The sequence below is a fragment of the Impatiens glandulifera genome, chromosome 7 (assembly GCF_907164915.1).
Source record: "Impatiens glandulifera chromosome 7, dImpGla2.1, whole genome shotgun sequence".
NCBI classification, from domain to species: Eukaryota; Viridiplantae; Streptophyta; class Magnoliopsida; order Ericales; family Balsaminaceae; genus Impatiens; species Impatiens glandulifera.
The window spans coordinates 49,210,240-49,264,427 of record NC_061868.1 but is presented as its reverse complement, the minus strand read 5'-3'; the positions used below and the strand labels follow the sequence as shown (position 1 = coordinate 49,264,427).

The following is a 54,188-nucleotide window of genomic DNA, read 5'->3' as shown; positions in this document are numbered from 1 at the left end:
TCTCTCAACCCTACTTTTTCTTTTTTTTTCTTTTGAACTTATTTATTTTTATTTTAAGAAAAAGTGGCATCTTTAATATTGACCTTAAAGTTAAGTAACAAGTTCACACCAAGATAACTAATCACATATTGTATATTAAATATAAACTGAGGTTAAAAGAAACGTGTTTGTTTATTATTATGTTGATAGAATTGCGAGGAGGGATCGTAGCATTTGATTGTGGGTTCTCTTTAATTAACCTTGGAGCTTGTTTAAGTTGAGGTTTGACCACCATTATTTTACTAATTCAACTACTTATTGTTGTAGCTTAAGGGTTAACTTGACTTTTTTTTCATTATTAATTTATAATATATTTAGTCTTCATGAACAGAACGGGAACCAAGATGGGATCTAATCCATTAGGGCCGGAATATTTAATTTTTGTATTGAAAATTCACTCATTTCAATATTTATCGTTGACTTCTTGACTTTTAAAGTTAATCAAGGTAATTAAGTATGGCAATCTTGATGACAAGTATTTAATCTATTAGAACCAAAGGGTTGTGAACTAATTTGTGATTTATTTTATTTTATTTTATATCAGTAGGGACAAATCATGTTGATTCTAATTTAAAATTCTTACATTTATGGGTCTTACACTCTTACTTACCATGAGACTGAATTGGATCAAATTGTTATTATATTTTTAAGAGGTAGGAAAAGTCTTCAAAACTGAGAACTAATTAAGTACAAATTCTGGATCCTGCCGCATTAAGCATAAATCGGTATTAGTTAATTCATTAATGAAAACATGAAAAATACTTTTTACTTAAAAAAATTTATCATTTTCTCAAAATCAACACAAATTACAACTTTTTAAATAACTTTCCACCGAACAAACCCTTAGGCCTTGTTTGGTCCAAGTTATTTAAATAACCTGGAAAAAAATAATATAATCACTGGTGATGATTTTAAAGAGATAATAATGTTTTTTTTGTGAAGTGGTATTTGATTTTATTGGGTTATTTGGAAAATTTAAATTCGAACAAGGCCTTGGTATTGATTAATCACATTGGGTGTTATTTAGAGCTAGGTATTGGTAAGAACCAGTTGAGACTAGGTGAAAAGGTATCTTTCCATTTTTTTTTCAAAAAATAAAATAAAAAAACATTTATGTGTGTATATATATAGATAGTAGTAGTATTGAAGGGGAGAAGGAAAGGTATCTATCTATCTATCTATTATTGAAAAATGGAGAGTGAGAGATACTTTGTTTTCATGAACTACGATTCGGAGTATGAGCGTCTTCGTTCGAAAAGGTGAGAGTTATATTGATTAATAATATAATAATAATTATATTATATTATTTTATTTGAAATGCAGGACTCAAAAAGGGTCATCAGAAGTGGACATGTACTTGAGTAAGAAGCATGATGAACTGTTGGCGGCCAATCTGGAGGCAGGAACTTACAAGAAGACACTTTCTTTAGTTATTGTGGATGGTTTTGCTGTTGAAATCACCGAAGATCAAGTAATTTTTATTAATTATATTTCATTTATTTATTATAATTGTTCAAATTAATTAATGCTCGTCGACGACAGGCCAATGTGCTTAGGGCTGCAAAGGGTGTGAGGGTTGTGGAGAAGAATCAAGAGCTGCCTGCCTAGCTAATAATAATTAACTGCCTTCATCTTCATCCATTAATAATGCATTATATATATATATATATATTAATTAGAAAATATGGTTTTCTCGATCATGATTAGCCAGCTAGGTTTTCTTTCATGTATAACCGGCCTCCTGGAAGATCGAGCAAACTTAAGCAAATTTTCAATTCCATTAACTCTAATTAGTTTCATCACTTTTGGCATTGTTTATGAATTATGACCATGTAATTGTTTCGAAAATTCGGAATATTTTGTTTTCTCTCTTTATATGTCCAGATATGGCAACAAAAACAAACCAAACAATAACGAACACATGTAGACACATTAATTTTAATACGGAAATCTAACCGAAAAAAAAAGCATGGAACTCGTAACCTCTTAAAAACACATTCACCCATAATATAGTGTGGGTTACACCAAAATCTTCTCTATCACCTTAAAATTTTACAAATACAAACAAATAAAACTAGCAAACTAGTATATAAGAGAAGTCCAAACAAAGACCAGTCGCATTATGGAGGACACCGCGAGAATTATCACACTTGATTCAAGTCAAGGCCAATACATTTGACATTTGACTGCTCAATAATCTTACTAAAACTCTAGCTAAATACCCAACCCTGTATTTTTGTTTCTGCCTGTCTCCTTTTTGTTCTTTATTTATATTTTTGGTTGTGCTCTAAAATAAAAATATTTTAGGTTTTTCGTATTTATTGCCCAAACTCATCTAATTAGCAATAACCAACAATAATACATAAATATATATATATATATATATGAATAAGTTTTTGTTTTCCTCATACAAAAACTTTTGTGTTATTTTTCGTATGACTATTTTTATATATGAATAACTTTTCGTATAGATCAATGAACCTATAAAAAAAATTAAAATAGTCATACAAAAAGTTATTTTTGTGTTTGTGTGCACGTGGGATATTTGGTACTTATATATTTCTACACCTATCAAATAATTTATAGCTTTTTTTTTTTTTCAGGTTCAAATCTGATATTTTAAATGAAATATTCTATTATGTATTACATTCACAAAAAATAATTATTTTAAAAAATAAGTCAAAAGTAATGAAGAGAAGAAAAAAAACCAACATATTTTGTGAAGGTGGTACAAAGTAAAGTAAAATATAAATTTTGAAGCAGATCTCATTTTGTTTTTCTCACTGCTCTTTTAATTAACACGATTCTCCTCCATTAATTTGTCACAAAAATATATATATAGAGAGAGAGAGGTGCATGATTTCATCTGATTCCTTCAAACTTCTTAAACAAAATATTTAAATGTAAAAATAAATTATGACTAAAGAAAGGTGAAACATTTTTTAAGTCAAAATTATATTTTACCTTTTTTTTTAATTTATAAAACTTGAACTTGTATTAATAAATTAATAAGATATTTGATCACTTGTAAGTTGTAATTAAGGAGTGCACAACAAACAACTAATTAACTATTGTCCATATATATATAGTTGGATTAAATATATATAAACGAGTGAATCATGAACTCAAAAATTGAACCAATAACTTTTTTATCTCTTAAATAACACTCTTATCACTTAAACTATTACCGTAGTTCTTTCAGCGAAATAACCATCTTATCAGTAGTGTGCTGCAAGAGCCGTGCTACAAAGAAAAAGTAAAAAAATCTCGAAATGATATTAAAAGAAGTCAAAAAGAGAGGAGAACCTACTCATGGTAATTAAAAAGTGAATAAATACTGAATCGACTTCCAACTTGTGAAGAAAACAAACAAAACTTTAAATAAAAGCTACATTATTGACTTGACACCACACAGACAAGTAGGGAGGTCCCCCGCCCTACATCACATTTGCAGCCCATTTTAGTTCATCCTTATAATAAAAAAGGCCCAGTCATAAAATAGTAGGTCAGTTCAGTTTTCAGTTTCAGAAATACACAATAATATTATTTAAGACTTATTTGTTAGAATTTGAGGTGAATCAATCAATTAATTAATTAGATAAATTTTCTTATTTATTCTTGTAATTTTGTGATTCAAGATTGAGATCATGTCCATGCTAAACCGATTTCTATCAGTAGATGCTGGAGTTCTAAATGAGTTCATATATAAGCAAAAAAAAAAAGTATTTATTTGGTTTGTAAACTATATTTAAAAAATAAAATCAAACATGCACATGCATGCATATACACTAAACTTAATCTAATAAGGAAAAAATAAAATAAAAATTACTTACTATTGCTTGAAAGAAGTATGCGAGTAGAAGTAAACAAGACAACCGTTGATCACTGTCCCTCGCAAACTTCCTCTCTAACTTGTCTTTCACAGCCCGAGAGGAAGTCTTTGAGGGAGAGTGAGCAACAAATTATCTAAATAAGTTGGGAGTGTTCTGTAACGATAATGAACCAATGCAATGCATTGACATATAAAGATTCAAATGTCTCCTCATTGGCTCTTACTTTGATTTTAATAAATGGGATTGGATTACAACACCTTCCCTGGCCTCTCTTTATATCAGCCCCAAAAAGGAGATCTTCAAAAAAGGTAAAGGTTTATTAGAGTATCAAATTAATTAATCTATTGATTAATAAAGGAAAAAATATTTGGACAAAGAGTTTACTGTTAAGATATATTAGGTTCATTCGAATCTTATTAAATTAAAAAACATCATATTTAAGTGGAATGTTATGTTATATATTTTCTCTAATAAATAATTAGTTGACCTGAAATAATAAATAAAAATGAACTATATTTGAAACTTAATTTTCTCTTTCATATTTACTATTATGATATAACAACAATCAAATTATATTAAAAAATAACTTAAACTTAAAATAAATTAGATCAAAATGTTCATATATCCAAACTAAGAAGTGGAAGAAAAGTTGGTTTCTCAATCAATAAAAATTAATCCAAATTCAATTAAATGGAAATCTTATAAAGTAGTATCTAGTACCAGATTTGATTGATGCTTTTGCTTGATTTCCATCCAAACACATAAAAAGAAAGAATATTTGATAATTATTACTCTTCTTTGGTGGTAGGTACATTTAATTATTAACTAAAGAAAGCCACCTCCACTCAATATTTTCAATGCATGTTTTTTTCCTTTTTATAATGCAATTTTTTTTTTGACATTTTATTTCAAATTTTACCATTTGAGACTTCTTATTATTAAAATTATAAAAAAAACGAGATATGTCTTAATAATTCAAATATTGTTAACTTATTATTTACCGTGCTATTTATAAATAAATAAAATATTCATGTCACTAATTTAATTATTAAATTTCTGCGAATTTAATGTTTTGACTACCGATTTTCTCTGAAATTTGGTAGTAAACATTCAATTCGCTGAAATTTCGTAGTTACGTTAGTGACATAGATCTTTTATTTATTTATAAATGTCACGTAAATGATAAGTTAACTATGTTTGAAACAATTAAAAAAAATATTTTTATATAACTTTAACGATAAGAAGTCATAAATGGTTAGGTTTAAATGAACAACCTCACACTTTTCACTCGTCTCCAAAATTTGACCAAAATTTTATATAATTTATTATTGTGTTAATTAATAATACCTTTGATGTGAAATTATTATTATTATTTATAAAAAATGTCTTGAGATTAATTAAGAATAAGAGATATTGATATATATCAAAGAAGATTTGATGCAGATGTGAAGAAAGGGAAAGCATTGGCCTTTGACATTCTATAATTATATATATATATATATGGGAAAATATTCAATACTTTTTTCTTCAATAATTATGCTCAAAGATGCTCATCTTATCCTAAATCACTCTCAAGAATATATACACATATATTTATTTATTTTGGAGATTGGATTGACCTACTCCATGCAGATAATAAAATTTCATTTTTAATTTTTTTCCTAACTTAATTTAATTTGATAAAAATGATTTAATAATAAAAAATAATTAGGGAGAATAACGGCGGATAGGATAGGTGCAAAATGAGTTTACATCTCCGCCTTTATTTTTTCTTAGGAGATTTTTTTATTACAATTTTCATTCAATTTGATTTCGAGGAATCTCCATTAATTTAATTTTTTTATGAAATTATATAAATAATTTTTTAATGTTATATATATATATATTATAATTTGCAAAAAATTCATATTATTATAAAAAATAAATTTAAAACTCTTATAAAATATGAAAAATAAATAAGTATATTAATGATATTATATATTTAATTGTGTTTATTAATATTCGAGACGTAATCATGGTGAAATTTGAACGAGAACACAAATACCATTCCCGTCTTGACGCCTCATCCCGGTCAACTATCAGCCAATTCGAATAAAAACTATTCATAACGAGATAATTTAAATTGAAAACCGAGTTACAGCTAAAATAATACATTTACTTAAATTATTTAAGTTTTTATTTAAAAAAACACAATAAGTTATGTGTAGTTAATTTAAGGAAAAATAATAATTGAAAGGTAATTTATGAAGTTCCCTTTTTCTTTTATTGGTAAGAAAAAATCGACATATTGAATTGGCGCGAAACTAATATTGTACGCAGACTTGAAGATTAGGGTTTCAGACAGTTCAAGATTCTTGGTAGCGAATCGATTGTGCAGTTTAGATGGCCCCTTCGACGCGATCATCAAAGCGTCAACGCCGGAATGAGAAAGAACGCGATGAGTACGCCGGAGAATTAGTAAAGTGCGTTGTAGTGAATGAACCAATTGACGGCTCGGGAGATCAACCTGAGATTACGAAGGAAGTGCTGAGACAGAAAGGATTGGGACCACTTGTGGTCTTTGCTCATGGCGCCGGTGCCCCTTCCTGTTCTGAATGGATGACTAGGTCTTTTTTTTTTTTTTTATTTTCCTCTCAATACTAGCTTTCCGTTTCATACACAACCTTGGAGCTTAGTGGGTTATTTAGGAACCTATCTATCAGAGTTGTTGTTAGGTAAAACGAGCACATGATTTTCTTGTTTAAAACTGTAGCGTTGTAAAAAAAAGTGATTGACTTGAGTTTTGGAATATATAAATTTGAAACCTTATTTGATCTAGCTTTTTGACAGGTGGAAAGAAATGCTGGCCAAGGGATTGAGTGCTGTTGAAGTTGTAACATTCGACTATCCATGTTAGTTTTGTAATGATTCATTTTTATAACATGTTTGTCAGTGGGATTATCATCTAGAGGCTACTTAACTTAAGTGAATTTGAGCGAAGGCTATGTATATCGAAGGTTGCTTGCTACAGGAGATATTGGGAAGCTCCTTGTTAATTCTTATGCTACTCTTTCTGCTGTTCACTCTAAAATTTTGTTTATAATTATTTAATTGTTCAAAGTATAGGTTTTCATGCCACGATTATTTTGTTGCTGCTTCTATCTTAGATCTTTCTGGTGGCAAACGAGGGCCACCACCAAAGGCAGAGAAATTGGTTGAATTCCACGCAGACATTGTAAGAAAGGCAGTTGGAAGATACCCCGGGCATCCCCTTGTTCTGTTTGGGAAATCCATGGGCTCAAGGTAAATGGGTGAATTATGTATATTACAATATCTGTCACATTGATTCATGAATCTGATCAAGGTCACAATTGGAAGGCATAAAACATCTTAAGCATCTGTGATGCATTGCCAATAGTTCTATTGTATAAGATTCAGTTTATACATCCTATATTATTATGATCACATGTACATTTAATAGCTTTCGTTGATTGTTTTTTTAGGGTCAGCTGCATGGTGTCTGATTTTACAGATATTAATGTTTCAGCTATAGTTTGCTTGGGATACCCACTAAAGGTTAGTCAATAATTCACGCTTTTGTTGCATAAGTTTTTATATGGTACTTTTCCTAATTGTGGCCTTTGGCACTAATGTAGAGTTACTTCTATTGACTGGTAATGCTTTTTGAGGATTTTTTTTATATGTAGCTACCAATATAAGGCTTCCTACTTTATGCTTGGTAATTTGCAAAATAAATTGATGAATATTTTATCTAACAACTTTTTGTTTAGCTTCATTTGTTTTGTGTTCTTTGAAATGTTTGCTTTAATGTTTAGATACCTAGACACTAATGAGTTATATAGATTAAGATAATCTTGAAATTGCTTAGAATACTAGCAACACTAATTTGGAGCTCAAACAATGGCATGAATATGATTTTAATTGCTCCACGTTGTTATTTGTCTTTGATCTTTCGTTATCTTAACCAAGAATCTATCCTGATATGGATTCTTTGGAGGGAAAGCACCGCCGACAGCAGCACTTGCTTTTGTGGTATTCTTTTGCACTTATACTTTTGATTAGTGGCATATCACTGAATCTATTCTTGTCTCTTCTGCATGCTACTTCTTCACACTGTAGTATTTCCTATAACCTAAGAAATGCCTCCCAAATTATTCTTCCATAGACTTTGTCTCAACACCTTCTAGGATAGGTTGGAATATGCATAAACAGCTTCATCCTTCCCTGGCTTACTAAACTGAATCAAATTATTTCCAAAGTTTTATATTTTCAGTTATTATACGAACTGAGTTTATTGGGATAATGTTTGTTCCCAGGGATCGAATGGAGCAGTACGGGATGAAATTCTCTTAAAACTTACCATTCCTACTTTATTTATACAGGTAAAATATCAGGTCAATAGAAAATTGATTACATGTATTGGCCATACTACCTTATTTAATAATGCAAGGCTATGATGGAACTGAGAAGATGTCAGTTTAATAACTATTATGGTAAAGTTTTTGCTTAAATTTCTTGGTGGTAGAGAGATATAGCAAGCATTACACTTGCCATTATTATTCACTTGCTGGAAAATAAAAGGAAAGAAATATATGATGTCTAAAACAATAAGTTGTTTCATAAAGGGAAGCAAAGATGGACTATGTCCATTGCAAAAGCTTGAAGCCGTTAGGAAGAAGATGAAAGCTGTTAATTCGCTGCATGAGATTATGGGTGGCGATCACTCGTTCAAAATTGGAAAAAAGCAACTGCAAACAAATGGTTCCACCCAAGAAGAAGCTGAAGATCAAGCAGTTCATGCCATTGCCATGTTCCTTTCAAGGTTTGTATGAAAATGATGAGACGAAGGGCAGAAAATCATGAAAACTAATTTTGTTTAGACCAAGTTTTTTTCCCATCATTACCTTAGGAAATGTTAATAAACTCTCCATTGCCTTGGTCTTAAGATGGAATGTGTTTGATAATGCTTCGTTTGGGCTGTGACTCATACATGTGTAGAAATTTGGTCCATATATATAATTTTTTTTGTAATAGTATAAAAGATCAATGTTGCTCAGTATTTGTTTAGGGGTTGTTTTTTGGGCGAGTACAGAGATTGTAACCCTAACATGAACACGGGGACTTAAGGGTTGGTTTTTGCCGATAACAAAATTTAGTTGCAGTAACAATTACAAATTGTAGCAAGTATGGGTTAAAACAAATATTAATTCTCATCTTCTAGCAGCAAAGACAATGATTCAGTAAATATCACAGTAAAAATGGAATCCATGTACGAGTGAGGTTAATAAATAATATATACATTTATGGGTATATTTTGGACTTGGGTTGTGGTGGCTCAGTGGGTTATTCACGGTATTTTCCTCATGGGTAACGATATTAATGAAGATCGGTACCTATATTTTGGGCTTGAATGGTGCTGGCTTAATGGTTTGTCTATTTCAAATTGTCAAGTGAATATTTCTCAAATAATAACAGAAAATCGGATGGGCCATTTGGAGGAAAACTAATTGCATGCTTTGACAAATGTGCAATTGAGAAAGATTTGTCATGAAGCTGATTGATACTGATATTGTGTTTTGTAGTGGCCGTGCATTTATAGTTTTGTCCAATTTTGTATGGTACAATTTTGTCTGTCTAGTGCATTAATTATTACGCTTAAAAAAAGAGCATTTGTTGACCAATATTACTCCCTTTTCTCTATTTTCCACCCACCCTCCTTTATCACTTTGTGTGTAGCAGCTCCACTACAAACATGAATGGTTAGGAGAATAGTAGAGTTGTAAAAATGGAAGAGCAGAGCAATTTCTACAAAGTCTGTGTAACAGGAGGTTCTGGTTTCATCGGTTCTTGTCTTGTGAAGAAGCTCCTCGAGAGAGGACACACTGTCCATGCCACCACCCAAAATCTAGGTATATATAACTAATTCATCTGTTTTCTAATTATGGATTAATTAATTTCTGATGAATCTATGCGCGCAGGGGACGAGTCCAAGGTCAAGCTCCTGAAATCTTTGCCTAATGCAGAGAGCAATCTGGTGCTATTTCAAGCAAATATATACAACCCAGATGAGTTTGGACCGGTCATTGAAGGCTGTCTTTATGTCTTCCATCTGGCCACCCCACTTCAGCATAACCCCGCCACCGCCTCTCCGGTATGTATAATGTATACATCCCTTACTCTGTTAATGATTAAAAAGTATTGGTCTTTTTGCCAGATTCATTTGTTTTTCATCCTTTTGCACATGACTTAATAATATTAATGGTTGATAACAGTACAAGGACACTACAGAGGCTGCCATAGCTGGGGTGAGGACCATCGCAGAACTGTGCGGTAGATCGCCGACTGTCAAACGCCTGATCTACATTGGCAGCGTGGTGGCGGCGTCGCCTCTTAAAGAAGATGGGTCTGGTTATAAAGCTTGCTATGATGAATCTTGCTGGACTCCTCTGAATCTTCAATATTCTTCCATTAACAACGATCTTCTGGTAAAACATTAATGAACATCTGAGTTATCTATTAATCAATTAGTCATTCATGTTGATATTGTATATATAGGCTTATGTTAGATCAAAGACATTATCAGAGAAAGAAATACTTAGTTACAATGATGATTGTGTGGGAGTGGAAGTGGTGAGCCTGATCTGCGGACTGGTGGGAGGGGATGTTAAGATGTTGGCATATGTTCCGGGGAGTGTAGGAGCTGTAGTAGGGCAGTTAACAGGGAATCCATTCAATTATTTATCGTTGAAAATGATACAAGAATTGTTGGGATCAGTTCCTCTTATACACATTGAAGATATTTGTGAAGCACTTATATTCTGCATGAAGCAATCTTCAATGAACGGTAGGTTTATGTGTGCGGCTGTTGATCCAACAATGTCGGACATGGCCCTCTATTTCTTAGAGAAGAATCCCAAATTCAAGATACAGGATCATGGGCAAGTCTCTCTTTTCTGATCTTTTATATATGTCTGATCATGTACATATGCTAATTTATAAGTGTTGGATTTAGGGTGATTGTTGAAGAAGCAGAAAAGGGAAGCTGTTGTGACATGTCGAAGCTTAAGAACCTGGGATTTACTTACAAATACGACATGGATGTTATATTAAACGACAGCATCGATTGTGTTACCCGATCAGGCCTCTTGCAACTCTAGTTTGTTTATATGTTGAAAACATAAAAGACAGTTTCTTTTAACATTTGGATTGATTTTGAACTCTTTCTGCTAAATTAAGTTCCTGTTTGATTTAATGGGTTTGCAAAAATATTTTTAAATATATATATATTCTATAATTATATAATTTTGGTTTTCTTTCTTAAATTTAAAAAATCAGTATGATTTTCTAAATTTATAGCTATCACTAACTAACATAAAGTGTCATTAGAAAAAAAAAAAAAAAAAAAAAAAAGGATGTAATGTTTTTGTAAACTTGACATAGAAAATGCTTTTAATCACGTCAATGTATGGGTTTTTAAGAGTAGATGGTCAATGTATGGGTTTTTAAGAGTAGATGAAGCTTAAACAATGAATAATTTATCACTCCTTCACGGAAAAACTATTTGAGATAGACATCAATGATAGACTTTAACGACAAGAATGCCTAACACTCAATGGAAAACATTCTTTTCTTTGAAAGATTTTTATACTATTTGAGACGTGTTTAGATTTGAAGATTAATAAATAAAAAATCTCGTTTTTTTTAGGAAGTTATCAATGGAGGAGTCTTAACATCTCACAAACTGAAAATGAAGAGATTTTATCTTGCTAGTAGTTGTAACATTTGTTTGAAGAATTTGTTTGAAGAGTGAAAAATCAATTAATCATATTTTTTTTCATTGTCACATTCCCAAGAGAATGTGCACTCTTATGCAGAACCTCCTTCATTTTTAATGGGATACACCAACAAATATCGTCGACTTCTAAACCAAATTAATTGAATGAAGTTCTAGCAACAATATCGCGGACGACCGTAAATCAAATCCTCTTATCATGTGGTGGACGATCTAAAAAAAATGAATATAAGAGTTTACAAAGAGTATTGTTTTCTTTTTTTTTGTTGTTGTAATATTTGACTGTATTTTTTTTTTTACTTTTTTATAATAAAAGTTAACATTTGAAAAAGAATTTTTTTTTAGAATTTTTAAGTTAGATATTAAATTTGGTAGAAAAGTACTTATTTCTTAATAAAAAAATCTTAGTTACTTTTATTAAATTTAAATTAATTTCTTTTAATATAATTTTTAAAATTAATTTTCTCATTAAACAAGATTTTTTTAATTAATTTCTTAAAAAAAAACTCCAAAATCAGAATTTTCTTCTCCGTCTTTATTTCTTATAAATAAACTATTAAAAGAAAATAAAACCTTCAATGGTAATACTGTCGTTATTTCTTATTTTTCCACACAGTTGAAGTTCTCCAACGGTAATTTTATTATTGTCACCTGTCACTAATACTCCTGAACGCAACCAATTAAAGAAGGAAAATCTAAAATTACGTCGTTAAAGTGTATTAGCGACTTTATTCTACTGTAATTTTTCTTAATGACGTTAGTTTTAATTCCCGTCGTTATTGATGGAGCAACCATTACCGACGTTATTTAAAACACTGCATATAAATGGCTAGTTGCTATTTTTAATTTTTTTCGTTAAACGTAATTTAACTTATTTAACACATTTTTATCTTAATTAATACGTTTTTAACTCATTTAATAAGTATTCGACTCGTTATACATAGTTTAACAAATTTAACACGTTTTTTTACTTGTTTAACATATATTTAACTCGTTTTGTTTAACATTCTTTTGAATCTTGTTTAGACCTTTTTCTTTGTGGGTAAGATCTTCTAGAGCTCATCTCAGAAGTCAAGTCCCATAGAACCCAACTCGTATTTTGGAATCAAACTACCAAAGCTCATTTTGGTTAGCCCTCCTTCCATACCCGTCAATTCCTTCATCAGTATTCACTATGATTCCATAAAAACATTTCATAATTTGAAAAACATATTATACTTTGGAAAACATGGTTTTCAACTTTGTTCATCAATAAAAACATGGGTATGCAATAAAATTATGCTTTAGAGAAAGTATGCACAATTTATAGAATTTACATAAATTATATGGTCTTGTGTGGGTTTCTAAGAAGTGTTTTAGAAAAGATTGTTTGACTTAGGTTATCTTTGCTATAAGGATGATTATTCTTCAATGGCTTCTATTTCTTAATGAAGGGGGAAATAAATATAATGAAATGACTCCGTTTGTGAAGAATATATATAGTTTTAGTCATGGTCAGTTAAGGTAGCATGAGTTGGGTAACTTACTAGTTACTACTTAAGATAGTTAGTTGGTCATAGCATGGGTAAGTCATAACATGAGGTGGGTAAACTTACTAATTAAGATTGTTAGTCATAGAATGGGCAGTTCATAGCATGAGGTGGTACACTTGTTAATTAAGATTGTTGGTCATAGCATGGGTAAGTCATAGCATGAGGTGGGTAAACTTACAACTCAAGATAGCATGGCATGAGCAAGTCCTAACATGAGGTGGGTTAAGCATGAAGTGGTTCAAGCATGAGATGGGTCAAACATGAGGTGGTTGAAACATGAGGTGGCAAAGCATGGGCAGAAGTCTCGGTCGGATCTCTCGGTCATAACTTAAGAATATCGTTCGGTCCTCTCGGTCGGATTTGAAATTCTCGGTTCTAATTCTCGGTTCTAGATTCTAATTTCCTCAATCCTGGGTTCTAATTTCCTCAGTCCTGGTCTTGACCAGGATCGAAAATGTTCGATCATAAATGAATTTTAGGGTGTGAAAATTGTTTAATAAATATTTGACCCATTTAATTTTGTTTAATAAATTATTTTTTATTCATTCTCTTCCTTACAAAACATTTTTAACTTTCTTAATATTTTTTTATTTCAAAATTAAGTATAAAAATAAAATTAATACTTTATCTGTGAAAGAGAAAGTGAGATAAAGAGAGGAGGAGTGATTTAGTGAAACTTGGCATATATTGTTTGGAGGGTGTTTTTTATTTTTGTAATTACATTATTTTTTATTTTTTTTTACGTAAATTGGGTAACTCAAATTCAACCGGAATTAAACTGAACTCAAATTTAATTCAAATTAAATTATTTTACTCAAATTTATATTTTGGGTTAAGGTATAGATCAACCCAAGATATGTTCACATGTAGACTTAACCTTTTACCTAATAAACATTATATTATTGTTTTGTAAGAAAGGTTATACTATCACCACAATTTTATAATCCCGACCAAGACCAAGATATATTAGAATGAATAACTTAGTCAAGATAGTGTAGTTGGTGAAAATATATTTATCAATGATTTCTTAGTCAGGGCCCATTTTAAAAGTTCTTGTTTTTGTCCCTACATAAACCAAATTCAATCTAAATGACAAATATAGAAAAATTCAGACGAGATATTGTAAAGGTTGTTCCTTTCATTAAACAAGGCTAATTAATTAAGGAACAAGAGAAATAATTATTTTATAAACTTCAATAATGTATTTGATAGACAACTTTCATTTATTTAAAAAAAAAAACGAGGCTTTAATATTGCTCCATTCATTGATTTATCCACCCATCTTCCTCCTCCTCCACTACTACTACAAGTAGTAAAAAACATCATCAAGAAGAGAATTGTGAAAATGGAAGAACAGAGCAATTTCTACAAAGTCTGTGTAACTGGAGGTTCTGGTTTCATTGGTTCTTGTCTTGTCAAGAAACTCCTGGAAAGAGGACACACTGTCCATGCCACCACCCAAAATCTAGGTTTATATAATTAATTCCTCTGTTTTCTGTTTTCTGATTAAGGATTAATTTCTGATGAATCTTTGCTCGCAGGGGATGAATCCAAGGTCAAGGTTTTGAAATCTTTGCCTAATGCAGAAACCAATCTGGTGCTGTTTCAAGCAAATATATACAACCCAGATGAATTTGGACCTGTCATTGAGGGATGTCGTTATGTCATCCATTTGGCAACCCCTCTTCAGCATAACCCCGCCGGCGCCGCCTCTTCTTCTCCGGTAAGTAGCCCTTAGTAGTTAAACTCTGTTAATTAATCTGGTCTTTTGGCACTTATTAAAGGGTTAAAAAATAAAAAATAAAAACAGTACAAGGACACTACAGAAGCTGCGGTCGCCGGGGTGAGAACCATTGCAGATTTGTGCAGTAGATCGGCAACTGTGAAACGTTTGATCTTCGCGGGCAGCGTGATGGCTGCTTCGCCTTTTAAAGAAGATGGGTCTGGTTATAAAGCTTGTAATGATGAATCTTGCTGGACTCCTCTGCATCTTCCTTATTCTTCCTTGAAGAACGACATGGATCTCCTGGTTGGTAAAAAACAAAACATGAATCTGAGTTATCTAATTGATGATCATGCGTATTATATTATATTATATTCTACAGGCTTATGTTAGGTCAAAGACATTATCAGAGAAAGAATTACTTGGGTATAACGTGGGTGAACTGGAAGTGGTGAGCCTGATATGTGGACTGGTTGGAGGGGATGTTCAAATGTTGGGTTATGTGCCAATGAGCGTACGAGCTGTAGTAGGGCAGTTAACGGGACATCCTTTCAGTTATTTAGGGTTAAAATCGATTCAAGAATTGTCGGGATCAGTTCCTCTTATACATATTGAAGATGTTTGTGAAGCATTTATATTCTGCACTGAGCAATCTTCAATGAAGGGTAGGTTTATGTGTGTGGCTGTTGATCCAACAATTTCCGAGATGGCTGAGTATTTCCAAAACAAGAATCCTAAACTCAAGATACAGGACGGGCAAGTTCTCTCCTTTTCTTCTATTGATCTTGATCTTTGTCTGATGTATGCTGGTTTTATTTTATTAACAGGCTGATTGTAGAAGCAGAGAAGGGAAGCTGTTGTGACATTTCTAAGCTTAAGAAGATGGGATTTAGTTATAAATATGACATGGATGTTATATTAAACGACAGCATCAACTGTGCAAAGCGATTTGGTCTCTTGCAACTCTAGTTATACTGTTTGTTTGATTGTTTAAGATGAATTAATTTATATGTACTTCAGACCGGATCTTCAGGAGTTTGTTTATGTGGATTGGTTGGTTTTGATTTCCTCTTTATATATATAACCAGGTGGGATTAATTATATATTAAGATTTTGCAATGAGCATTGATATAATTGATTCTTGTGCAGATGAAATATGTGATTGCTTTGGTTTAAATTATTTAAATAAATTTTTTATTTTTTATTTCTTAATATGTTTAAGAAGTTCCAATCTATTTTATAAATACTAAAAAATTATATCAATAAATTAAATATTATTCTACAATTTTATCTATTAAATCACTTAATTCATTAATTAAAATATTATTTATTATTAACTATTATTTTTTATTTTATTATTATATATTTATACATTTAATATTCTATATCAATTTTTTTTCTTTCTATCTCCTTAAAATTATCAACAAACATTTTTTTATTATTATTATTATTCTCTTAGATTTTTAAATAATTCAATCCGAAGAAAAATCCAGGTTGAAAGGTGATATAGCAACCTCAAGATATATTGGAATAATTATAGGGATACACCTACACCTCTTTTTACATAATATTATTATTAATACATATTAGGTTAAAAAGTAACATTGGTTTATTTATTTATTTTAATAATTATCACGGAAAAGAAAGGGATATATATAAATGAAAGAAGAAAAAAGAAAAAAGAAATGGTGCAAAGAGAAATGATAAAGTATCCTTTTTAATTAATTTGTTAAGTAATGAGTTGGATAGGAATAGGATAGACATTAATTATATTAATAATTAATGTTCTTCTTCTTGTTGTTGTTTTTCCAGGTGCAGGCAATAATTATTGTCCTGAGAATCCTACTGCAGCAACCGTGGAGGAGGAAGAGGCTCTTACCGAGCTTGGACGTGGTGGTGGTTGTGGTTGTGCAGGTCCTTTCTAAGGAGAAAGACGGTGCCTCTTCCCTGATCTTCCATGCGGCCATGATCATGTTTTGCTGAGATTTTTTCTGAGTGATATTATTATTGCAGTGGCTGTCGATGAGATGAATCAGAGTTGCCAATTCATACGAGTCGTAAAGTGGACTACCACAATCCCATATGCCTGAGCCTCCTTCTTCCATGATCATTTCATGCTTACCACCTGCCATTCTCTCTCTCTCCCTCTCTCTTTGTGTTGTTGTGTTGTGTGTGTGTGGAGAGAGATAAAAGGTAATGATGCGTGATGAAGTGGGTGGGTGGGTGTTAATCATCAATCAGTGGAAATTGGTGTGACTTCGCGATCGAGTGTGGTGCGCACCGCACCCATCGTCTTTCTCACTTTCTCTACTAGTTTGGTTTGATTTTTTTTTGTCTTTCTTTCAACATTTCCAATACATAATTGGACTTCTACTGTTCCTCCCCACTTTTTTTTTTTTTTTGAATAACCAAAAAGAGTAGGATTAGCTTAGGCCTTAGAGAGCCGAAATAAAGGTCATTCACCTAATAATACTTTATTTAATATTTGGTAATACACACATGATTTTGTGCATAAATATATTGTTGTTGTCAATTGCTTACACAATTTATATTGGAAATATAATCACCTCCCTCATAAATATGAGATTAATAAGTTTTACTTTTTTAACTTCTTGGATACCCTTTTATTACTGTCAGAATATTGTGTTAAGGATAGAAACATAATGTGTTTAGCATTCAACTAAACTATAGGTTAAATGAACAAAACAATTAGTTTGGAAAGTTGAATCCAAACAATGTACCTAATCAAAAGATGTTTCAATGTATTGTAGGCTCAGCTCATCTAATCAAAAGATGTATATTGTTTTTTTTATAGGTAGCTAGGGAGAGAAGATTCCCCATAGAAACTAATTACTAATTAACAAAAGATAAATCATCTGTTGTACTAAAAACTCACAATACATGCATGAATAAATAAAGAATAAGAAGAAGAAGATTACAAATGGAGAGGAGATAAATAAATCAAGGGTTCCAGAAACAAAAATAAATATACGGTGGTGGTTGATGATCATGATATGTAAACAAAGTTAAAATTTACCTGGAAAAGAAGCCTCAGAGGCTAGTCTTAAGCTAGCTAGCAGCAATGGCAGTTCTTCCTCCTCCTCCACGGCCACGGGCAGACATTTTAGAGATCATCTCCTTGAAGTAATCGCATCTGCTCCGATGATACTCGATCGATATACACAGCTGCCTTATTGCTTCCTTCTTCTCTTCCCCCACCCCCATCATTCCTTCATCTTTCTCCCTACGAAATTCCTCAATCTGCCCTTCCATTCTTACCCTTAAACTACTGTTCTCTTCCTCGTATCTCCTCAACTTCTTCTCCAACTCATCAACTTTCAATTTCACAGCTAATCCCTCTTCTTCCTTCTCCTGCACTTTCTTCATCAGCCTCTCTTTCTCGCTTCTACTCTCCTTCACCCACCTCTTTGCAATCCGAACCTCGTTCAAGATCTCGTATACGCAACTCTCCAAATGCCCGTAATCTTCTTCGAACTTTATCGTGAATCTGTCTAGATCCCTCATCGTTCCCTTCGCTCCGGCCGTTATCTCCGCCACTATCTTCTCCTGTGTCTTCTTATACTCAGATATCCTCAATGATAATTCACCGTTCTTTTCTTCCACCACTTGTTGCTCTTCAAGAAGCTTCGCCACTCTAGCCTTGTGACTTTCTTCCTTCTCCACCAGCAGCTGATCTGTTACCTTGTGTTTCTGAGTTAAAAGACGGTACTTCACTTCAATGTTGCTCAGTTCTTCTCCTTTGTGTTCCAAATCTCTACTCATATCCTCAATTATTTCCTCCAATTCAACGATCTTATTCAATAACTCTGCAGCCTGGTCTTCTCCACGTCTAGAGATCTCCATCTGCAATTCCAATTGATCGGTTAAAGCTGTGATTTTATCAGACGTGTCTTCATGTTTCTTCTGGAGAGAGAAGAATTCCATGCCCCTTTCATATATCGTGCTCTCTGTTTCGGAAATTTTTGCCTTTAGACGTTCCTTCTCGCTCTCTATTTCCTCTCTCAATCGGCCAATATCATCGCTTCGATTCTTGATTTCTTCTTCGAGGTGATGATTTCGGTTGGTTAATGTCTCTGCCTCCAACTCTAGATCCTTTACTCGCACAGTCAAGTTTCTTACTTCTTCCAGACTTGTTTCTTCAGCCAAAGTCTTACCCTGTAACTCATTTTTCAGATTCTCTATCTGCAGGACTGATTCCGCTTTCTGACCTGATAAAGCACCGAACTCATTCTCTAAAGTTGAAATCTTTACAGAAGCTTCAGCATTCTTTGCTTCCAACTCGTAGATCCTATCTTGCAACCTCTCTTTCTCCGTCAATATCTGTTTCATTTCATTACTTTTACCTTCCAATTGCCCCTCCACTTCCAAGTCTCTTTCCTTGAGCAGATTTTCTTGATGTAAGGTGTTACGAGATAGCTCGTCTTTCAAGATTTCTATCTCAGATCTGTGTTCGGAAATTTGTTGGACTTTTGCCTCCAGCTCAGATCGCAATCCTGTTGTCTGGTTCTGCAACGATTCAAGCTCTTCTTGTCGACTGTTGACGTCTGCTGTTAGAAGTTCAACTCTTGATGAAGCATCCTTCTCAGTGTCCTCGAGTTTCTTTGAAAGAGCGGAAATCTCTTCAGCTTTCTGATTTTCCATCTCGGTCTTAACTAATAGCTCGTGTCTCAGACCCTCAATTTCTTGAACCGTTTTATGCATTTCTAAATCTGATTCCGCCTTTTGAGATGACAAGCTGTCCAACTCATTTACAAGAGTATTTACCTTTTCCGTTAGAGTTAAATTCTGAGCCTCTTCGTTTTCGATTTTTATCTGCATCGTCTCTTTTTCTACTTGCATCTGCTTAATCTCGTTGCATTTCTCCTCAATCTTCTCTTCCAGTTGAATTTTCAGACCCTGGAGGCTATCTACTTCCAATTGCAATTCTGTCTTCTGGTTCTGCAATAATTCAAGCTCTACCTTGTGTGTGGAAATCTCAGCATCTTTCTGCTTTTCAGTCTCCATCTTATCTTGTAGCTCTTGTCTCAGATTCTCGATTAAAATAATATTCTCTGCTATTTCTTGAACCTTTTTCTCAACATCTGAATCTAGTTCTGCCTTTTTAGTGGATAAAGTGTCTGTCTCCCTTTCAAAACTAGTAACCTTTTCTGTTAGAGTCAAAATTTGAGTGGAAGCTTCAACCAGTTCATTTTCTAGTCTTTTCTGCAAGGAAGAAAGCTCTAGAATTCTGTCCTCCAGTGTTCCCTTTTCTACTTGCAACTGATTAGTCTCGTTGCATTTCACTGCAAACTGATCTTCTAGTTGGATTTTCTGACCCTGTAGGCTGTCCACTTCTGATTGCAAGTTCTTTATCTGAACTAAAAGGTCCTCATTCTCTTTGAGCATTCTCTGTTGATCTGAGCTCTTGGTTGTTAACTCCTCTTTCAGGCTTTCTATATGAGCACCGTGTTCGGTTATTTCTTGGACTCTTTTCTCCAGCTCTAGCTGCCGACTGTTGACTTCTGTTGTTTGGAGTTCAACTTTAGATGCCCAATCATTCTTGGTGTCTTCGAGTCTCTGCAGAAGTGTGGAAATCTCGTCATCTTTCTTCTTTTCGATTTCACTTTTTTCAAGTAGCTCTTGTCTCAGATTGTCAATTTGAAGAATATTATCTGCTATTTCTTTAGCCTTTTTCTCTACAACTGAGTCTATTTCTGCCTTTTGAGCGGACAAATTGTCAATCTCCCTTTCGAGACTATTAACCTTTTCTGTTAGAGTCGAAATCTGAGCGGTAGCTTCAACCAATTCATTCTCAAGTCTTTTTTCCGATGAAGAAAGCTCCAAAATTCTGCTATGCAGTGTCTCATTTTCTACTACAAACTTCTCTTCCAGTTGGATTTTCTGACCGTGCAGGCTATCCACTTCGGATTGCAAGTTCTCTATTTGCACTATAAAACCCTCATTCTCTTTGAGCAATCTTTGTTGATCTGAGCTCTTGGTTGTTAACTCCTCTTTCAGGCTTTCTATCTGAGCACCATGTTCCGATATTTGCTGAACTTTTACCCCCAACTCTGATTGCAATTCTAGAATCTGCTTCTGCTGATGTTCCAGCTCCTGTTGCTTTGTGTTAATCTGATTGACCAAGTCCTGGATCTTTTCTGATGATTCATCCCGTTCATTTTGCAACTGTTCTTCCAATTTGCTCTTGTGAGAGTTCAAGGACTCTATTTCCACCTGCAGATCCTTGAGCTGTGCTGTTAAGGTCTCAGTTTTGGACAGTGAGTCTTTCTCCATATCCTCAAGTTTCTTGAGAAGCTCGGAAACTGTGTCATCTCTCTGCTTGGTGATTTCCTGTTTCTCTGTATGCAAAGAATCCAGCTTGAATTCAAGACTCCTCGTTTGGACAGATGTGGTGGCTTGATATGTCTCGTGCATCTCCTTGTGTGCTCCAAGTTCCTTTTCATTTTCTTTGATTTTCTCCCTTAGTAGGCTAGACTCGGTCACAATTTCCTCTATTTTATCCTGTGCCACCTTGATCTCGTTTGAGAGATCTAAAAGCTTTGTGGATAAGAAGCTATTCTGTTCTTCTGTAGCTTTCTGTGCCTCTGCAAGGCTTACCACTTCTTGCTTAGAAGTTTGAAGAAGCGCATTGACTTCAAATAGTTCCTTTCTGGACCCATCAAATTCTAGTTGCAATGCTTCTTTCTCATCCTTTATCTTGCTTGTTACGGCACTTAGTTCTTCAATTGTTCTCTCTTCCTCTTCAATCCTTTTGATAGCATTCTCCCTTTCTACAATTAGATCAGTTTTCTCCTTGCTCACAATTTCCAACTTCTGATTTAGTTCAGCTTCTAACTGTGTTGAAGTCTCCAGTTTTAGATTCAGCTCTTTAATCTGTTGCAGGAACTCTGACTTCTCACGATCTGATACTTCAGCTTGAGTTCTCAAATCATGGATTATTGTTTCTGATTCTTGTAATTTGCTGAATGCCGTTTGGTAATCTAATTGTAAGACCTCCTTTTTTGCCTCAACATCAGTCAATCTTTCTTTTAAAGCTCTCACTTCAAGATTTGCTGCATCACGTTCTTGTTGAATGTCATTTATCAACTTCTGATACTTGTTCTCTGCTTTACCATTTTTAGAACCCTTGGTCCTTGAAGGAGAATCTTTATCAGATTCTGAATCTGAACTTGATGAAGAACTCTCATTCTCTCCTTTACTGTGGGCTTTTGCCTTTAGCTCTTCAGTTAGATGACCATAGTGCTTATATAGCTCATTGTATTGTTCTTGGAATTCCTTTACAAGGTCAATAAGAATCCCAGTCTTTGAGCTGTCAGTCTCATCATGCTCAGTTGACTCCAGGATCTTCTGAAACTTGGAATCCATTTCTGTAATAAGAAAGAGGAAATCATCAGATATCATTTGTTTATACCTCCTCCGTATAAATGGTAATGAATCAGTTCTGCAATTTAGAATCGTAATTGTTTTCTCTTATTTATGTGGATTGGAAATGTAGATATCCAAACATCATCTCAGCAACCTAGTTTTATATAAACCTAACTAAGCAGAACTAGAAAGTTAATCTGGATACAAAATGAAGAAACACATGATAAAAAATGAAGAATTTTGTTGTAAAGATCCTTATATTAAAGCTACTTACTTATCTAACAAACAGAAAGAAACGATGATACGTGGGCATGTCACATTACTTCACATACCTAATTTATACTCTTTCAGTTGTTCATGCTTGTCGGGATCTACATGATGTCCAAAAAAGGACAGAATTGATTCCTTAATCCGATGCTTATGCTTTGCCATGATCTTCTTTGCTAGTTCCTTCAGTAGAATCTCCTCATTGACCTATCAAAGAGAGGCTTTTCCTATTGCAAATCCAGTGTAATCCATCCCCTAGAGTCAGTGAAAAAGAAAAAGACTTCAAACAATATATAATGCATATCTTTCTCTCATTTTTTGGAACATTGAGAGAATGAACATTTGAATTGAACACAACGACCAAGAATGATTGGGAATATCTAAGCACGTGTATAATAAAGTTTGAGTATTTAACCTCCATACTAAAATTACACCTCCAATTGTTAATCAAGCGGATTAGCCACTACCACAGCCCAATTTATCACTCTTCTCGTTAATAGAAATTATAGTTGCAGTGATTAGCTATTAGATAGAAATAAATTATTCCTTCCAAAAACTAGCTAGGTATCACTACATTCTATGAAGGGATCGTTCTTTTGTGGCTATATTAGTTTAGTTTTGGAAAACAAAACCTGATGGAAACTAATTTCAATTAGAGTAGCTAGAGCCCAACAATCAAGTAAAGAACATACCACAATATTCCTAATTATAAAGATTGAAGGAAAGAACATAGCTGCCTCTGATTCAAAAGCAGAAACAATCAGAAGAATATGAATAAAATAGCCGAGTGCATCCAAAGGGTTCTTCCACCTTGTGGTTTATATTACATGCATAATTGCATATGCTCTAAATTTTAAAACCACAGAAAGTACTTGGACCCAGCACCTCTAGGCGTAGAGAATGGTACACATATATATGTATCATTGAGTTCCACATAAACTATATTTTAAATATTTGAAAAATTAATTAACCACAATAAGTATAAATACTATAATAAATAAGAAGAATAGTCTTATTAATAATAATACAAAAATAACTTTAAATTTTAATATATATATATATATATATATATATATATATATATATATATATATACTTATTTTGAAAGGTCATGACTATAGATTAGTGTCAGTTTCTAAATTCAAGAAAATAAAAATAAAAATAATAATAATAATAATTCTAAAATGATCGGATTGGAATACACTTTAAAATAATATATCTTCACTAAAAAGTGTTTTCAAATAAAAATTCTCAAATATATCTAATATTTTGTATGCATATTAATAATATATATAAATACTCCAATTAAAGCAATTTGTCTTTCACAATGGCAATGACCTGCCAGATCATGAAAGAGAATATATGGAGGAGACTAGTGAAAGATTAGTGTAGAAAAGGTCCGGCCGGTCGGCCACGTTGGCAAAATAAATAATACGGGGATATAATTAAGTTGTTTTATTCTTCTCACCCTTGAAGAAAGACCAGCTAAGCAAATAAGTTTGGACTTTTGTTGGATCCTTAATAATTTAATTATGTTTGATTTGTTTTAGCCTCAAAAGGGCAAAAAGGGAAATAAAAATATAAAGCATGTCAGAGTCAGACCTCAATAATTATAATAAATATGATATAATGGGGGGAGAAAAGGTAATAAATCAGATAAGCTTTTCAAGCTTACAAGGTTTAATTAACAGTTTAACACTGTGCTAACATAGAAAAAGACACATCAGTAACTTCATTTTTTACTTTTGCCATGGTCATCAGAATACACACTTAACATCCGGGTTAGTTTAAGGTCCTTCAAAATTAGTGTATTTTCTATATAAAATATGTACGTAAATCTCAGATAAAATTTTAAAATACACCTAATTTCAAAAGATGTCCATCTAAGAAACAGAAAATTCATACAATATTTAAAAAAAGGACAGCAATATAATTACCAATTCAGTGGAGATTTGAATTTTTCTAATTCAAATTTGAATTTTTCTATTCAAATTTGAATTCCTAAAGACAACTAGACAATCTGAAAAGCTGATCTGTTCTTTTTGTCTTGGTCATCAGTCAATCACATTTCTGATTTAATAGTAAATCAGCTGGAATTACTATATACAGCCTTTTTGGGGCCAACATACAACTAAATTGTAGTCATGGATGTAGTATAAATGTATAAATGTATAATAATCACTTCCCCCTTTTTTACTCAAAACAACAGCAAAGAATTACATGTGCCATGTTCCAGCTTTAACCCCACTAGTAAATACAGGTAGAAGAGATGTCAATTATACATTTATATCATGATCTAACAGGACTATTCTTCATCCACCATTCATGACAAATTTTCACTAATTATAACGATCGGGACTTGTATCCATATTGAATACAGTCCACAGTCCGTAGTACTTGATTTATTCAGCAGGACGGAGAAAACAGAGATGGAAAACGAATTCAACACATTCAAATCGTGAGTTCAAACAAGCATATCTAGTGAAGGATTCAGTAACATCCTGATAGAAACTTTAACGAGAAATTGATTACCGATCTGTAACACTAAACAGTTCATCGAGTTCAACTTGATTCTAGTTTCAAGACTAAGTTCTCGAACAGAAAGCTTTAAAAAGTGTTTTGCCTCTCGAAAATAGATCAACGAGGATCGTAGGCACAATAGCAACTAGATTCTTGAGATAATCGGTACACAAATCTACAAGAAGAAAGTGAAAGTAACTAAATACCTGATAATTAGAGCTCCATAGCTTGGCTCACGAGAGCAATAAGCCTGTAAGAGAAGATGAATCTTCAATCACAGTAGATTTCAAAGCAGAAAGAGACGGAGATCACTAGATGCTATTAACACTTGATAATTACAGCTCCATATATATATTGGCTTGGCTCAGTAGAAACCACGATCGTCAGAGCAAGACGCCATGAATAAACAAAACCGAAAGAAAATAAAAGAAGTGAGAAGTTTAGAGAGAGAGAGAGAAGTGAAAAGCCAAAGCGACTGGAGGAAAGAGAAGATAGAATCCATGGCGCTTGAAGAAGCCAAAATTCCTCAGATTTCTTCAATATTACGGAAAAACCCAACCAATGAACTTTCAGAAGCGAGGATCTTTTGGCCAATTCATCAATGATCGGGCCCACTTGACAACTGTTTATGAAATGTGAAAATTATGTAAACATAACTGATAAATTCATTAATTTTAAAAAAAAAAAATTAATTACTCAATTATAAATTAAAATATTAAAATACATTTATATTATTTTTTATTAATTTTAAATACAAAATTTATTATAATAAAAGAAAAAAAAATTCAATTGCAATAAATCCAAAATCACCAACATCAAATAAGCGAATATTTCCATTTTTTTTAAGAAAAAAAGTTGTTATATAAAAATTAAATAACTAAAAATAATAATAATTTAAATAATTAAATTACTGATAAAATAAAATACAAATATTTAGATTAAATCCAAATAATCATTGATTGATTAGACAGTCACACCAACAATAAGTCACTAATACATAAACTCATCCACAAAACTGGAAGACCTTATATTTGTTTTATTTCATTCCCTTTAATATAAATAAGATTGGAAAATAATATTAATTTGAAATAATCAATTTAGTTTATTTATATTAATTTTGCTTAAATAACAATTAACTCCTATAGAATTTCAAACTAGTTTGAGTTTACTTTCATCTTGGATTACTAATAAATAAATTATAATATTTTGGTGATTTTTACTCTCATTTAAAGGTTATAAATATATACTTTATTTTTTAAAATATTTTATCATGATTAATTACGTGACATTCTTACATAATGAAATAATAAAATAACAAAATTATTAGGTTTCAAAGAGAATTATTATAGTAATATTTGGTTAATATTATACATATTCCAAAAACCAATACCTTTTATATTAATTAAACATTAGAAAAAAACGAATAATTAATTACGTACAAGAATAATTATTAAATATAATAATAGAAATATTAAATAATAACGATAAAATAGTTTACAATAATAAATAAATTAAGAAAATATTAATAATATAAAAAAATAATTTCAAACTCATATTTTTAATTTAATTAATTAAAATATTATAATTATCTTTTTATCTTTATATTACATTATTATTATTATTATTATTATTATTATAATATATAATAAACATAAAATTATAAAACATATATAACCACACACATATATACAACTATACTATTATATATTGATATGTCTTCTTACAAAAGAAATCTCCAATCTATTTATTTTCATACTAGTAGAGAAGTTAGTTACATTTTAGCTTTCAAATAATTGGAAGAAAATACTCTCTTTACCATTAAAGACATATATAGAAATGAATTTAATCCGTGACAAAGAATTTTAACTAATAAATTAAAGTTACATATTTAACTTTTTTAATTAAGAAGCAACCGTTAAAATATTTTCCTCATAATAAAATTGGTAAACAAAAAAAAATTAGTGAATTTATAAAAGGTTGACATATATGCTTTATAATAATATACATATATAAAGTTTTCTATTTGTAATCACTACAAATCTATAAACCAAATTTATAAAATTAAAATAATTATTTTAATTTATTTTCAAATAAATAAAATTAAAATAATTAACTCAAACTAAAACCTAATTATACAATTAATTAGATTAATTATGTAGGATAAATATTGTCCTCATTTTATCTCAAAATAATTTTAGAAAAATCAAGAAATTAAAATAAATAATTTAGAATATGATGTGGTACCATTTCATCCCAAAAAAATATTTATTTAATCAAAAAAATATACAAAAATAAAATAAATATATAAAATATTTGTCATATTTATTTTAATATTTTGTGTATTTTAAGAGATTAAAATTAAAACCAAAAGGATGAAAAAAAAATCAATTTCAAACAAACCCTTAAAATTTTAAAAGAAAAATAAATATGTACTCAGGTATAACCGAAATACAGAGAAATCGCTACAGCTGGAACCGCGACCTTTGGATGAAAGCTGGATTTTCATCCAACGCCCATTAAGCGCCCGCGTAGCCCGCTGTAACCGAAGAAATGTGTGCCCGCGTAGTAGGGAATCAGCTAACGCTTGTAAGCTAAAACACGACGGAACGCGACAAAATCATGACATAATGCAAACAAACCGCTTCGCGTCCACGTTCTCACCCGAAACAACGTCGTTTCACCCCGATTGTCTTCTTCCTCGCTATCGCTGGAGGATAAGAACAAGTCCCATCTTTGATTTCTCAAAGATGAAACTTAGCCTACAATCAACAATTTCGACTGATTCAAAATGTGAAATGATCACTCTACCACGATGATCATTTCTCATATAATCATAAGCATAATTATGCCACATTCCGGCAATTGGGATGAAGAACAACCAAAATACCATAAATGGATTATGGCTGATTCAATCCACTTGACTCCCTCAACCAACTTCGGGAGGCTATAAATAGTATTCCTTAACAATTCCGGAGCCAAGAGATCCAATCTCATATTTTGAATCAAGATTTATAGAAAATTCGCCATTAAAGCTTCAAACTTTCGAATTTTTCGAAATCATTGCATAAGGCCTTAGATTCAGGCATCCATAAAGCTTCCTTAAGGTTCAAGGAGTGTTCTCCAACACTTGGTAAGCTTCCAATCACCCTTTAATTCATAATTCCAATTTAAAATTGAAATTTTATATTTTAGTTTTCATAAGCTTGTATGATGTTTAGTTTTTGAATTTGATGATTGAAATCGATCATAGGATCATTTATAAGTTTTTTGTGAAATCCAGAACCAATTATTCCGTTTTTAAAAAAAATCCAAATTTTATTTTAATAACTTAAAAAATGAGTTTGTTTTGTTTTGAACTAATCCTCATAAACAGCAGCTTAAAAAACTTCGCAGCATGTTTCTAATGATGTTGAAAAACTATTTAAATCATGTTTGATCAAAATTAAAATTTTCAAAATAAATAAAAATTTTGAGTTCTTATTTTGGTATAATCAAGTATATGAAGTATAAGAAAACTATTGACAAACTTATTTTATTTCAAAACAGTTTTAAAATAAAAAACTCGATTTTTGGCCATAAACTGTTTTGAACAAATTGATCATCACTCAGGTTGAATGATATTTTGGGATGATGATTTTAATGTTCTTAGAAGCTTTAGAAGTTACCCAAACTATGAGATCAAATGATCCAAGCCAACATCAAAATTTCAAACATCAAAATTTCAAAAACCTACAATTTTGATGTTTTTGAGAACCTAGAGGTCCGACCGAGTATTTTTACATCCGACTGAGAAGTTAATCCTAGGACCGAGGAATCTCGCACCTAACCGAGAACTCCCGAACCCAGGACCGAGGAGTCTTGCACCCGATCGAGAACTCCCGAACCTATGACCGATGACTTCCACCCAAAATCGAGAGGTCCGACCGAGAATTCTAGCAATCGATCGAGAATTCTAACAAAGGAATGATATGTCTTAGTACCCTGACCGAGGAACTTCCGCACATTGACCGAGGATCTTAAACCCAAACCGAGGGGTTCTTGACTTGGACCGAGGACTTTTTAGCCCCGACCGATAAACAAACCTAGGACACTGGTTGATGCAGCGTGCGTGGCTAGGATGAATCCTTATCAAGATTCGTTGATTCTTACGAATACCGAAAGTCGATAGATATTGAGGAAACCTCGTTTTCTGATTAATAATCTTCTTTCCCTTACAATGGAATACCTTCAGGGTATTTATAGGACTTACACGTATTAAATTAGGAATTACGTCTAATTACAATTTAATTACACTAATTTAGGATATTCCTTCCATAACAAGAATATCCCTACCTAATTTAGAATATCCCTTGTAATCTCTTCCTTAATTAGAATATATATTATAATCCTTTCCTTGATTAGAATATATCTTCCAATCCCTTCCTTAATTAGATTATCTTCCAATCTCTTCGACTCGCACCGCATCATTCCCCCCAGGGTAGAAAAGATTCGTCCTCGAATCTGGAACCGCATCATCCTCATCAGAAGAAGACTCACCCACAAAAGGAACAAGATGCTTCACATTGAACACATCAGAGGTACGCACATGGCTGGGAAGGCGTAAACGATAAGCATTGGGGTTGATCTTCTCCACAATCTCAACAGGACCAATCTTCTTAGCAGCAAGCTTGCTATATTCATGAGCTGGAAAACGATCCTTAGTCAGAATAGCCCACACAAAGTCACCAACTTCAAAATCAACAGCACGCCTTCTCGAATCAGCCTTCTCCTTGTACTTGGCAGTAGCAGCAACCAAACGGTCATGAGTGGTCTGATGAACCTGAGCCAACTGACCAACAAAATCCGCAGCAGTGGAATGAGGACGCACCTTGCTGGGCAGCGCTAACAAATCAAGAGGAGCACGCGGAGACAGCCCGTAAATCACATGGAAAGGACTGAAACCAGTGGAGCGATTAACAGCATGATTGTGAGCAAACTCGGCCTGAGGCAGCTTCAGATCCCAAGCCTTAGGATGATCCCCAATTAAACTGCGCAGAAGGTTCCCCAAAGACCGATTAACAACTTCAGTTTGGCCATCAGTTTGCGGGTGATAGGCACTACTAAAATTCAGCTGAGTATTAACCAAACGCCAAAGACTCCTCCAAAAGTGACTCACAAAGCGAGTGTCCCGATCAGAAACTATGGAGGCAGGAAGTCCATGAAGGCGATACACATCCCTGAAATAAAGCTGTGCAACAGCCACAGCACCACCCAACTGATCCAACAAGTCATCCAACCGGGGAATAGGAAACCGATAACGCACTGTAATCTTGTTGATAGCACGACTATTAATGCACATACGCCAAGACCCATCCTTTTTTGGGGTAAGAAGGGCCGGGACAGCACAGGGACTAAGGCTCTCTCGAATGTGTCCCTTAGCCAGCAAGTCCTCCACCTGTCTACGCAACTCTTCATGTTCTTTGGGACTCATGCGGTAATGAGAACGGTTTGGTAGGGCAGCACCTGGAACCAAGTCAATGTGATGCTGGATGTCACGCAAAGGAGGCAAGGCACAAGGCAGATTCTCAGGAAAGACATCTGCAAACTCCTGTAACAGCGGCTGCACTGGAATAGGCACCTCAGAACTAGCACCACAGGTAATCAGCGAACAAAATGGAGCAAACACCATGCCCGATTCGACCATGGCGGTCTGAAAAGGACCCCGAGACAACAAGGTGGTAGGGGGGGACGCATGATGAGTGGGGGCAGCACCCTTCTTGGGCTGATTTGGCATCAACACAATCTTGGTACCATGAAATAAGAACGTGTAGGTATTAGCACGCCCATCATGTATAACAGAATGATCAAACTGCCAAGGGCGACCAAGTAAAAGGTGACAAGCATCCATAGGAACCACATCACAATATACAGCATCACGATAATGGGAACCAATGGAAAAATTAACAAGTACGCGCTTCGAAACTGTAACATCCGTACCTTGACTCAGCCAGGACAAGCGATAAGGCTTGGGATGAGGTTCAGTGGACAGACCCAGCTTCGAAACTGCAACCTCAGAAATCACATTCTCACAACTCCCAGCATCAATGATGAAGGTGCAAACTTTGCCACCGATGGTACAAGTGGAATGGAACAGATTATTGCGTAACCACTCGTTGTCAGGAGCACGAGGGGTTAAACATGATCGACGAATCACCAAAAGGGGGCCAACATCACCAGAAACATACTCCTCCGCTGCCTCATCATCATAAACATCATACACTGGGGCTGAATCTGAAGGAAGAGTAGAGTCAGGATCATCCACCTCAGTAAAAAGACCACGATTGGTGGACTTTGGGTTGCGACACTCTGCTTGGCGATGGCCAACTTCACCACAATTGAAACAACGCAAGCCACCGGGACGTCCCTGCGGGGGGGCTGGGGTGGGATGGGCCGACTGGGAAGAAGAACCAATGCCACTAGTGGGGACAACCTGTTTTCCAAAGCTACCCGAACCGCGCCTGGCTAGCTGTTTCTCAGCCTGTGAAGCACGCTGATGTGCCTCAGAAACAGTCAAGGGATCAAACATATTCAAAATATCCTGCAACTGGAGGCGAAGGCCACCAATATAGCGAGAAACCAACTGGAGAGGGGACTCAGACAGGTCAACACGAGCCACAAAGGTGTAAAACTCAGTGGAATAGTCATCCACGGAACGAGAACCCTGACGAAGATTCTGGAACCGCTGGTACAGGTTACGTTCGTAATTATATGGTAGAAACGCAGCCCTAATATGCTTCCTGAATTTGTCCCAATTCGTGAGCTTTGCCTTACCATGACGAACACGTGTCTGTTTCAACTGCTGCCACCATGCTTGTGCACGACCATGTAAGCGGATCGTAACAAGGGGTACACGACGATCTGCAGGAACTTCCTTGAAATCCAGAATCTCTTCAACCTGAGAAAGCCAATCAATAAACTCTTCCGGTGATAGACTACCATCGAACTTAGGGATGTCCACCCTGAAAGCCTGCTCCCAGCGATGATTGGGGCGTTCAGGGGATCGATTCCGAAGACCACCGAAGGGGTTTTCATCTGTCATCGTAACATCATCTTCAGGGTGGTGCATGTGCATAGATGCATCCATCCGCTGCGTCAACCATTCAACCTGCCGCTTCAAATCGTCGTTATCACGGCGAAACTCAGCGTTTTCACGTCGCAACTCAGCAAGGTCACCATCATCAGCACCAGGGGTAGGGCTGCGCGGCTGTCTTCGGGGCGGCATACCTCAGGGTCGACTGGAATCTGATACCAACTGATGCAGCGTGCGTGGCTAGGATGAACCTTTATCAAGATTCGTTGATTCTTACGAATACCGAAAGTCGATAGATATTGAGGAAACCTCGTTTTCTGATTAATAATCTTCTTTCCCTTACAATGGAATACCTTCAGGGTATTTATAGGACTTACACGTATTAAATTAGGAATTACGTCTAATTACAATTTAATTACACTAATTTAGGATATTCCTTCCATAACAAGAATATCCCTACCTAATTTAGAATATCCCTTGTAATCTCTTCCTTAATTAGAATATATATTATAATCCTTTCCTTGATTAGAATATATCTTCCAATCCCTTCCTTAATTAGATTATCTTCCAATCTCTTCGACTCGCACCGCATCACTGGTCCTAAGGCCTGTTTGGTTCCTCTTTTAAAATTCCAAAATTATTTTTATAATTTTGGAACTTCAAACCATTTTCTAAAAATTCCGAAAAATTAGAAAATGATTTCAAAATATTTTTGAGATATTTTCAAAAAAAATATTTTGACAAAAGTTTATTTATGATTTATTTTTAAACAATAATGTCTTTTAAAATTTAAAATGATGTTCTTCAGATATTTCTCTCCCTAATCATCATTAGCAACAAGTAAAAACATTTAAATAATAGTTATTACAATTTTTAAATACGCAAAAACATATGTATGTCTAGAACCGGAAGAATAATCAATTAAAATAAAACGTTATACAATTGATTTTTAAAATCGTTTTATAAGTAAAAATCGTTTTTAAAACGAGTAAGGAGAATGAAGGACGAAAACTCTTTTCCGAGTGACAATAAACTACGAACTTAACAAAACTTCAGTTAAAATATGATTATATACATATGCCAGTTTATTAATTTTTAAAAATTAATTGGCCATTTTGTTTTTAAATAAATAATATTTTAAATTAATTATTTTTATTAATTTAAATAAAAGATTTCTAAAAAATTAAATTATAATTTAATTACGATAAATTATTTAAATTTGAATCCAAATTAATTAATTTTAAAAGTTGTTTTAAAACATTCTTTTATTTTGAAAGATTATGTGTGTGTGGGGTTGGGATTAATATTGTTTCCATTAAAACTAGGAGAGTAATTAAAAACAGATGGTAATAAAACAAACACAAAAAAAAATGTTTTAAATTTTTGCATATATACAAAAATGAAATAAATAATCTAATTATATATTTATCTTTTTGTTTATGACTAGAGAGAGTTAACCAATATCTTATTTGAAGAAAGCAGAAGCAATACTTAACCCTAAATCATATTATGAACAAAGCAAAGAAATACAATAAAATATTTCTAAACTTTCAATTAAATTCCTGCAATATTTTTTATTATTGTCATTGCTGAGTGAATTAAAACTACTAAATTAACTGTAATTACAATTTTCCTACTCCACAAAATAGAGTTTTGAGTGCAGATATTTCAATTCAGAGAACTACAATGCTGTTTGTGCCAATCGAAGGTGAATTCCTTCTCTTCTAGGGTTTCCCGTTCACATATGGTTCTGAAGATATACCCTCTCTTCTCTCTCATCGACTCTCCGGAAGTTGTGACCAGTTCTCACCGGTGGAATTAGGGTTTCCCGTCTGATTATGACCCATTTTACTTGGAATTTTGTATGCTAGCGTTGCGTGTCATTTTTGCTGGAAGAAGATAGAGGAACTTGAGCTTTTCGTCGTCGAGGTCTTGTTTCTTCAGTTATCTGTGCCCTTTCGTTTTATTTTTAGCTCTATTTCGTTTACACGGTGGTTATTGGTTTATCAGTAGAGCTTAAGACATGAGTTTGGGTTTGCTCTTTCAAAGGCAAAAGCTGCGTGTAGACATGCATTTGGAAGCTTTTTTGTATTCCAAATTGTCATTTTTTAAGTGAATCTTGAGATTTCAGTGGTGTGCCTAAGCTGGGAGACTTTGTGTTATTTTAATTGTGACATTTGACATAATTCTGTTGCTTGACTACTTTACTTCTGCGAGTTTCTTCAAGAAAATTGAGATCTGTTCTAGATGTAGGTGTTGGCAGTTGATGTTTTAGTTCATACTGAGTTATCTGCAGTACTGTTGGTTATCATGATTGGATGAAGTTTTTTGGATAATATGGACAGAGTACGTGAAGATGTGGATGCCTTGGAGGGTGACTTTACATGGAAGGCAGACAGCAGTAACATGTTGGAATCCCATGCAGAACATACTGGGAGAAAGACTTTAGATGCAGTTAGTGTATCTGAGGATCCATATTCTGTCATTAGTACCATGGATGGTACTGGTCTTATGGTTGAGGAGTTGACAGTCAGAAAACATGAACGTGAAAATATGATAGTTGGTAGCTCTAAGAATAAAGATGTGATTCAACCTAAGCAAATTCAGAGGAGCAGTGGGAATTTTGCTGGTGATGCCAGTAATAAAGGGACTCCGAGTTTCTGGGAGGAACCGGGATTCACTGTGTTCTCAGATTACTTGAATAAGCAACCTTTGGCTGATCAAAACAGTGAATCTGCAGAACAGATACCAAATGATGAAAAAATACCTGTTTCAAGTGATATGGTAATATCTCCTGGTGGTATCAGGACCAAAATCCTGTCTAAATCAGGATTCTCTGATTTTTTTATGAAAAGCACGCTCAAGGGGAAGGGGGTCATATGCAAGGGTCCTACCCGTGAAGATGTCCCTAAAGTCAGGGACCAAGCTAATCCAGTAGCTCCTAAGGCTGATACGATGTCTTCCAACTCACAACTATCTGCAAAAGTAACATATCCAACACATTGTCACCACGATCTTAATGTTGGTCCTAGTTTAAGGGAGTGGTTGAAAGATGGTCACTACAGGGCCAAGAAAATGGAGAGCATGTACATATTTAGGCAGATTGTGGAATTTGTTGACCATTCACATTTGCGTGGAGTTGTTGTATCTGATTTACGACCATCTTGCTTCAAGTTGTTGCCAGGAAATCAGGCTGCATACGTTGGACCATCTGCTGCTGCTCCTCTGTCTGGATATCGAAATGATAAAAGGCCATTGGAACAGGCCGTAATTACTTCAGTTAGTCAGTGGACAAAGAGACAGAAGCAAAGGGAGGACTTGAACCTCATTAGAATTGGTCAACAGGATTCTGTAAATCGATCCATAGAAAATATAGAAGTCAGAAGAGGGCGTAAGAGTGATTCCAGTCCTACCATCCCTCTTGGGTTCCGCACTTTAGAATCTATGCCCTCATATGAAAATGACCAATTGGAGGAAAAGTGGTATGCTAGTCCTGAGGAACTTAGTGGGAGGGAATGCACATTTTCGTCCAATATTTATGCATTGGGAGTTCTTCTGTTCGAGGTACAAAACTAGTTTATTATCTGTTTATGGAATTGGTTGTTAAACAGCTCTATATGTACAATATCCTCAATTCAACTGAATGTAATATCTTAAACAATTTTATTTTTATTATATATATGACTAACATGGCTTATGCCAAGGGTCAATGACAAGCTAAAGAAGGTACTGATGAAATGACGATTAATCTGATGCATGTATCTGCTATTGCTATTTGTAATTTGTTGGGCTTGAGGTGCATCCCTCTTATTCAAATTATTGTTACAGCTGGAACCATGCTTCTTTCAAGAATGTGTGTAAGTTAGGTTTTAATAAATTACTATCTCACTGGTTTGTAATTCCTCAATATGTATGCAGCTATAGTACTGTAAAGGGCACTTGGCATCGTAGTTTCTTCATAACCACTGTAGGGCTTGACATTGTCAAGATTTCGCTTTTGATAATCCTTCGGCTATCATGTTCACCTTTTTTTTTTCTCCTGCAAGTTAATCATTGGGAAGCTGTTAGAAAATATTTTTTCCCATCATTTGATGAATCAACATCTTTTGTCTTTAATTTGTGCAGATCTTTTTACATTTGTACTGTTTATGTGATTTGACAGTTTAACATGGTATATTTTCTCATTGGTCTTTCTTTGTAGAGGAAGTTTCATGATTTCTTGTTGTGTCTTACAGTTGCTTGGCTCTTTTGCTTCTGAAAGGGCTTGTGCTGCTGCAATGTTGGACCTGCGTAATAGGATTCTTCCTCCAAACTTCTTGGCAGAAAATCTGAAGGAAGCTGGATTCTGTCTTTGGCTTCTTCATCCGGAACCTTCATCACGCCCAGCTACAAGGTATTATATCTTCAAATCTTATTTGCCTTAACCTAAATGAAGCTGCTTAGTTGGGAACTTATATATGCACCCTATATGATTTCCGAGGTCTGTGTCATTGACACGGATGGACCATGATTTCTGCCTGAAAGTAAATGCAGAATGGTAAGCAAAATAATGTGTAAGCTGTTGTATTGCTGTAGAATGATGTTATATTGAAGTCTAACAGAAACAATGGCTCAATCATTTATCAGGCAGATGATATTACTACTAAGGTTTGCTGGACAATAGTCTTGAATGGTTAGATAGAGGAGCATTCAGGCTGTTATAAGAGTGAAATATATATATATATATATCCATAATTCCATATTATCTAGATCTAAAACCAATAACCAACTAATGAAATAAAACCAAGCAAAAGAAATGACATTATGAAAAACTAGCTGTATCAATGAAGCCCTCAACCAATGGCTATGACATCAATGGACGGATGCAATGGAAGAAACACTACCAGATATGATAATTTGTAGAAAACTAATCAAAGGAGTTGTATTATTGAGAATGCGTTAGCTTACATGATTATCTTGAATCATATTATTATTTTGAAATGTTAATTAAAGTTTGTATTAATAAGGTTGTTTTGAATGCTACTTCAAATAATACAACAAATAAGTTTTGAACCCGTGACAACGTTGTTTATTAAACAACTCAATAATCAAGCCATATTGAATTTGTTGAATAATGTTATATACTGAGATATTATTCATAATATTATATTCTAATCTCATAATATAATACATCTCAAATATTCCAACAGTTTGTAGCCACTGATTCTTCTTTTTCTCAAGCTTTTTTAAGTCTTTCAATCGTCCTCTTGTTAGATATTCAATTTAAGATCATCTGTCTTCATGATGCATTACTATTTTTTATCTTGTAAACCTTTGTGTCAGGGAAGTGCTGCAATCTGATCTTATGAATGGAATTCAAGAATTGCAAAAAGAGGAGTTATCTTCATCTTTTGAACAAGATGATGCTGAATCAGAGCTACTACTGCATTTCCTCGTCTCTGTGAAAGAGAAGAAGCAGAAAGATGCCTCGAAGTTAGCAGAAGTTATTAAGTGCCTGGAAGCTGATATTGAAGAGGTTGGAAGGAGAAATTCAAATTGGTCAGCTGACGACTTCTCAAAAATAGATCTTAAATCTATTCATAATGAACTTTCAAATGTTGAAGCACACCCTAGATTACAAAACCTAACGGGCAAGGATTCCAAGTTGATGAAGAGTATGGATAAACTAGAAAAGGCCTACTATTCCATGAGATCCAGCATTCAGTATTCTAACACTGATATGACAATTCGAGCAAATAAAGAATTACTTACAAGTCGAGAAAACTGGTATAGGGGGCAAGATCATGAAGCAAGAAGTAATTTAGATTGCTTGGGGACTTTCTTTGATGGATTTTTAAAATTTGCTCGATATAGTAAGTTTCAAGTCCGTGGAGTATTACGGAACGGCAAGTTCAGTAATTCTGCTAATGTTATCTGTTCTTTGGGTTTTGACCGGGATCAGGAGTATTTTGCTGCTGCTGGAGTATCCAAGAAGATTAAGATATATGAGTTTGAAAAACTCTTTAATGACACTGTTGATATACATTATCCACTATTGGAAATGCCAAATAAATCAAGGATTAGCTGCATCTCTTGGAATGGCTATATCAAGAATTATCTAGCCTCAACTGACTATGATGGCATAGTGAAGGTATGTAAATTTCCAATGAGCTAATTATCGCAGAAAACTCCTGTCTTGTTTCCAGCAGACAAAGAGAGTTTCTGATTTTTCGTTTTCAAATTGTTAAATATTTGGATGGTTGTATCCTTAAGAGGAGATGCAAAGATATTGAAACTGTAACCCAAATCAGACAGACCCTTAGGCAAAAAAAGCAAACCACAACAGAGAACTTAATCAAGCAAGAAAGAATATTGGAGGTTTATAAGTTGAGACATTTTTGTGACAATTTTTCAGTGACAATTTTGAATAGTTATGTTCAAGATTTTGTCACTAAGAAAATTTAAGTGATTGTCTACCTGATCTTTTATGTTCCACAATAACCCACCAGGTAGCATGGGAAGTATCTTTACCTAAGAGGTAGAATGTTTGATTACCACTAAGAACGCCTTTATTCAAGTAAGAGGTCATGATGGTGGGTTGTCGTGCTGTCCTCCTCCAGTGAAATAAAGCCTGGTCGGAATCTTTTTGTCACCAAATATTTGTTTTAGTTATATAAGTAATTTTTTGAAAAGTTAAAGCTTGCATATATAAGATATGCGGTGCGAATGTGACTACAGTACATACAAGCATGATCCATAGTACAAAGGGGAATAAGAAAAGAAATGAGGGGAGAAAAGAGAAAGACCTCAGACCTAATAAACCCTGGTCGGAATCTTTGTCACCAAATATTTTTTTTAGTTATACAAGTAATTTTTTGAAAAGTTAAAGCTTGCATATATAAGACATGCGGTGCGAATGTGACTTCAGTACATACAAGCATGATCCATATACTAAGGGGAATAAGAAAATAAATGAGGGAGAAAAGAGGAAGACCTCAGACCTAATAATCTCCAAGAATGTAGATAATGCAACAAATTAATAAAGCACAAAGGAACACCCAATAAACCATCCGAAAATGAAATGACAAATCAACACAAATTTCCGCAATCTCTCTCAGAATCTCATAATGACCATGTCAACAAAGTAAAGGTACTAGCTCAATGCCCCACCCATGGAGCCTCAATCATTCCACAAGGCTCTCATCCCGATCCTCAGTGTTTCTCATGGAATATAAATAATGATATGCATTGCTATAGTTTCTTTTTTTCTTCTTTTTTTTCTTATTGCATTATTCTCTTGATATCCAGCTGTGGGATGCTGGAACTGGTCAAGGGATATCTCAATACATTGAGCATTATAGAAGGGCCTGGTCGTTGGACTTCTGTCATACGGATCCTACAAAATTAGCCAGTGGAAGTGATGATTGTTCTGTGAAAATTTGGAATATTAATGAAGTATGTTCTACTCTCTTGTCTTGCCATGCTTGGTACTCATGACAATATATTACCTTGTAAGAGAAGGAACTGTTGATTATCAATCTAGGAGGGATTTGGACCGTTTTTCCATTATGAATTACTATAATTTTACTGACTTCTAATCTACCCAAGGAAAATGACTAGAATTAGTTGACTAGAAACAGCTCCAAGACTGCATTTCACGCTTCTTGTTGGAAAGGAAATGAATGTTCTTTTTCCTAGGCTTTTTGTTGGAAAGGGAAAATTGATTCAATTTTCCTCTGGAATAGGAAATTGTGTGCAACTTCATCCTGACAGCTTGCATCAACTTATTCCGTTTTTCTTCTATTTATTCTTTCTGGTCTATACTAAGCCTCCAGTTGAACGATTTTGATTTATTATGCCTGAAATTCATGTTACCATGCTTCATTCTGATTGATTAATTCCTTATATTAGTGCTTAGCAGAAATACCTTTACCTAGTATTTTTTTTACATGGTATGTTTTGTTTTCAGAGGAAGAGTTTAAGCACAATCAGGAACATTGCGAATGTCTGTTGTGTTCAATTCTCTGCTCACTCCACTCATTTGCTTGCTTTTGGGTCTTCTGACTACAAAATCTACTGTTACGACCTTCGTAAAATTTCATCACCCTGGTGCATATTGGCTGGTCATGATAAAGCCGTTAGCTATGTGAAATTTCTGGACTCAGAGACACTTGTTTCTGCCTCCACTGACAGCTCACTGAAGTTGTGGGATTTGAGTAAAACCAGTTCTAGTGGCTCACTGAATTCAGCTTGCATCTCAACCCTTAAAGGTCACACTAATGAGAAGGTTGTTCTTTCACTACTGTATCTAGTTACGTTATTGTTTTCCACGTATCTGCTGCTTATTTTTCTTTATTCTCTCTATCCACTTGCTTCTTCAGAATTTTGTGGGGTTATCTGTTGCTGATGGGTTCATAGCTTGTGGATCAGAGACAAATGAGGTATGTAATATGTTCTGACTTCTGGTTCTGGTTGGTTAGTAACTGTATCTGCATATTTATTAATGATTTCCCAATGGCTGTGGTTACTTCACACCTAAACTTGCTGATACACTTTTTGTTTACTATGTATGCTCTTTGCTTAGAAATCTTAAATCTTCTACACCTTAGAACTTTATCCTCGAGCATGAAGCTAAACAATTGTTTAAAACGCAGGTGTATACTTACTGTAGATCTTTACCGATGCCAATCGTGACTCACAAGTTTGGTTCCGTGGATCCTGTTTCTGGTAGAGAGACAGACGATGATAATGGACAGTTTGTTTCCAGTGTTTGTTGGAGGAAAAATTCAGATATGATGATTGCTGCTAATTCCACTGGATCTATAAAAGTGTTGCAGATGGTATAACTGATGCTCTGTTATCTTTGGTTAATTGTAAGAACGAGGGCCTTATTATTGCTCTGTAAAGTACCAATTTTGACTGCCCAGATCTTCCCTTAACCCAAACTTCAGCAAGGCTACAATACTGGATTAATCCACCATAATTGCTAGATGCAACTGCCAACCTGATGGGAAGCCAGTAAGTAATTCTGGCTCTTGAATCTGGGAAAAGTCGATGGTCCAGTGCAAAGAGAGTGTTTGCTTATGACACCTCCAAGGACTGCAAATTATGTTATGCTCAGGAATTCAATCAGGGTCATTTTGAATAAGAAGCATTGAATCTGCTGACTCGTAAGTGTTTTTTATTTTTATACGAGGCTGCAATTGTGGCTGCAATTGCATACAAATGGTAAAATCTTGCGGGAACCACTCGGGAGTTTGTAACATAAGAGTGTATCATAGAATCAGGTATTCCAATTTTATCTGTATAGTGGTGGGAGTGGGGTGAAAAATGTTATATGCTGTATAGTTCTTTCATCTTGTAAAGAAATCACATATCTTGTAGTACAACTTTACCCTTAACTATATATATATGAAGATTTTGACTCAAAAAAGGCAATACACCATGTCTAAATTCACAATATTATCTGGAATGAACAAATCTTGGTTACTTCAATCACAGAAAAGCTATAGCCTTATGAACATGTCTATGCTGTGTCTGAGTCTGTAAGGTAACCGTTTCTACATCTACTGGAGCTCATCATTGATGGTTTCCGACATTCTCTATTCAACCTCAAACACTGCTTGCAAGGCTTTAACATTGGTGAGTTTCCGGAAGATCTTTTGGATGATGATTCTGACGATGAATACCCACTTATCTTTCCTGCATTACCAATTTAAGTCATCTTAGACAGATTTATCAAAGGAAAACCAATGGATGAATAATAATAGTTTGGCAATGTGATTAACCTGGGCTTTTGTTGTTGTTGGCCTTTGCATCCAGTATGATTTTCTTTTTGAGCAGCGCTTTCCCTTTTGATAATTCAAGAAGATTCTTCTTCGGGTTTATTTCTTTCTTCAGTGAAGTCTTCTTTGGAATCTCATCTCCGGATGGCAAAACCTTTTCCTTTGGATGATCATGGTCAGCTTCATCTTCAGTAATCTCCGAAGCAGCTGCTAATGGCGGAGAATCTCTTCTTTCAGGTGTTTCCCAACCGTTCGATCTCTGATCATCTGCAGTTGCGGATGAACTCGAAGGCGATCTTCTCTTCTCAGGCTTTGGTGGCAACAAAGATTTCATCTTTGTCTTGTCCGCACTTCCCAACAGGTGGTCTTCATCAGGTACAACAACATCTCCTTCAGTCCGAGGAGTCTTTTCCTTTTCAACGGCTCTATAAGCAAACATCTGGAAAGGAACATAACTAACTGATTCATGGTTTGGAGGAAACAACTTTGAGTACCCCGACTCAATCTCATAGTAATCGACCAATGGCGGCAGAGATTCAGGATTAACGAGAAGGTTTTTCTTCACGTATCGTAGAATCCTACATATACCCGGGAAACTTGGGCGTTGAACTGGATCGGCTTGCCAGCATTTTCTAGTAAAGTTCACAAGGTACCTCGGGGTGGTAAACGGGAACAGAGGCCTCTCTCCTGCGCAAATGTTTCGTCCTTTCTTGTCTTCTTGCAGATGACCTTCCTCGAAAGGGATTTTTCCAGTCAGAACCTCAAAGCAGAGCATCCCAAAACTATAGACGTCTGCTTTTTCAGTATACTTGAATTGTTCTTGATCTTGATCTCCAATAACTTCCGGGGCAAACCATATGATAGCGTCTTCATCTCTGTTTTCGTTAGAGGTCTTCCGGTATGCATGTTTCTTAATCGAATTCAGACCGAATCCCTTGATCTTTACGCGAAAACTAACTTCTGATGTGGATTTGAGGAGGATATTGGATGGCTTCAGTTCTCCGTGATAGATCTTCCGAGAATGTAAGTACTCGACACCTCTAGCGATCTGAAGTAAGACATCAACCGCGGATGAGATAGAGAACGGGACTCGTTTTCTCAACCCGCAATTCTCTTTGATATAAGAGTCCAGACTCTTGGTCATCAGCTCCATAACTAGAAAGTTTTCCTTCTTATCCTGATCGCAAAAGCCACAATGGTATTGCAGTATATTCGGGTGAGAAAGAGAGACTACGTTACAAATCTCCTTCTCCATAGATTCATCGATCTCTCCGTAGTACTTCTTAACCGCGAAACTCTCCCCGAGCCATTGAATCTCCTTGCAACAGCTCCCTAACCGTCGTTTCACTTGATAATCGTTCGCGCCAGTTAGAATAGAACTAGGCAGAAGCTTCTCACATTTCTTCAACAACAAAGCTGAAAGCTGCTGCTTCTTCTGCTGCTTCTTGATGATTTCCATCAGACACCATTGATCTTCCCTCCAAACACTCTCCAACCGACGACATACTTCTCTAGGAACAAGATACTGTTTCCCATACTTTAACCGAAAGAGATTTGGATCATTCCATTCCCCATCATTCTTACCAAACGACATCTCCGACGCTGTCTCAATAGCCTCGACGAGGACAGCGAAACAGTGAAGTAGATTGTGAACATGAAACTCCACACAATCATTGCTTTGATGAAGACTGATTGTTCTTCCCCACCAATCTTTGAAATCCAAGCAATTCTTGACATACAATTCCCCTTCCTTGAAGACGTTACGAAGCTCTTTCAACGGATTCTCCAGTGCCTTCCACCTCGTCGCGTTCTTCTCCTCGGGTCTTAGATTTTGTCGAATCTGGTCCAAGACAGCCTCGAAGGCTAAGGTAAACATGTCTAGGAGGAAACAGCATTGTCTCCTGTTGATTTGAATGTCGTCTTTGAATACGGTTAGAGCCTTTAGGCTACCAAGAGCCTCCCCGACTTGTCTAAGTTGATCCATGTTCTTCTTGACTCTTGGTGTCTCTTCTTCTTCTATCTCGATCCTTTTAAGGTTACTAAAAAAAGAAGATGCATGGAATTAATGTTTTCTTGTCATAGTTATCTGGGAGATTAAGATTTATCAGAGGAGTTAAAAGGAAATATTTAATTAAAATAATTCCGCTTTTGACGGCGGAGTGGTTTCCACGACTTGTAACGGACGACGAACGGGCAACTCAAAAGCATGTACTTTATTAAAATTAATAAATTATTTTTAATTAGTCCTAAACAGACCTGTAATACCATCAATTATTACGACGATTAAAATGAACACTTTTATTTCTTAAATATATTATCAATTTAAATTTAATGATCATAATATTATACCAGATTTAATTTGTATTTGCATTGAATATTTTTAAGTATCAAGCTATTTTCACTATATTTTGTTAACTTTGACCAATATACTTCTAGCTGTTTATTTTCAGAATTAAATATATCTAAAAGGTATTTTATGAACAAGTAATTTTTTAAATTAGAATTTATTCTCTATAATAATAATATACATATAACTATTAAGCTGTTTTAATATGTTAAATAAATAATTTTTCCAAAAAAATAAAAATTAAAATGAATTGGAGCATATACAGATAGATGATTATTAATCTTAATCTTTTTAATGCTCACATAAAGCATAGTTTTCCCAAAAAAGAAATAAAAATAAAAATGAATTGGAGCATATACAGATAGATTATTATTAATCTTTTTAATGCTCACATAAACATAAAGCTAATCTGTAAACACATTTTATGTATCACCTTTGACAGAGTTTTAAATTTATTGTGTAATCTGTAGGCTGTAGCCCAAATAAAGGAGATTTCTTTCTACACTATTATTTTAAAATAATTTGTTAATTTATTTAATTTATAAAATAAATAATTTAAAATAAAATATTTGTAATATATATATATTATTTTTAAGATTTAATTAATATATTATTTTAAAACTTTTTTACATTATTTTAATAAATAACTAAAATCTATTTTTTTTTTTTTGTATTCTATGTTCTTAATATATTATATATTGTTATTATTTTTAAATATTATTTTAAATACTAATTATTTTATAAAATAATTATTGTTTAAGATAATAATTTTTGTTTAAAATTAACACTATAGCAACATTAAGAGCATAAAAAATTATACATTACTTATTTATTTAAAAAAATATTGATTAAAATCTTTAAATTATATATATATATATATATATATATATATATATATATATTTATTAAAAAGTTTAAAATAATTTATTTTATAAATAATTTAATTACTTAAAGATAATAAACTATATATATATATATTTTTTTGAAATATTCCATATATATTAAAAATGAAAAAAAAAATTGTTTAAATATATAAAAAAAAAAACATGACATGAAAAATAAAATAAAAAAGATACTCAATAAGTTATTGAGCTCGTAAATTCTCGAGAAAATGATTAACTTTCCCGACAGACTCTACTGACTTTCATGAACGAATCTTTGAAAACATCATAATAATAGTATAATGAATGATACAAATCGGATGACTACGATAATTGAAAGTTCAACAATTTATCTCCAACCAGATAGTCCAGCAAAAAATAATTGGGGTGATAATCCAAATATGTTGATTTGTCATATCAGCCACATCAATCTAAACTTTTTAGTAACTACCCAAAGACTCGGACATTACTTAATGAATCTCAGTAATACTTCGTAAAACTCAAATATTAGTCACTCATCGACAATGTAAAAGTAAGTGAGTTGTTGATTCAACATTTTTATGATATATACGACTAACCAAAATATAATATTTTTTCATGCACATATTATTTGTTAGCATTCCACCATGAATAAAAAGATAATAAATTATATTATTGAATATTCATTACAAGTTTTCTATATCAGGATGTTTCGATTTCAAAACTAATTACATTTATATGTGTATCTCTAACATTAAAAGACTCTATCCCGGTTTCACTTGAAAAAATATAGAAAACAAAAATTTCATCAATAATCTGATGTTATTTGGTTAAAAATTTATCAATATAGTAATCTTAACCTCTAACCTATTAAGAAAAAAAGATTTTATATGATTAATATGGTCAATATTTATTTGGAGAGTGAAAAATTTATTAATTATATTTTTCCTCATTATAATATTGTGAAGAATACTTTATTCTTATGTAGAATATTACTGATTTTTTAGTTAAAAAGATTAACCAATACTCAACAACAACTTTACAAACACTACTCAACTCATTCATGTTACATAAATTCGCTTAAATTCGAAAAATAGGGTCGGTATAAATTGTAAGGGATTATAATTTTTCGATTTTATTCCCATTTAAAATTCTTAAGATCTTTTTTATTTACTATTTTTTTTTTACTAGTTAGGAGATTTAATTAGCTAATCTATGTAATAAGTAGTCCTTTTTCTTTTTGTGTTTGAGAAATAAAAAATATTAATTATGTGTTTAGGTTAGAGAGAAGATATTGAACGAATTCGAAGGGCTTTAGTCTAGAGAGATGATAGTGATTTATGTTTTTACTGGCTAGGTTAACCATTTGAATCCGATCACTTGGGATTGATTGAGAGGAATCCGAAGAAGATGCGGTGGTACTTCGTTGCCGCACTTCTCACTGTACTAACTAGTTCTCAGGTCAGTCATTTTTTCCTTCCCGATCTAACAAACTATGTTCATTGTTCGAGATTCCTCACTTGATAGGATTGCTAATTGCATCTCTGTGTCTTTTTCAATTGCGTGACATTCATGAATCGTGCTTTATGTTTGACTTCAATTCTAAGACTCTTACCAGAAATGTTACTTGAGTTTTATGTTTAATTGTAAGACTCTCGTGGATATGTGACAGGGAATTCTTACAACACTTTCACAAAGTAATGGAGGTTACAAGTATGATTACGCAACCGTTCCATTTCTTGCTGAACTTTTCAAGGTACTCACTCCATAATCAATTAAGTTGAGATTTTAGATAGAAAATAATCTTATTAGAGATCTAAACAGAAAAGGAATTCATTTGTTGCCAAGCAATTGATTCTTTTCTTGATCACCCCTCCTGTAGCTTGCAGTTTCTGGTTTGCTTCTTTGGAAGGAGTTACAAGGACCATCTGTCACGAGTATGACAACAGAATGGAAGACCATCCGCTTATATCCCATTCCTTCAATAATATATCTGATACATAACAATGTTCAGTTTGCTACACTGACTTATGTGGATACATCAACATATCAGATAATGGGAAATCTCAAGATTGTTACCACTGGCATATTGTTCAGGTGATAACTTGTTTTTTTTCTCCATGTGATGTTCTCAAGAAAAGAAAATCGGAATTGATCATATATTTCTCAAAATGAAAGGAAGATAATATCAACTAAGCCCTCTCGGGGACTTACTTAAGAATAAGAAATTATCAAACCTCATGGAAATATCATGGGATAAGGTTTTGGAAATTGGAATTTTTCACTTTCATAAGAGCTCCAGCATTACAAGTTATCAAACAAGTGATAATATATTGTAGTATTTTCCCTATCTGAAAATATGCTTTTGAATGCAGGCTATTCCTCGGGAGGAAATTATCACATCTGCAGTGGATGGCAATTGTTCTATTGGCTATTGGAACAACCACTAGCCAGGTAAGTATGAATATCTATGATTATGATCATGGATTGTTTTGAAGTTACTGCTACGGGAAAATTCTTGCTTGAATTGTAATCCGTGAGTTCTTTTGTTTGTAAATGCAGATAAAAGGATGTGGGGAGTCTTCATGTAACTCTGTCTTTTCAGCACCTATACAGGGTTATATGTTTGGTGTCCTATCTGCTTGTCTATCAGCACTGGCAGGAGTTTATACAGAGTTTCTGATGAAGAAGAACAATGACAGTTTGTACTGGCAAAATGTACAACTCTATACGTAGGTATCATCTTCTCTTTACATAATTTGGTCATTATGAAGCCACATGTTTCGATGCTCGAGGACTTTAAGTCTTTAAGATATCCACTTTATAAAAGTTTTGAGAATAATATCTTACATCTGTTAACAATATTTCACATTGACTATCTCCAATCATATCATAATTGATTTGATAATATAAGATAATAATCTGATTTCACAGCTCTACAAATATATATGTTTTGAAAGAGTATCTAGTATTTGAACAACCACCAATAATATGAATCCCTTACTCGTATACTATGATCCTTTACTGTATTCATGATTAGGACATACCGACATAATATTATCCTTTTTTTCAGGTTTGGTGTGATTTTCAACATGGGAAAACTTATTTTAGACGATGTAAGAGGTGGGCTTGAAAATGGACCTTGGTGGCAACGCCTTTTCAATGGCTACAGTATTACAACATGGATGGTGGTATTAAATTTAGGATCTACTGGATTGTTGGTCTCTTGGCTGATGAAATATGCTGACAACATTGTAAAGGTAACAACATCCTCTAAAACATTTTTTTAAGGAAAATTCATTAAAATCTACTGTAAACGCAAAGATAGCATCTCTACACACTTTTTTTAGTTTTTTTTTATCCAGATACATTTGAAACTAAACTTAGTGCGGGGCAGTTTGTAAATTTTGTTTATTTTATCTTATCTGGATCTGGATATAGATTTGATTTATTCAACATATATGTAAAAATGTTTGGTTGAAGACAAAACAAGATTTTAGAGGTTTATGGTTTGATCAGGTATATTCAACATCTATGGCAATGCTGCTGACGATGGTTTTCTCCATATATCTCTTCAACTTCAAGCCAACATTACAGGTGAGTAGTCTCCATTAAACATAACTGAGCTAATTCCCGAGTTTTTATTCTGATTTGATATTTTTGGGTTGTGGCATGGCAGCTTTTCCTTGGTATTATGATATGCATGATGTCTCTCCATATGTATTTTGCTCCTCCAAATACTCTCATGGGTTTACCACCTTCTTCAGAGAAACCAAATTCTGATGGTCTAAAAGAAATTAACATTGAAAGAAGGGCCAACTCTTGATGCGATAATGTTTTTTTTTATTTTTTTGTGATTTACTTTGCGGAAAATTGTTATGACAAGAAACGGGGGGTCGCGATGTCTGTCTCTCGCCTACGTGGGTAAATTGGCATCACAAATGAAGAGACAGCAGCTGTTTAGAAATGGCTATTGAGAGTCACGAAGTTGTCTCATGATGATATTAAATGCTATGATGAATAATTGAATTCAATATGGTGGTCTAGATTCATTTGGGGTAGGGTATACTCTTACAGTAGTAGGTTTATTGTCTTACATTTACTGTGCCCTTATTTTCATTCCAGTTTTAACTTGAATGTTCTAGCCCTTTGAAATGGGGGCGTTTTTAGTGTTGATTTATTTGAGCTTGTTTGATTGATGTTGGGTTATTTGGGATTTTTTGAAAAATTATTGTTTCATAAAAAGTAGATTATTTAGGTTTCTAATTGTATGATTTAGTATTTTAGAATGTCTTAAGTTGACGTATATTCTTAAAATTAAAAAGAAATAAGACATGTTAGTTCAGTTTTTAATAATAAAAAAATATATATTATTGATTGAGAATTGGAAATATTTCAAAATATTTTATGTGAGGAAGAGTATTATTGACTAACTGATACACATATTGTACCAAGTAATTTCTTGTAGAAATTAGAAAAGAAGCTGAATAAGAAAAGCATTCATATATGAGAAAAAATAAAATAATAATGTAGAAATTAGAAAATAAGCTGAATAAGAAAAGCACTCATGATATTAAAACTAATAATTGATTATAAATAGTATGAAAGGAAAGTTGGGTGGCCCATGTAACTAGGTCTCGAAATTTCCAAAAAATAGTTATTAATTATTGAGGATTCAAAATTGAAAAGAACAGCAAATAATAATATTTAATTTATTAAATAAAATATTTTTATTACATATTTTAATAAACTAATTTAAAAAATAAATAAATAAATAAACCATCAAAGCAAAGTTCATAGGATATCTTTTATGAATATGAATTGTTTTAAAATATAATAAAGTAAAAGTGAGAAAATAAAATAACATAATATTACATTATATTTTCCTTAATAGAATTGTTTCTTTTTTTTATTTTCTATATTATTCCTCTATAAATTGGCATATCTCTCCGTCTTTTGGAATTACAATTACAATACAGAGAGGGAGAGAGAGAATGGGATCGCTAGGTGAAACGCAGACTATGAACGGCGGCGGCGGCGATCATCGCAAAGATAGTAGTATTACGGAGGGGAAATACGGTTGCAGCAGCTTTCAGATGCCGCTACACTACCCGAGATACATGAAGGCCGATTACGAGATGATGCCGGAGTGGAAATTAGACTGTCTTCTCAAAGAATACGGCCTTCCACTCGCCGGAAATCTCGATCAGAAGAGGAAGTTCGCCATGGGAGCTTTCCTCTGGCAGCAATAATTAATAGACGTATCATCATCATTCTTCATCGATCATCCTTCATCATTCTTCGTCGATCATTCATCGATCATCGATTCATCGATTCGAATCGTCTATTGTTAAATTTCATCTGCTGCTTTTTACTTATGATGGGTTTTGCTTAGATTTAATAACCTGTGCGTGATTCTGCTTATATTTATTAATTAATGAAATTTTCTACTAAAATTAAGATACTAGTTTATTAAGCGTTTGATTCAACAAATAATAGAGGATTGTCTCTACTAAAATATAAAAAAAAATATTATTATTTGTTTTTCAAAACATGACATTTAATTAAAAAAAAATTACACGATTATTAAGCTCGTAATTACTCGAAAAGAAGGTTATCTTCCTAATCAACTTTACCTCATTTTTCAAAACAAATCTCAATAATAAAAATATTATTAATAATATGCATCAATAAATTCAAATCATTTTCTTAAAAAAAATCACCAAAAAAAATATTATAATAATATAGATTTATATATAAGTTTCATAGTGAATATATAGATATAATTTTTTTTAAGAAAATAATAAATATTTACATCTATAATTTTTTTATCTAATAATTTTTTATTGTAATTAAAATAAAAAAATATAAAAAACTACTTTTATTTTTTATGTTAATAATATATTCAAATTATTTTGAGTAAAAAAATAAAAGTTATAAATATGTAATTGAATAGTAAATTAAAAAAAAAATGTTAAGAAAAGTAAAGTAATTAATATTTAAAAATAAATAATATATCCAAATATCTATAATATTAAATATTGTTACAAATATAAAATAAATAATTTAAATAAACTAAGCTTTTAAGCATAATCAACCTAAGTGAGAAGATGCTAAATAAGCTGAATTAAACTAACCCTAAAACAATTAATATGTGCATTTTAAAGACTTTGGTATGCACATTATATTTTATTTTTGGTAGTGACTTATTAAAATAATATATGGATTATAATTAATTTAGTTATAAAATGTTTCAAAATGAAAAAATAAAATTGTGTTATAAAAATACTTAAATAAATTAATATATGATGATTTTTAAATAAAAAATATTTTAATATTTTGATTAATAAATTAAAATACAAAATAATCACAAAATTAAATGAATTTTTGTTTATAGTAAAAATATTTTAAAAAAAACGACAGAACATGCCATTTTCTGGAGAAAACTAGTAAGATGACCACAAAATCGTTTTTGAAGACTTTGTATACATATTTATGCTTTAACAATGTATGCTAAATCTTCAAAATGGGGGCAACAAGAACCACACTAAGGTTTTCTTCAATTCAACAATTGATAAAGGAAACAGACAAGCATATCATACATGGTTAGGCCTATTAATTCGAAGCAGGAAGAAACGACACAAAGTCTTTTTATGAATTCATTAGATTAAGCAACATCACTACAAAAAACATGTTTTCAGTTGATCATTATTTAGATTGTTTTGCTTTGCTTTGCAAGAAAGACACAAAAGACATCATCACTCCATTGGTCCCTCCTGTAATAAAATCACAATTTGAGATCAAACATGTTTTTACGGTTAATAAATAACAATATGTAATTGAAATTGAGATAAACTCGTAGTACCTTTTCAATTTCTCACATAGAGCGTTTAGTCTTGGGATGAAGTTTGAAACAACCCTCATGAGTGTGTCCAATCTTCTTACAATAACTACAAACTAGATCATGTGTTTTTTCACAACCTTTCTCTCCTTTACTCAATTCCCTCATTGTTTCCACACCAAGAAGCATCGAGTAAGCTTTGCTTGGCGTAGGCAGGGGCTCCATGAGTAGTATAAGATCTCTCACATTATCATAACAATCATTTAAACCCATCAGAAATTGAAACAGTTCAGTTTCACTTTTGTCATCTGCAATTTGTTTAGCAAGAATGCAGCCATTGCACTCGCCCACTGAAATTTCTTTACCAACATTACACTTGCATTTGCAGACTGGTATGGGCTTCAAATAATGAAGCTCACTCCAAAGATTGCAAAGTTTTGAGTAGTACTCAAATAAATCTGCATTTCCTTGTCTGATACTTCTAAGTTTACGATGAATTCTGTACAAGAGAGGGCCATGAGATCCATACCTCCCTTTAATTTCTTCCCATAAGCTTTTAGCAGTCTTAGCATGAATGAAATGTTGGGCAATTTCTTTGGATACAGAACCTAATATCAAAGATCTTACCATACTGTCAACAAGATCCCACTGCTCTGCCTTTGCCCTCTCTGTTGGTCTTTCACATTTACCTGTGATGAAATCAAGCTTGACAGTTGCTGTTAGAAGAAGCTCGATGTGATTACACCAGCCTATGTAGTTCTTTCCAGTGAGCGGAGATACAAGTGGAATCAGTGCCTCGTGATTGAATCTGTCGAGATTCAAGGGATCGAGACTGTGTCGTGCTTTACTACTCATTTTATCTACCCAAGTGAATTCTTCAGAATATTACCGTTCTGATAGCATGATAAAAACAAAACCACAAATGAGCAACACAACATCATGATTCATTTGTCTTCTTAGATCTAAGCACTACAAACTAATTGCCAGCCATTAATGAGAATTGCACAAGCTCAAATCAGGAAAATGAAAAGATAAAACATGAGAATTTTGTCACAACTCACAACTATCTATACATCTATTGATGCAATGTCCAAAACAAACAACATAAACAATAACTCAATATTCGAATCACGTGGATAAAAAGAATTTCTAGAGATTAGGTTATCGGAATCTGCAAAATGCAATACAATCCAGGTACAACCAACCCACAATAGGATTTACACAAAACCATAAAAAGAGTCAAAATTGGTGAAATAGAAGCCAAGAAGCAGACAGATTCATTCATTCGATAAAAACAATGCGATCCTCTCGTGTAAAGAAAACAAGGCAGCAACTTGAACAGAAGCGGATAAATGTCAAGAATCTATTTATGAGAATGTATGTTTATTAAGTAAGCAATAAGATAAGAACCTTGGCTGGCCTGAGAGAAATGATGCGATAATGGTGGAGGCAGAAAAGCAGTCGGATTCTTCAAAGAGAGGAGACTGAAGTACTTTTTAGTAATGCTTTTGTAATGAACCAGAAACACCATTGTCACTTTTCTTCTTCCTTTTTCATAAACATATATTTTTTTTAACTTTCTTTATTTTATTGAAAACTAAATTATAAACTATTAATATTTCTACCATTAATTTTAATAAAATATAGATAAATCAATTCTTTTTTACAATAAGGACATTCAAATTTTAAATTTTTGGCATACATGTTTCTAAATCAAATTTATTTCGGTGTGGTATCTATGTAATTCAAATTAAAATTGTAATTGGTGGTATCTATGTGATTATTTTAGAATATTTAAGATTCATAATTAGAATTTTAATTGAATTCAAATCAATTTAATTTTATAATTCTTAATTTTAATTTTATTTTGAAATTATAATTCTAATATTTATTTTTATATTTATCAAACAAAATATTTTATTATTTAAAATACAGTTAACGTATTTAACCAATAACTTAATTTTGAATTTAGAAGATTAAAATGTCGAACTAATATATATTTTTAATTTAGTAGATTAACCACATGTTAATATATGTTTTTTAATTTAATAAGTTAATCTGTTAATATATTTTTTTAATTTAGAAAGTTAAAATTTCAAATAATATTTTATATTTTTTAACCTAGGAAGTTAACATTAACATGTCTAAATAGGGATGACGATGGGTATTCTTATGCTCGATATCTGTAGGTACTCGATGGTCGGATTTTGGTGTT

The 54,188-nt window shown here is 33.2% G+C and overlaps 10 protein-coding genes across 12 annotated transcripts; 7 read left to right on the top strand and 3 right to left on the bottom strand.

Moving 5' to 3' along the window:
• Positions 1 to 1,184: 1,184 nt before the first annotated feature.
• LOC124944428 (subtilisin-like protease SBT2.5) lies at positions 1,185 to 1,829 on the top strand. The gene is made up of 3 exons (XM_047484679.1): positions 1,185 to 1,298; positions 1,363 to 1,510; positions 1,582 to 1,829. Exons 1-3 carry the CDS (start codon positions 1,231 to 1,233, stop codon positions 1,645 to 1,647), a joined length of 282 nt encoding a protein of 93 aa, XP_047340635.1. The 5' UTR covers positions 1,185 to 1,230; the 3' UTR covers positions 1,648 to 1,829.
• Positions 1,830 to 6,212: 4,383 nt separating this feature from the next.
• On the top strand, positions 6,213 to 8,846 carry LOC124945690 (KAT8 regulatory NSL complex subunit 3). Its single transcript, XM_047486167.1, has 6 exons — positions 6,213 to 6,478; positions 6,702 to 6,763; positions 7,019 to 7,154; positions 7,355 to 7,427; positions 8,189 to 8,254; positions 8,498 to 8,846. Exons 1-6 carry the CDS (start codon positions 6,255 to 6,257, stop codon positions 8,702 to 8,704), a joined length of 768 nt encoding a protein of 255 aa, XP_047342123.1. The 5' UTR covers positions 6,213 to 6,254; the 3' UTR covers positions 8,705 to 8,846.
• Positions 8,847 to 9,583: 737 nt separating this feature from the next.
• On the top strand, positions 9,584 to 11,124 carry LOC124945682 (putative anthocyanidin reductase). Its single transcript, XM_047486154.1, has 5 exons — positions 9,584 to 9,781; positions 9,851 to 10,023; positions 10,145 to 10,357; positions 10,428 to 10,810; positions 10,885 to 11,124. The coding sequence occupies exons 1-5, from the start codon at positions 9,658 to 9,660 to the stop codon at positions 11,027 to 11,029; spliced, it is 1,038 nt and encodes a 345-aa protein (XP_047342110.1). The 5' UTR covers positions 9,584 to 9,657; the 3' UTR covers positions 11,030 to 11,124.
• A 3,330-nt stretch (positions 11,125 to 14,454) lies between these two features.
• Positions 14,455 to 16,022, top strand: LOC124945681 (putative anthocyanidin reductase). The gene is made up of 5 exons (XM_047486153.1): positions 14,455 to 14,665; positions 14,738 to 14,919; positions 15,007 to 15,225; positions 15,302 to 15,675; positions 15,747 to 16,022. The coding sequence occupies exons 1-5, from the start codon at positions 14,542 to 14,544 to the stop codon at positions 15,886 to 15,888; spliced, it is 1,041 nt and encodes a 346-aa protein (XP_047342109.1). The 5' UTR covers positions 14,455 to 14,541; the 3' UTR covers positions 15,889 to 16,022.
• A 1,738-nt stretch (positions 16,023 to 17,760) lies between these two features.
• Positions 17,761 to 25,514, bottom strand: LOC124945424 (COP1-interactive protein 1). 2 transcript variants are annotated; one of them, XM_047485861.1, is made up of 3 exons: positions 25,299 to 25,514; positions 22,638 to 22,827; positions 17,761 to 22,307 (listed from the first exon to the last, which is right to left on the bottom strand). In XM_047485861.1, exons 2-3 carry the CDS (start codon positions 22,735 to 22,737, stop codon positions 17,989 to 17,991), a joined length of 4,419 nt encoding a protein of 1,472 aa, XP_047341817.1. In that variant the 5' UTR covers positions 22,738 to 22,827; positions 25,299 to 25,514; the 3' UTR covers positions 17,761 to 17,988. The 2 variants fall into 2 exon arrangements, with proteins under 2 accessions (XP_047341817.1, XP_047341818.1); XM_047485862.1 differs by lacking the exon at positions 25,299 to 25,514 and adding an exon at positions 23,265 to 23,360.
• An 8,297-nt stretch (positions 25,515 to 33,811) lies between these two features.
• LOC124945615 (protein SPA1-RELATED 2-like) lies at positions 33,812 to 41,526 on the top strand. The gene is made up of 7 exons (XM_047486077.1): positions 33,812 to 35,725; positions 36,397 to 36,554; positions 37,484 to 38,291; positions 39,449 to 39,595; positions 40,110 to 40,427; positions 40,522 to 40,581; positions 40,795 to 41,526. Exons 1-7 carry the CDS (start codon positions 34,499 to 34,501, stop codon positions 40,984 to 40,986), a joined length of 2,910 nt encoding a protein of 969 aa, XP_047342033.1. The 5' UTR covers positions 33,812 to 34,498; the 3' UTR covers positions 40,987 to 41,526.
• On the bottom strand, positions 41,110 to 43,909 carry LOC124910136 (5'-AMP-activated protein kinase catalytic subunit alpha-1-like). Its single transcript, XM_047450752.1, has 4 exons — positions 41,929 to 43,909; positions 41,711 to 41,842; positions 41,334 to 41,442; positions 41,110 to 41,239 (listed from the first exon to the last, which is right to left on the bottom strand). The coding sequence occupies exons 1-4, from the start codon at positions 43,907 to 43,909 to the stop codon at positions 41,110 to 41,112; spliced, it is 2,352 nt and encodes a 783-aa protein (XP_047306708.1).
• Positions 43,910 to 46,410: 2,501 nt separating this feature from the next.
• LOC124945479 (CMP-sialic acid transporter 1-like) lies at positions 46,411 to 49,331 on the top strand. The gene is made up of 8 exons (XM_047485924.1): positions 46,411 to 46,593; positions 46,805 to 46,888; positions 47,015 to 47,229; positions 47,508 to 47,586; positions 47,695 to 47,864; positions 48,206 to 48,392; positions 48,652 to 48,729; positions 48,812 to 49,331. Exons 1-8 carry the CDS (start codon positions 46,543 to 46,545, stop codon positions 48,956 to 48,958), a joined length of 1,011 nt encoding a protein of 336 aa, XP_047341880.1. The 5' UTR covers positions 46,411 to 46,542; the 3' UTR covers positions 48,959 to 49,331.
• Positions 49,332 to 50,092: 761 nt separating this feature from the next.
• On the top strand, positions 50,093 to 50,608 carry LOC124910465. Its single transcript, XM_047451107.1, has one exon. It carries the CDS (start codon positions 50,127 to 50,129, stop codon positions 50,382 to 50,384), a length of 258 nt encoding a protein of 85 aa, XP_047307063.1. The 5' UTR covers positions 50,093 to 50,126; the 3' UTR covers positions 50,385 to 50,608.
• Positions 50,609 to 51,666: 1,058 nt separating this feature from the next.
• On the bottom strand, positions 51,667 to 53,506 carry LOC124910669. 2 transcript variants are annotated; one of them, XM_047451345.1, is made up of 3 exons: positions 53,384 to 53,506; positions 51,998 to 52,866; positions 51,667 to 51,908 (listed from the first exon to the last, which is right to left on the bottom strand). In XM_047451345.1, the coding sequence occupies exon 2, from the start codon at positions 52,826 to 52,828 to the stop codon at positions 52,010 to 52,012; it is 819 nt and encodes a 272-aa protein (XP_047307301.1). In that variant the 5' UTR covers positions 52,829 to 52,866; positions 53,384 to 53,506; the 3' UTR covers positions 51,667 to 51,908; positions 51,998 to 52,009. The 2 variants fall into 2 exon arrangements, with proteins under 2 accessions (XP_047307301.1, XP_047307300.1); XM_047451344.1 differs by lacking the exon at positions 53,384 to 53,506 and having other exon boundaries at positions 51,998 to 53,285.
• Between the last annotated feature and the right edge of the window lie 682 nt (positions 53,507 to 54,188).

Bases quoted from the DNA above. Each gene is read 5' to 3' on its own strand.
- LOC124944428 (XM_047484679.1), top strand. From the start codon at position 1,231: ATGGAGAGTGAGAGATACTTTGTTTTCATGAACTACGATTCGGAGTAT. The intron at 1,299-1,362 runs GTGAGAGTTATA...TTTGAAATGCAG, and splicing joins GAGCGTCTTCGTTCGAAAAG to GACTCAAAAAGGGTCATCAG. The intron at 1,511-1,581 runs GTAATTTTTATT...CGTCGACGACAG, and splicing joins TTGAAATCACCGAAGATCAA to GCCAATGTGCTTAGGGCTGC.
- LOC124945690 (XM_047486167.1), top strand. From the start codon at position 6,255: ATGGCCCCTTCGACGCGATCATCAAAGCGTCAACGCCGGAATGAGAAA. The intron at 6,479-6,701 runs GTCTTTTTTTTT...GCTTTTTGACAG, and splicing joins TGTTCTGAATGGATGACTAG to GTGGAAAGAAATGCTGGCCA. The intron at 7,155-7,354 runs GTAAATGGGTGA...TTGTTTTTTTAG, and splicing joins GGGAAATCCATGGGCTCAAG to GGTCAGCTGCATGGTGTCTG.
- LOC124945682 (XM_047486154.1), top strand. From the start codon at position 9,658: ATGGAAGAGCAGAGCAATTTCTACAAAGTCTGTGTAACAGGAGGTTCT. The intron at 10,358-10,427 runs GTAAAACATTAA...TTGTATATATAG, and splicing joins CCATTAACAACGATCTTCTG to GCTTATGTTAGATCAAAGAC. The intron at 10,811-10,884 runs GCAAGTCTCTCT...TGTTGGATTTAG, and splicing joins TTCAAGATACAGGATCATGG to GGTGATTGTTGAAGAAGCAG.
- LOC124945681 (XM_047486153.1), top strand. From the start codon at position 14,542: ATGGAAGAACAGAGCAATTTCTACAAAGTCTGTGTAACTGGAGGTTCT. The intron at 14,920-15,006 runs GTAAGTAGCCCT...AAATAAAAACAG, and splicing joins GCGCCGCCTCTTCTTCTCCG to TACAAGGACACTACAGAAGC. The intron at 15,676-15,746 runs GCAAGTTCTCTC...TTTTATTAACAG, and splicing joins AAACTCAAGATACAGGACGG to GCTGATTGTAGAAGCAGAGA.
- LOC124945424 (XM_047485861.1), bottom strand. From the start codon at position 22,737: ATGGCAAAGCATAAGCATCGGATTAAGGAATCAATTCTGTCCTTTTTT. The intron at 22,308-22,637 runs GTATGTGAAGTA...TTCTTATTACAG, and splicing joins ACTGAAAGAGTATAAATTAG to AAATGGATTCCAAGTTTCAG.
- LOC124945615 (XM_047486077.1), top strand. From the start codon at position 34,499: ATGGACAGAGTACGTGAAGATGTGGATGCCTTGGAGGGTGACTTTACA. The intron at 38,292-39,448 runs GTATGTAAATTT...CTTGATATCCAG, and splicing joins ACTATGATGGCATAGTGAAG to CTGTGGGATGCTGGAACTGG. The intron at 40,428-40,521 runs GTTGTTCTTTCA...TTGCTTCTTCAG, and splicing joins AAGGTCACACTAATGAGAAG to AATTTTGTGGGGTTATCTGT.
- LOC124910136 (XM_047450752.1), bottom strand. From the start codon at position 43,909: ATGGATCAACTTAGACAAGTCGGGGAGGCTCTTGGTAGCCTAAAGGCT. The intron at 41,443-41,710 runs GTAGATGTAGAA...ACCACTATACAG, and splicing joins ACCATCAATGATGAGCTCCA to ATAAAATTGGAATACCTGAT. The intron at 41,240-41,333 runs GTATAAAAATAA...CATAATTTGCAG, and splicing joins GCAGCCACAATTGCAGCCTC to TCCTTGGAGGTGTCATAAGC.
- LOC124945479 (XM_047485924.1), top strand. From the start codon at position 46,543: ATGCGGTGGTACTTCGTTGCCGCACTTCTCACTGTACTAACTAGTTCT. The intron at 47,230-47,507 runs GTGATAACTTGT...TTTTGAATGCAG, and splicing joins ACCACTGGCATATTGTTCAG to GCTATTCCTCGGGAGGAAAT. The intron at 48,730-48,811 runs GTGAGTAGTCTC...GTGGCATGGCAG, and splicing joins ACTTCAAGCCAACATTACAG to CTTTTCCTTGGTATTATGAT.
- LOC124910465 (XM_047451107.1), top strand. From the start codon at position 50,127: ATGGGATCGCTAGGTGAAACGCAGACTATGAACGGCGGCGGCGGCGAT.
- LOC124910669 (XM_047451345.1), bottom strand. From the start codon at position 52,828: ATGAGTAGTAAAGCACGACACAGTCTCGATCCCTTGAATCTCGACAGA.